Genomic DNA, 72089 nt, shown 5'->3' with positions numbered 1-72089 from the left:
CTTCCATGCTCATCTTATTTTCCCAATAGTATTTCTAATCAATGGTAACTCTGCAGTAACAGACATTTTCCAATTCCCTGATGAGAAGCCTCTATTTAAATCCAAAAGATATTCCCTGATATAGGATTACTGGTATTTTTAATTAAGCATTGTCATTCTGTTTTGATCCACAGTATATCTTGATGTGTTATGATCTAGCTCAATTGTTAAGATTCTAGATTACAGAAGAAGAATCCTTAAAAGGGAATCCATTCTGACCTATGCTATAGCACAAGTTGGAAATTATTACTGAACAATGTTCATAGGAATTCTTTTTAAAGTTTCCAGGAAGGTTATATTATAAGTGATTTGCTATTAATATAAGGATGCCATTGTTGTTTAAAGGGCAAATCCTGACTGGCCAGGGGCATAGAGGAGCCAGGGACTAGGTTAGCCTCCACAGGCCCTTGTGTTGCCCCTTTTTTCTAATACACAGATGAATAGGAGGATCCCTGTAGCAACAGATCCACCAGCCCTCGCTCTATCCTTCCACTAGAGAGCCTATGCGCCACTCCCTCCTGCCTTTGAACCCTACCACACAAGGAATCCCTATGGAGCTGGGCTTCATGCCATACAAGGTATACCCATTGCATACAGATGCTACCTTGCCAGTGAAATGCATGTGTTCCCTATAGCTGCTTGGGGTCAGAGTGCCTGGAAGGGTGGGGACCTGTGTCCTCCCACCCAGCAAAGCTCAGCAGCAGCCACAGACCTATTGGAGATTGGTTCCAACATCTCCTTCCAGGCATTAGGGTTGAGAGCGCCTTGAAGGGCTGGGCCCCAGGGTGCTCTCCACTTTCTCACTCCCTTAACAACTGTTGCTGAGTCCTGCCAACAGCCAGTGGCACTATTCCTTCTATTTTTTAACCTCCACAATGTATAGGGATTGAACCAGCCCTGAGCCCAAACCTACCAACCCTAATTCTCTAGGGGGTTAGGACTAAATCACCCGCAGAGGACTAAAATGGTCTGGTTCCAGAACAAGACTCAACTCAACCCCTCTCACGCAATATACCCTTTGCTCAGTCTCTTGGAGAACCAGCAAGCTCTGGGAACCTGATGCACCACAAACTTGCCTCCTCAGACAGCCAGTTCAGCCACCATCCTACACTCTCATGTAGTTCAAGTCACGATAGGAAGAAAATAAGACAATATCCAGCTCCTGCAAATAAATAAAAGAATATAAAACAAGGAATGGAATGCACACACCCACCCACCCCTTGCAGCCAAAATAGACCAGTCTTAGGACATCAACTTCATGCTGTTCAATGTATGATCAACAGTCAACAAACTGCACCCAGAAGCAATACAGAGCACCAACCCAATTTATTTTTCCTTTGCAGGTCATCTTTAACTATAGTGGGCACTATCAGGTGCCTGCTATCAGACCCACTTTACAGATGAGACTCAGAGTGGTTAAATGACCTGTATAATCAGGTACAACAAACAGGATCAATATTAGAATGACTTCTAGACTTCAGCTCTAACAACTAGACCATAGTGTGGTAATGATATTTTGCCAGAGAGCTGGCTGCTCTTAAAAACATTTGAATGCATGATAATGTTGAGATTTGCTTTATTGTTCTAGTTCACAGCTGACATCCAATATGGCATCTTTTATACAAAATAAAGTACAGGGGTGGATGAAGATTAGAGGAGTGATGGAACTGGAAGAAAATGTTGTTAGTTGTCTAACAACAAGTTCAGCATTGGCTTGAAGAGACAATCCCTGCTGGACATATTAGACAGTTTAGTTGGATACTAGAGAATAGTCATGTTCTTTTCCAGTACCGCTCATAGAAAGGATGTTTAGGAATAGTTGAAAGAGATCCAAAATGTGTTTTATATTAGAGCATAAAACACAAAATGACTACATTAAAATAAAGTTAAGGGACTGATGAAAGCCATAAAGTTCATATTTAAAGCAATTAGTTCTCCTTTAATGCAGCCTCACTAAACCTAGGCATTGCAGGGGTCTCAAACTACAACATGTGCTGTGTTAGCTAAACATGTCATAGTAAATGATTAAGGTGAACGCCTCACTCAGTAAAATCAGAATTTACTGGTATTTATTTATCCTTAAGACTCATTTCAGATGCAATTCTTACAAAATAATGCCAGTTGATAATGTAGATTGGGTGTCTGTGCACAACTAGTCAATGCAAAACATGATAATTTTACTGATATCTTGCATCTGCCCTTTCCCTCTCTCATTGTATTTGATTTCCTTTAACAGTAACTAAATCTGTTTTTAAATGGTAAGGAAAAGTTCTTCCATTAACATCATACCAGACTTACCACTTACTGAGACCAATCAGACTTAAAACAAGGGGTTTTTTTTTTTTTGTTTTCTTTAAGACACACCAAAGTGGGGCAATGTAAGAATTTTGATGGAGATCATTAGCTTTTGTAAGCTACATCCAGAGTATCCCCTTTATACTTCAATGACTGGGAATCAAACCTGGAAAATTAGCAGTTAAAGAACAATGATTTTAAGAAAAACAGCAAAAGCAATGCAAGAAAATCAGAGGGAAAGACTTGCTGGTGTATCTCTTTTCCAATAGAACTAGGCTTTCTTTTACTCTAAAGGGAAAATGTATAAATGGATCCCACTTTAAAACAGAGAAATTTTTTAAAAATTCCTTAAACAAAAACACTGAGTGATAAATATCCTATTTACTGTGCAAGAAGAAATACTAGTAAATGAGAGAGAATGAAGTTAAGTTTAAAAAGAAAAACCACACACACACACACACACACCCCAACAACAACCAGAGACTAGGAACAAAATAGAGCCTTTGGGGGTCATGCTCATACTCTATTTTAATTGCTGTCCAACTTTTATGTATCCTGGTGGTAGGCACTGTAGGTAATTTCAGATTTGACAAAACAAATAAGTGCTGCTGAACACAGAATAAGGACAGTGAAAAAGATGTAATTTTCCCTAATATAGCTTGCAAAAATATAGCTTTCATATGCAAGTCACCACAAGTAGCAGTGACTCTTGAAGCTTTTGATCTGACGAGGATAACAGCATATGTGATGAGCAACTAAAATGCATCATAGGATTTGTCCGAAACAACACTATTCCCCATTTCAGGTCTCTTACCTTTCCTCTGTCAAATTGGATCCATGCTTCAATTTCTTTTCTGATACAGTAGTACCCCCTTCAGACAAACTATAAAGCCCTCCCTTTCAGAGCAAACAAAACTAGTCCAAAGAATACACAACAACATAGTTCTATTACCCTTTCACAGGGCTAAGCAGTCCTCTCACCTGTTAATGCGGAAGGAGAAGGGGGACATTCCTTCTGTCTCACTGGAATCCTAAGGCTCAGATCTACAAAGCACAGGTGCCAGCTCTGAGCCTCATCCCACACCACTGCTGTTTCAACACATTCCTCTTGCTTCTCCTAATTAACCCCACCCAGCACAAGTTCCTGCCTCTTCATTAATGAGCCTTTCCCACAGCCCCTCCTGTTCTGAGGTTTCCCTAGTTCTCTTTAATGAGACCCCACAAAAGCTCTGGGTTTCTCCCAGATCTTCCTGTTCCCTACAGGCTCATCCTTTATAAGCCACAGGCTGTTTTCATATAGTCCAGTCACTCCAGTTATATGGACGTCTTCATTATTTGCTCTTATTTGCCTGGCCTTAGAGGGCTGAGCCCCAGTAATAGGCAGGCTAGCAGCATTTGTTTTTAAAGGGGCCTGTACTCTGAGTTACAACCATACAAGACAATTCTGACAAACCGTTAAGCTGCATACAATTGTCAGTAGAACTATTCATAATGCAAACCTAGCTATACAAGATCCTGCTGAAATCAATGGGATTTTGTGGACTCTGCATGTTACACCTAATAAGAAAAGGCTAAATTCTGCCCCTGGAAAGGTATAATAATTCAGACTATCATAAGTCATAATTGTAAGTGACTAGAATTACACCACCAAACTTTTGAATTTACTGACTTCACTATGAAGCATTAACATTGTGTTTTGGATTTTTATAGTATTTAACAACCCAGTGGCAACACATCCTTAATAAGCTGCAGCATAATCACACACAGTTGAGCAGGTCTGGTATTCCATCCATTGTGAAATGACAAACACAAAAAGTATAGCATATTATGCAGATTATTATTATTATGCCCCCAAATTGACAAAACCCTCTGATTTTTCTGCCCAACTAAGACCTGAAGGTGAAGTCTCTCGCACAAAAACTTATGGCTACTGAATGACAGATAAATAAAAAGCAGACTGGAAGAATTTGTGGTTGCTTGTGAAAATTTTCCCTACTTCGAAGGAATTAGGTCCACAGATCCTCAGTATGGAGCTATAGCTATAGAGCACAAAATCAAAGCTGATTGAATGGCTGGTGAGGGATTAGCCCCCACCTTCTGAGACCCCCTTAATTTTGAGATGCTTGTAAAATCTAGCTCCTCTGGACTGTGAAACAAAAACCGAATCTCTTGACTTGTATCAGAACCTTGCAAAAATTAATACTCAAAAAGAAACAAACAAGAAACATTTTAACTACTACCAAGAACTTTAACCATGAGTTAAGCATCTCCCTTAATGGACTGTCAGAGAGGGACAGATCTGTGGACCTATTCCTTCAAAGGAGGGAAAATTTTCAGGTAAGCAGCCACAAATTCACCCATTCTTTCTCAGGGAGAGGTCCACAGATCCTCAGTGTATTTTCTCAGCGCTGACAAAATTCCTAGGGAGAGAACAAATTAACATCAGCAAGAGAAAGAATTCCCTTACTCTACATAAGGGCCTGGGGCATAGGCGGTCTGGCCTAGCTGTCACAGCTGGGCTGAGGTCTGCCCACCAGGGACAGGTAGTCCCCAAGCAGGAGTTGGAGATAGGGTGACCAGATAGCAAGTGTAAAAAATTGAGATGGGGGTGGGAAGTTATAGGCACCTATATATAAGACAAAAAGCCCCAAATATCATGACTGACCCTATAAAATTGGGATATCTGGTCACCCTAGGTGGAGGAATCACAAGAGCCAGGTCCTGTAAGCAAGAGTCAGGGTCAGAGTCAGACCGGAGTCAGAGACCAGAGATCAAGCAAAGTCTGGCATTGCAACAGGGGCAAAGTCTGTGTATTTGCCCAGACAACTTCCCGGGGCAACCCCTGGAGTTAAACAGGGTGCTGGGCCAATCAGAGGGCTGCTTGGTACCATCACTCTGGGTCTCTTGGCTGGTACTTCCTGCAATGCCTACTCTCCATAGAGTCTCTGACTGTGCCTCTGCATGAACTCCTGGTGGCACTGTAGGAACATTAGCTGTCCCAGACTCTGCAGAATTGAGACCTTTTGCTCTAAATGCCCCAGCAATGCACAGCGTATCCACATTGAGACTGATGATTTGAATGCCTTAGCACCACTTTTCCATGGATGAAATAAGACCATCAGCAGAGCTGTTGTTTTCATTAAACTCTCAGCTCTGTTCAAATAAATCTTTAAGGCTCAACTTACCTCCAACAAATGCAACAGTTTCTTCTTTGGATGAAAAGAATGTGAACAAAAAGAAGGCACTGAGATCTTCTGCGCTCAATGAAAAAAATCAAAGTTTATTTTTGGACTAAAAGTAGGATCCATTCACAAAACCAACTTAGTTTGGTAGAAGGTGCAACAGGATGGATCAGTTGACCAAGCTCCTGACTTGGACACCCTTTTTTCCAAGTTGATAACAATTAAAAAGGTTATTCTGATAGTCAGGTAGTACAATGAAACCGATTCTATAGGTTTGAAGGGCTCCTATGCTAGGGCATTGAATACAATGTTCAAATCCCAAGACAGAGCTCTATGCACCTTAGGAGGATTCAACAGCTGAAATACTCTAATGAAATGATGTATGTCCTTGTGGTGACAAATGAAAGACTTTCTTGAATCACCCAAAATTGAAGACTGTGCAGAAACATGCACTTTCAAGGTGTTAGACTGAAAAACGAGATTAAACTCTCTTGTAAAAATTTCAGAACATGAGACACTTTGGTTACATGATGCTGAATATGTCTCCCTCTGCACCAAGCTTTGAATTTAGACCAAATCCTTGCATAAGACCTAGCTGTCTATTTTCTCCTAGATGCCAAGAGACCAGTAGATTAACTCCTTTGTTTTAGACATTTCCTTTGGCAGATTTAACTTGCTTTTATCTTGGTGAAGAACTGTTCCCTGGGATGATAAAGCTGGCCTCTGATTCAGGAAAAATGGTGGCTCCACTGACATGTTCACCAGGTTGGGAAACCAAGGCCTATTTGGCCAATGGGGAGCCACTAAGATCACTTCCGCTTCTTCCTTCCTTCCTTCTTCCTCATCTTCTGTGTTACTCTGATGATGATGGGCACTGGACATAAGCCCTTTTGCCACTTAAACAACAAAGCATCTATGCCTAGAGCTTTTGGCTCCCTCCTCCTGGAAAAAGTATTGGTGAGCTTTTCGGTTTGCCTTGGATGACAAAGATCCAGAATCAGAGTTCTGAAACAGAAAGGTGCCTTGTGAAGATTTGCCTTTTGGCTCAGCCAGTTGGCCTTCGTATTGCTGGTGCCTTTGATTTGCAAGGTTCTGATAGACAGTAAATGGGCCTCCATCCACTGCATCAATTATATTGCTTCCTTCTGTACATCCTTTGATCTCATACCCACTTAATTGTTTTAATGGTTTAGGTATGCCATTATTGACATATTGTCTGTCATTATGAGGATCTGCCCATTCAGCAATGCAATTCAGATGTGGAAGCTCATACTTCATGCCCTCAGTTCTATAAATGTTATGCTTTTCTTTTGCTCTGGGAAGAACCAAGTCCCTTGAGTCACTAACTTCTCATAGAATGTTTCCTATCCTTTAAGACTCATGTCTGTTTCCACCATGTCCATCTCTCCTTGAAACGTCTCCAGACTCATCCACCAACCCAGGAAATTCAACAAAAGTGATTAAAAGTTCACTTTCCAAGATGAAAGAATCATAAAATGGAGGAGAAGGGACAGCAGGAAGCCCTGGAGAGTTACTATCCCTATTCAGGACACAATCATTCCTAGAACACTCATCAGTATTGTTGTGGAAAAGATCATGCGGTTTCTCTTCTAGGGTTGGATCGAGCAGAACTTTAATTGTGACAAACACACAGGCAGCTATAGCTATAGGGAAGCCCAGACAGCACGTCCCTGTGCTGATCTCTGGAACTTCGCCTTGGTACAAAATACAGGTGGCTTATATAGGTTTTTAAGATTCCTTTTTATATATAGGTCATATAGTGAAGTTTCTGATACTTAACTGGTCATTTACTGCACATAGGGTGCTTATAACAGACTGTGGGGGTCTCCCGGTGCCAGCATGTCCCGGTGATTCTTTTGTTATCAGTGAGTCCCGAGTCACATACAGTCACTTGTTATCTATCTGACAGGGTATGGCTGGGTGCTGTTACAAAGGTAGTTAACGTCCTACAACATAGACCAATGATTTTGCATTTCTATTGTAGTTCTAAGACATCCTGCCTGAATTTAGCATTTCTATCCCAGTTTCAGTCTAAGGCATCCTGTCTGAATTTTTGTGATTCCACAGTATGCCTAGTGATGTCCTTTGGCAGCTTCTCAGGAGGATAATCACTGATCTGATCTTGACCTGATAATCTCTAGTCTGACCTTGTCCTATCTTTTGTCTGTCAGAAAAATGATGTGGGCCTCTGTGTCTATCAACATTCCAAGATGAATTAGGCGCTGAGATAGTTAAAGCTGACTCCTTTCAAAAGAGCTGCAATTGTTTAGATCATAATCTGAGTCGTCCAAGTGAATCCCTTCTTGGACAGACTTGGACTAGATTGGGATCCAGGAAAAGGTACACCTGTACCCATTTCTGCCTGGGAACAGCCACCAAGGACTTTCATGAATACTCAAGGCATGGATGACAGTCTGACAAGCAGCACTTTGTATTGAAAATGTACGATCCCATGAATGAACTGCAGAAATCTTCTGCATGCCTGATGAATTGGCACATGGCTTCCTTCAAACAGACTGATGTAAGGTAATCCCCATGGCTGATTGCCACCACTATTGACTTCAAGGTTTCCATCTTGAATCTGGTCCTCCTTACAACCTAGGTTGGGTGTTTTAAGACCAACATCACTTTGTCCTCCCTGGATGTCTTGGATAACAGAAACAAGACTGAGCAATGGCCAAAAAACATCTCCACCTCAAGAACTCTCTCTTTGCTAAGCTGATTTGCAAAAGATGATCTATGAGGTTTTGCATATTCTGCCTCTTTTGGGGAGTTGAGGATAGTAGAGACGGAAGAAAATGAAAATTTGGAATCTCTGAAAATTCTATGACCTTACGTTTGTCAAACCACATCCAGGACCCATCTGCCTGACACTGAGAAGCCACTAATCCTTGAATTTGAATAGCTCCCCATCCAGGTGTTGCTCATTGGATCTCTCCTAACTGCAGTCAAAAGATGTTTCTAATATTGAATTTGCATTATGGGAAGATTGGTCTCTCCCCTTTCCAAGTTCAGACTCTGCTTTTGCTGTAGTCATGCCTTCTTACTTGGAGGAGTAGTCATGAAAAGGATATTTAGGCCTGTAATAATGCTGACTATTTCTTTCCCCAGATTTGGAATCAGGAAGATTTTGTATGTATTTATCTGATGATTCCGCCACCACTTTGTCTAATGGCTCCTCAAATAACCAACCTCCAGAATATTTCAAAGCCATTAACCTGGCTTAGCGAACCAGGCAGTGTTTGGATCCCTTAGTGAGTCAGGCAGCCACATGACACAGCCCTTTGTCAAAATGGATTCCTTAGTGAGTCATGCAGAGCTATGTAACAACCCTATGGCACAAGCCTTTGTCTCAGTAGATCCCGTAACGAGCCAGCCATTGCTACAGAAGAGCTGCCATGTTGCCACACTGAACCCTAGGGTGAGCAAGGCAGGCTTCCATAAGAAAAGATTCACACCTTATAAAAGCGGGAAAAGTACAATAGTTAAAAATAAGTGATGGGCCGAGAGGGTCCTTCCTGCCTACTTGTTTCTCTAGATCTGTGCTACTCTCCCCTCCAGGGACATGGCTGACCTGAGCAGAGTCCCATTAGCCCAGCAGATGTGACATGGCCAACCTGCAGCTCATGCAGGTTCTGTTAGCCTGGCAGTGGTGGCATGACTGACCACAGTGTAAGTAGGATCTGAGTTAGCCCAGGCATTTTTGTGCCATTTTTTGCCAACTTCTCTATTCCTCCGATTGCCTGTGAGATGTTCTGCCAGTGAGAGGCCTGCCCAGACGTGTTACACTGGAAGCCGCTGCAGCCAGCAACCTAGGATCAGAAGGGGTTTTCAGCAATGCTGCTGCAGAGCTCCCATCTCAACCCCCGCAAATAATAGCCCAGTAATGTTTAGCATTATAAACAGTGGCGCTGGTCTGGAAGGAGGCGCTGGCTGGGCCCACATGCGAGAGAAGTGGGGCCGGGGGCCTGCGGCAGCTCCTGGCCAGGACGCTGGGCTCATCTGGGAGAGGGGTGGGGGAAGAGGCAGAGCCAGGCGGGGGGAGCAGCCACCGCACTGCTTGGGAGTGGGGCCAGTGCCAGAGCGGCTCCTGGCCAGCTGCTGTGAGTGTGTCCGGGGGGGATAGAGGAGGAGCAGAATCGCCAGGCTGCTGCGTTCCGCCATTGCACGGCCGAGCACCACTGGAGGCTCCATGGCTGGCCCCCTAGCAGCACAGGGTTCCCCCCTGGCAAGGAGGGGGGCACAAATGCCGGGTGCCGGACACCAACAGTATGTCACTGATCCTAAAAGGTTGTTTGGTTGGTATTCTCATTCTGAGCTGGAGGTCTGTTACAGACCTTGAATTTCATCTGCTAACAGACTTTTTTTCCCTTGCCCTTTTAAGAATATATAGAAGGCTTTTAAGTAAGATGGTCAATCACATGTTTCTAGAATACCTGACATTCCAGTACTTCTGGGAACAACGTGGGCCTCCACTTGCGTGATGGTGCATGTGAGATTATGCCATATAAGGGGTTCCAACTTAAAAAGCATGCCACCCTGCCCCTGCCAGCATGACCTTGTACACACCATACATACAAGGTCCCACCGCATGGGGGGCATGCTCTTCTTAAAAGACAAAGGAGGCAGAGCGGCATTCTCCATCTGATACTGTATAAAACCACATATTGTTTAGTCCCAGTACTGGATGGGGGATAAATCTTTCAGAAAGAGGACTGTCCAATTTAATATTGGACAAGTGGCCTCCTTATGTGTAAGGGGACACTGCAGCTGTTGCCTGAGCTTCAAGATGCCTCTGAGAAGAAAGCACCAAATTCAGGAGCTCCCTAGCCCAAGAGGGAATTTTTTCCTTAGGAGGAGAAGGGAATCTCCTCTCTGTGCACAATCCCTGACTTCCCCTGGAGTTAAGGGTTCTAGCTCAAATTGCCCAACAAGGAAAGGAGGGTTGGATGATGAGAACTGCAGTGCAGAAGTGAGGGGGTTAACAGTCACTCTTTGCTCCATCTGTGGGGAACTCCTGAGGAGCTGGGTTGCAAAAAAAGAAGTGGGAAGAGGCCAAAGAGCATCCTTACCGGTCCCAGAGAATGCAGAAGCTGGATTGCACAAGACACAAAGCTCTTCTTCTACACTCGCTCTGGTACGGGATACAGAGCAGTAGGAGCAAAGCCTTGGACTCCTCTATTTTGGGTCCTTCTCTGCTATCCTCCTAGCAGTTGGGTTGGGGGAAAAAACTGTGATAACTCCAGGCAGGAAACAAACTGCCTCTTCAAGATTTTTTTTCCCCCTTCTCTCTCTTGCAGTAGTTCCTGGATTCCACTGACCTGCCAGAAGCTACTGGAGACAGGACAAAACTGAGGGGGTCTTCGCAAGATGAGGGCTACTCCCTCATCAAGCTACCCAATCATCTTTTATTTTGCCCCATTCAGTTACAGACAGGCAATGATGTTTACTGAAGATCTGAGGATCTAGCCCAGAGAGAGAATTATAAATTTAAGACCAGTCTAGACCCAGAAACACTAAGATCATCTGAGTATAAGTAGAGTATACCCCAACCTATACTTTGAGGTTTTAGATACCCAAACATTTCTGTATCTCCATTACCAGGGCCTTAAAATATTCTGCTCTGCCTTACTGTTCCTGCACATCTGCCTTAAGAATGCATCTTTGAAGTCCACACAGGCTAACCACTCTATCCTTGCATGCCAAAATGTGTGCTCCAGTCTCCAGTGTAGCTTGAGAGAATCATAATTCATTCTTTCTAGCTGTTCAATTTGGAAACTCATTTACTTTTAGAAGACTGGTGCCAGAGAAATACTGGACAGTTTTTGTCGGTAAAATAAGACACTCAGCATGTACAGGACACATGGAGCACTGTCTGCCTTTACACTTTATGAGTTCTCTGCTAGACTATTACTAACACAATTGCTCTGAGACAGTTGTTGAGAAATGCAGCAAAGAAATCCCTGGTTAAAAAGTGGTCACTTGCACAAAAATTATCCCTGAATGCTGCTGTAGGGTTTTCATCTTTAATTTCTGAATTGTGGCCTGTTGGCGACAGAAGAGTGACATGATTCTTGAGGTGCCACAGCCTTGGATTTCTTGTTTGTGGGGCTGTGTGCATGTATCGTGCATATAATAGCCGCATACCTCTCCCTATTGTGTAGACATGGCTGCTGCCTCCGTTTTCCACCATGAGTACAGTCTTCCTGGGCTGAAAGGATGATCACATCTGGAGTTTAGTCATCTGCCAAAACCCAATCAGAGTCCTCTATTTTGCTCCCCCATCCATTTGCCACGATGCCACAGCCCTTTGAGAATTCCAGAGGATTGTGGAAAATGAACATCTTCCCATCCACCAGTATGGTAACAACGTTCCTTACCACCGCTTGAAGTCACGTAAGCTCTTTTGGATCCACACGTTTAACCTTCAACAATGCAACTTCAACCCTGATGAAGTGTGGAAAGCCAAATGGAGTTCACAAGAAGTAACAAATAAATGCCTCATAAAAGACCCAATGGAGAAGATCCCTGGCTTCGATCTCCCACAAAGCTCATGGACAACCCTAAACCGCATCTGCACAAACCATGGCAGATGCAGATACTTGCTGCACAAATGGAAAATTAAAACCTCTCTGGTGTGCGACTGTGGCCACCCAGAACTATGGAACATATAACAAATCAATGCCCAATTCACAAATATGAAGGAGGCATCGCAGCAATACACTCTGCTACTCTAGATGCAATTATCTGGCTGAACTATCTGAATTAAAATGATAGTTCTTGCTCTACATTTACATCAGCCATATGAAGACGAAGATGGTAAATGTAGGGTACAAACAAACAAACTCCAGCCCTTCCTGCTCTTAGGTCAATAGCTCTTTCTCCACTACAGTCTCTCCAGGCTTTCACAGGGTTTGAAGAAGGGGCAGGGAGGTCATCTCCCTCTCTGGAAGCCCCAGCAGGGAATCTGTGGAAAAGGCCCAGTACCAACACTGTGCCTTTTCTTCAGCCATGACCAGTCTTGCATTGCCTCCAAGATCTTTTCCTACTCTTGTTTGTCCTTTCCTCAGGGTCCTATGACCGGCCTCACAGGTCTTCCCCTAAAACCTCTCTTGGGTTGAGTATTCAGTAGCTCTCTCTTGGTGGAGACTCTCCCATCAGATTTGTTCTTCCCTCATCTCTCCAGGGAGCTTTTCTAGAAAGCAACTGCTGTCTGCTGTCTCCAAAATCAGGGAAGGATTAAAGTAATCCAGGGACCAAGGTATACAATGAAACAATGTCCCCTTGGTTCTGCTCCTGTAATTTAGAGTCGCTTTTTGGCCATTCTAAATTGCATGGGGGACCCTCACAATGGCGGTCTACTTGGAGTGGCAGAAGGGGATCTGGCCCTTTATCTCCATTTCATCCCTCAAAATTAGACATTTTTAAAGTATAAAATTCAGGTCATAGCCCCCTAGGCTCAGAGGGAATATTATCTGTTGTAAAAACAGGATAGAGGACAAGACACAGAGGGGAAATCTCTCTTACCAGGCCATCCACAGAACAAACAAAAAAAAAGAGAATGGAGAGAACCACTGATCTGTCCAGAGATGCAGCACTTGATTCATGAAAGGTTCACAACAGGTCCCCCATGCATATCTTTGTTACCAAATTAAAAAGTGAACGATATCCCAGCTGGAAAGCAACAGTCCCTTTCAAATATTTACAGACATCATTACATAATGAATGATTCCAAACTCTGCAGCACCACCTAGTGATCATCAAATAGTAGTGCTTTAGTGCATCAAAAGTACAATGCTTAGGATTGTTTAGCTTAACATTTACAATTAAAACAAGATAAAAACAAATGTCAAGCTATACAGTTTAAAAATACTCCCTAAATTCACATACAGTAAGTGATGGCCAAATCAGAAACAGCATATCTTGGGGCCCACTTCCCCTTCATGGTTTTGCCCCACCATCAAAGTGGCTCTGCCTAATAATATAGCCAGAGTGACTACCTCAAGTAGAAGTCACAGCAGATGAATGAGTGCAGTTAGTCGACAACATAAAAACTATTTTATGTACATTCAGGTGCTCAAGTCTGCATTTTATTCAGCTTTCATTTGTTGGATCCTTTCTCCTGTAATGCCCATGTACTGGACCTCTTAACTGGCAGGCAATGAGAATGAATCTTTAGATTCTTGTATGCCATGGTGTTGGTAGCCATGTCAGTCCCAGGATATTAGAGAGACAAGATGGGTGAGGTAATGTCTTTTACTGAACCAACTTCTGTTGGTAAGAGAAAAAAGCTTTCAAGCTACACAGAGCTCTTCTTCAGGTCTGGGAAAGGTATTCAGAATGTCACAGCTAAATACAAGGTTGAACAGATAGAATATGTGCTAATTACTTACACTAAACTAAGGGACCATTCAAGGTGAAGTGGCCCATTAGCACCCTTGTAGTCATAGGACAAAAAAAGGGAGGCTAATGGGTTACAGATTTTTGTAATAAGACATAAGTCCAGTATCTTTATTAAGATCATGATTTTTAGTGTCTAGGAAATTTATGAATTTAAGCTTCCAGGCTCATATTTTGAAAGTGTTATGCAGGTTTCCTTCGAGGGTGAGGACTGATAGGTCGGATATAGAGTGATCGCTTTGTGAAAATTGTTCACCCACAGCTGATAGGGTTTTGGTTTTTGTCAAATGCATCAGAAACCTAATGATATACCCAAGATACATTGATGACATTTTCAACTTCTGGACAGATGACAAACTGCCTCATAGATTTTCACCACAACTTCAACAATCGCCATCCATCCATTAAACTCTCTCTGAAACACTCCCATACTCGCATCAACTTTCAGGACACCACAGTCACCTTCAACAACAAAACCCAACAAACAACTGCATACAAGAAACCCACAGATCACCACACCTACCTTCATAGATCCAGTAACCACCCAAACACACCAACTAATCTGTTATATATAGCCAGGCACTCAGATACCACAGAATATGCTCAGAGGAGAGATTCCAGGATACACACCTTAACACGCTCAAAATTGCCTTCAGCCAACAAGGACATTCCACCAGAGACGTACATTGCATCATGCAACAGGCCACCCAAATGCTCCAAGAGAACCTGTTCAAGACAGAAATAAAAGCCCCTCTGACTGCACACCCCTACTTGTCACCTATCACCCCACACTGGAACCCATAAAGGGTATCAAATAATACAGCCTATACTTGATGGGGACTGCATCCTGAGAGAAATCTTTCCTAATCCCCCTCTTCTGACCTTCAAACAGGCCCACAACCTCTACAAGCTCATCATCAGAAGCAAGCTTCCCACAGACCCACTAACTCAAAGTGGCAGCAGACCCTGACAGAACAACAGATGCAAAACCTGCAGATATATCTTCTCTACTATAATGATCAGCACTCTTCCAACACACCTTTCAGAAACCTACACGTTTATCACAATATGTGGTGTACCTCATCCAGTGCACTAAATGTCCTAACAACTACTATGTGGGGGTGCAACCAGATAGATAATCACTACACTCTCGAATTAACTCACACAAGAAAATAAGAGACAAAAACACCCTATCAGCTGTGGGTGAATGCTTTTCACGAAGCGATAACTCTATAGCTGATCTATCAGTCCTCATCCTCAAAGGAAACCTGCTCAGCACTTTCAAAGATGAGCCAGGGAGATTAAATTCGTAATGTTACTGGACACTAAAAATCATGGTCTTAATAAAGGCACTGGATTTATGACTTATTACAACAATCTGTAGCCTATTAATCCTTTTTTTTCCTATGACCACAGGGATGTTAATAGGCCACTTCACCCTGAAGGGTCCCTTAGTTTAGTGTAAGCAATTAGCAGATATTCTATCTATGACACACAGAGTACCTTCCCCAGACCTGAGAAAGAGCTGTGGGTAGCTCGAAAGCTTGTCTCTCTCACCAAGAGAAAATGGTCCAATAAAAGATATTACCTCACCCACATTGTCTCCTTAGGCCTTGTCTACACTAGAAAAGTTTGTCGATGGTAGTTACATTGGTGTTGAAAAAGCGCTGTAATTACAGCTTGCGCCCATCCACACAGCACTCGTTGTGCAACTTGCCACCTTCTGCCACAAGGAACTGTGGGAAGGTGGAAGAGGATTGCGGTGCAGTCTGGGTGCTGGCTCAACATCCATGATGAAATTGATTTCCGTCTTGTCATTCATTAGGTTCCTAGCTGCGTTCCGTGCCATTTTTCAACAGCTCCCCATTTCCTGCATGCCTGCCATCTGTTTCTGAAAGGATGGATCTTGCACTGCTCTCCACTGTTGCTGTCAGCGTTCTGAACACGTCAAGACTGGTCGTGCAGTATACCATGAGCTCCCAATCAGAACAAGACGCCGAGGCACCTGACCTGCTGTGTAACATGCAAACAGCACCACATTACTGTTTGCATTTACGGAGCATCTGCACATGGTGAACGGCCACTGCTGGGATGACAAGCAGTGGCTCCAGAACTTTCAAATGCACAAAACCACCTTTATGGATCTCTGGGCAGAGCTCGCCCGTCCTGTGGTGCAAGGACACGCAATGAGAGCTGCCCTCTCGGTGGACAAGTGGGTGGCGATTGCCATGTGGAAGTTGGCAACTCCAGACTGCTACTGGTCGGTCACTAATCAGTTTGGAGTTGGGAAGTCCACCATTAGAGCTGTGTTAACGCAGGTGTGCAGGGCCATTAATCGCAGGTGTGCAGGGCGAAGGACTGAGAGTCGGGGGGAAGTGTGTGAAATAGTGGATGGCTTCGCACAATGGGATTCCCTAACTGTGGTGGGGCAATAGATGGTACCCATATCCCAATTTTGGCCCTGGACCATATTGCGATGGAGTACATCAAAGAAAGGAGTACTTCTCTACTGTGCTGCAGGCACATGTGGATCACCGTGGGCGTTTCGCCGACATTAAGGTGGACTGGTCAGGGAAGATACATGATGCTCGTATCTTCAGGAACACTGGGCTGTACAGGAAGCTACAAGCAGGGACTTTTTTTTCCAGATCCAAAGATTCCAATGGGGGATGTCGAGATGCCCATAGTGATCCTGGGGGACCCAGCCTACCCATCATGAGCCTTGGCATTAAAGCCTTACACAGGAAACCTGGATAACAGCAAAGAGCATTTCAATAACAGGCTGAGCAGGTGCCAAATGACCATTGAATGCATTTGGGCAGATTAAAGGCTCACTGGAGGTGCCTTTATGATAGGCTAGATCTAAGTAAGGACAATTCCCATGTTTATAGCCACCTGCTGTGCGCTCCATAATTTAGGTGAAGCTAAGGGCGAAAACTTTGCTTCTGGGTGGACCACTGAGGTGGATCGCCTTGCATCTGCATATGAACAGTCAGATGCTAGGAGTATTAGAGGCGCACAATGGGGAGGGCCAATCAGATCAGGGAGGCATTGACGGCTCATTTTGAGAATGAGAACCAATAATGTGTTTCTGTTAATAGTGCTGTGCCATTCTATGACTGCTAGCCAGCTTGAGCTGTGTGTCAGTGGCAGGTGAAAGTACCCTGTGCAATATAGAAATAAACAGTGCTTACTGTTCTCAGACCTTTTCTTTATTACACACAAAACAGTTCACAAACACACAAAAACCACGCTGGAGGGAAGGAAGCACTAAGGGGCAGTGTGAGCTATGACAACTGGCTGTAAGTCCAGCTGATGCTTTCAGCTGGTTGGAGTGTAAGGGGTAATGAGACTGGCCGGGAGTTTGGTAGGAATGTGTGTGAGGAGTTTAGGGAGTGCATGGAAAGCAGTTCTGTAGTAGCTACGGGGGGGGGGGGGGGGACGAGCAGACATGAACTGTCTGCAGTGTCACTATTGTCTTTAGCAGCTCTGTCTGCTCCTACATGGCCTTGATCATGCGCTCATGACCTGCCATCACCCCTTTATGGCTGTCCTTTCTTTCCTGTCTCTCCATCTTCTGACTTTTGGTCACAGATTATCTCTGCGCCTTTTGTTTCCTCTTTTGGTCACCTGAGAGGACTACAGAAGTTCCTTGCTTCTCTGAGGTCACTTCCTTAAAAGGTGAAGGCGCTCCACTCCTGTATGGGATTTAGCTGTGAAGGTCACATCTTTGGAAGCACAAGAAACAACAAACAGAAGCATTATTGTGGGTGCCCTAACACTATAGATGCAGTACTGTTAAACACACCTCTTTCTCACTGTTCCCTGGTAAGAGCAGACCTCTGTGATCAGCCTGGGCATGGTGAGTTTTGCAGGGAGAGGATGACGTGCAATCATCCTGGGTTGCAGGTTCTGGGTGGGTGGTTGCTTGGGGCATAAAGGCAGGTACATAGGGACTAAATTTCACATTGTGCCACAATTCTCCACAGGTGGGGGCCATAGAAGCCAATACCTCGCTCCTGAGAATAAACAGGGATGCATCTCATCCATGCAAGCAGCTTCAAACCGGGTCTCGATGCTGCTCACTTGTGTGCTGCTTTGGTCCCTGCCCAAGTGATTTCCGATCAGCGTGGGAAAATGATTTACAACGGGGGAAGGAACAGAGCCATTCTGCCAAGGAATCTGAGGCAGAGAATTGGAGAGTACCTACAGGAAAGTTTTCCTAGAGATCTCACTGGAGGATACCCGTGAAATCGCAACATGGATTAAATGTGCTTCTCAGTTGCGCTGCCTAGCTGTGCAAGGGAATGGGAAAGCACATGGAAACACAGCTACTCTGGTGCATGTCTATCCCTTCAACTACCTCTATAATTTAGCAAAGCAAAGGCCCCCCCATGATTCCTCTACACAAGCAGCATCAGCTTCAAAAAACACTAACCAGAGCTCCCCTCTCCTGCACGCCAGAGCTATAGGGCTGGGGCTGGCTGCAAACTTCCAGGGTCAAGAACAGCTCCTGACTCCCAACCTCACCAAATGAGCCAGTCCCTGGCTCTGGGTAATCCTCCAACTCCACCTCCTCGTCGACGACTTCTTCATCAGGGTTGATTCTGGTGTCCACTGGTCCCAGGGCCACAGGTGTCCACGGGTGTCGCGGGGTCTCCGCTGAGGATGGCTTCCAGTTATTTGTAGAAGCAGCAGCTCTTTGGCTCTGCACCAGAGTGATGGTTTGCCTCCCTGTTGCAACTTTTATTTTTGCTCTGCACTGCAGCATGTCCTGTGCATAGCCCTTCTCTGCCATGGCACGAGAAATCTGGCCAAAGGTATCAAAGTTCCTCTGGCTGAAGCAGAGCTGGGACTTCATGGTTGACTCTACCCAAACGTCAGTCAGGTCCAGCAACTTTGGTGTGCTCCAAGTGGGAGAGCATTTGGTGCATGGAGCCACCATCAGCTGGGAAGATGAGATGTGAGCTCTCCATGTCACCCAAGCAGGAAGTGGCATTTCAAAAAGTCCTGAGACTTTAAAAGGGGGTGTGGCGGGTGGCTGCAGAGCAGCAGAGTTCAAACTGATGGCCAGAGTGGTCAGGATAGGCATTGTGGGACACTTCCGAAGGCCATTTACCAAGATATAACCAAATCCCGGTGTCTACACTGATCCTTTTTCGATTTAAGTTAGATGTAGAGCTTTTTTTTTTGCCTCTCATCGAGGTGGTTTTGTCAAAAAACAGGGCAGGTTTGTCGGTCGGTGGGTGATTGCAGTATATATACCTGTATATATACCAGCACTGTTGTGTCGAAAAAAAGCTGAATTTTTTTTCCAACAAAACAGTCTAGTGTAGACCAAGGATTCCTGACATTCAGGCTCACTGATCAGAGGATACCATAACAGCCAACCAAATGCATTAGCTGAAACAGGCAGAGCAGTAGGTAGCATCACAGACAAGTGACAGAAGGTTAAGTATTAAAAAAAAAAGAGGGAAGAGAGGAGGTGGAAAAGGCTTAGCTTCCCAAACACAGAGCTGCTGGCCTCCTGTAGGAGAACATATGCTCCAGCTAAAAATTGAAGATATTGCAATTCAAGGCAACCACAGTATTGGGGACAAAACAAGGTCCCAGAAGATGCTTCATTTGAATTACTGCCAGACATTTTTTTCCTAAAAACATTCATCAGTTCTAAACAGTCTAAAAAACATCATGTAATGGTTGAAAGAAAGTGAAAACTCTGTGGTTTCTCCAGTCTTACTATAGTATTGACTATCTCTCAGGTCAGGAGTGCAAAAGTAACACCACATCTCTGAAGTGGGGGTTGGAATTTAAACCAGGCTGATAGATTCAGTCACACCATCTTGGTAACACAGATAGCAGGAAATCTCAGAGGGAGGCATGCCTCAGAATGAATTATAGTACACTTTAACATGCAGAAAATTAAAAACCCATTTGTTACTAGATATTCAGGTTAACTAATGACATTTTGGCATAGTATTTAAAACCAAATCTCCTTTTTTTTTTAAAAAAAGGAGTTTAAAACGGAGGGATTGCTATAAAGAAGTAACAAACTAAGAATATACAAATTCACATGAATATGTTTTTATATTCATTTTATCCCAGAGGAAAAGTAGAGCTTTCCATTTTTTGGCAACCACTTGAAATAACTAAAATAGGCTCCAGGTTACTCTTGTTTCTGATTTATTAGATAATTTTATAACTTGACAAAAGGATCAGCAATAGATTATGTACTGCCACCACAGGATTGCATAAGTTTAATATTAAAGTGTCACCAGCATAAAATATGGCTTTATATTCTTATTGACCTATTCATAATTCAGACATGAGAACGTTCTAAGATAGCACTGGTCAGGGCTTCAGAAGAGACATCAAATAACCAAGGAAACAGAGGTCCACCTAGGTTCTTAACTCAGAATGAGGAAATAAGTTTGTTAGTTATGAGAGGTTTTTGCATCTGAACAAAGCAATTTAAGAATCTAGGACCAATGTAATCTAACCTAAGTTAGGACCAAAGCCAGATTTATTTAGGATCCAGAAAAGGCAGCCTTTGTGATCGTGGGAGAAGTAATAGCCAACAGATTCCTGAACCCCCATATGCCTACAAACTGATGCAGATTATGTGATCTTTGAACAAAGACCAGCTGGTTCAGGTATATAAACAGAGGGTAAAAACAGTTTCTAATCTTCAAACCAAAATCTTAGGCTAAGTTTTACTATTCCAGTTTGCTACAGATGTAAGTCTATAATTCCCATACCCACTTGCAGGTTGTTTTTTTTTTTAAAACCAACTGAAATTCAAGCCATGTGTAAATATAAGTGTGGCCATTACATAGTCTCTTCATACATACATGTCTTTCTGAAAATTATGCCACAAATTTTCCAGTTTAATACTTCTTATCTATGTAGTTGGGAAAAAATTCCCCCTCCCGCAGCAATTATTGGGGGACTATGTTATTTAGGAGGCCCAACTAGATAATCATAATTTATCCCTTTTGGCCTTAAAGTTCTTCTGGACACAAACCGCTAACATTTTTTAGCATGTTTTTCTGCACTTTTCCAATATCCTTGATTACTACCTCACCCCCAAGACACCAAAAACGTCATTAGTTATTACAGTATAAACTTCTAATATTTCTGAAAAAGCTTTGCTTTAACTCTGTGTTATTGCTCATTCACAGCACCAGAGGGATGATTAACGTGCTACATAGAACATTCAGTGTCAAAGGTTGTTCAATCCTTTACTGTGCCAGCAAAGTTGGTTTTTAATCCATCACAAAGCTGAATTTTCTATAAGGTCATGGTGAAGTTTTCTAGCAGCTACATTATGCACATTAGAGGCTTTCAAGATGTGAAATGGGCTATGAAAAGATCTTTGTTTGCATTCCATATTAAAGAATTTTTCCCATAAATTCTCATGGCAATCTTATAGTTCTGGCAGAAACACACCCTCCTCTTCAATAGTCATGTAGGGCAAGTACCAATGCTTCACACTGAGTAATTAACAAGGTAGCTGGGTGCAGTTGCCATCCATTTATCACAAGGAGTTAATTTGACAGAAGTAGTATTTATGGAAACTGCAAATGTTCAACCCTGACAGACCCTGACTATATAAGTCTCATACAGTAGCTGCTGTGATGGTGGCTTTGTGCCCTTCAATCTCTGGTATAAACTTGCCATAACTGGATGTTACCTTATGTTATTACAACTCTTAGGGAATATGATCTTAAGCATTAGATAGCATATTCCAACAGAGAAATGGTTTTCATGCACAAAGAACACTGCAAAGTATGCACTTTGCACATCGCCATGCAAAAATGTCAGTATATGGAGTATTCATTCATATTTTGCTGAAATACAGTTACTGCACTGACATGCAAGTATGATTTTTTTTAAGAACACAATTTATTGGCAACTTATATTATTAGAGCTAAGGATACCTGTTGGTCATTAAGTAATTAAGTCTGCATTAGTGGAAAAAACACATGCTATCTGACTGTGTAGGTGGATATGGACAAATTTAAACTATTTGTGAACAAATGGAAAAATCCACTAATGTACAGACAGACCCGGGTCTTTCCGAGATATTACTGTAGGGCAACCATTAACCCCCACCACTGTTGCTTAGCTTCATGATACTGAATTCAAAGCAGCCACAAAGACTTTTAAATGCACCTTTGCTTCTGTAGTTACGAACACAGGGCAGGGCACGAAATGTTTTTGTAGCAGATTCTAGCTAGAATTTGCCATGTCTTTTCTTATTTGTTTTATCTCATTCTTAATCATGTGGGTAAAATCCATAGTTAGGAGATTATGCACTATAAATAAAGTTGGAAACAAAACCAACTGAGACATGATTAACAATTTATACTTTTACTGGAAAATTAAAGGATAAACAAACAGAAATTGTATGTGTTTAGGAAGGACAAAAATCAGTACCATTTGCTTGAAGGAAAAAAAGTTAAGAGTCGAATGCTAAATCTTCTAAAAAGGTGAAACTCATCTGATGTGTGTGTGTGTAAAGTTTATAGGGATAACCAGCTGCAGAGAGAATAAATCACTGAATTTTTTAATAAGGTCCAGAGAAAGCGAATTTACTAAATAAAAACTACAAATAAGAAGGAACCTAAATAGTGTCCGTCATTCACACTGAAGTCAGAATGCCTAGTGAGTCGCTTGTTCATTGCAGCTTTTTCTAAGTCATTTTGACACTTAGAGAAAAAGAAACTCAAACCCAATTCTGACACTTTCCCATTTGTTCCAATCAACTGTAGCACTATGATTCTCTAAGCTCAACTCTACATTCGAGACTCTGACCTTAATTAGTAAGTCATGCTGGAATGAGACCAGGACACTGTCCACAGGCAGCTTTGAACAGTAAAATGAATAGTAAAAATGTCCACATTGGCGCTGAACTTTAATTCCTTTTCTTCCCTGGTATTTATCCCTGATGTATTTATAGAGAGCAATCATATCTCCCCTCAACCGTCTTTTGGTTAGGCTAAACAAGCCAAGCTCTTAGAGTCTCCTCTCATAAGGCAGGTTTTCCATTCCTCGGAACATCCTAGTAGCCTTTGTCTGCACCTGTTCATCTTTCTTAAACATGGGAGACCAGACCTACACACAGTATTCCAGATGAGTTCTCATCAGCACCTTGTATAACGGTACTAACACCTCCCTCTATCTACTGGAAATACCTATAGATATCCTTTAAAGCTCCAAAACAGAAAGGAAGATAAGCATGCAGCTCTGTTGCAATAGTGGTCATACTCCCTCAGTGAGCACATCTTCAGCTGTTCAGGTTGGTGCTCCCAACCTAGCAACATTCTCAGTCCCATCTGGACTAAAGGCACGTCCAACTAGCCCTTGCAACACAAGTCTGTCTAGATACTAGCTTATTCTTTCCACTGCACCAGCCAGGTAAGACACAGGAGACACACAGCACTATCTAGATACTTACACAGCCCTCATTACCGTAGTTGGGCAGGTTATCAATAGCAGAGACTACATCAACCTGTGCTTCCTCACTAACACTCCCAGAGCCTTTATTTTTCATGATCAATGTTTGTATAACAAACAACAAGCCAGCTCCCTGTGACACACTGCACTGAGAAAGCTCAAGAGGCAGAGAAGCAAGTGCACACAATTACCTACATAGCTTCAGAAAGTTGACCAGTATCCACCCTTGCTAGGATGTGCAGGTGAGAGTCAGAGCCTCATGCAGCAATATCAAATGCTGCTGACAGATCTGAAAGAATTAAGGGTGAATTCCTTGCCCTACTGAAGTCAAGAGCAAAATTCCAATGACTTCAATGGGGCTAGAATGTCACCCAACATACTGTTCTTTGCTAGGATGAGATCAACTAAACCAGAGCAGTTTTTACCCTACAGCCATGCCTATAACCCAAGTGACCAGGATTAAAGATACCTGAAAATTTCAAAAATGGCCAGAGTAGCCTAGCCACTACCTTCTCAATCTTTTAAAATAAATAAATAAAATAAAAACAGGAAGCTAGAAACAGGTCTAATTAACAAAACTATCAGCATCAAAAGTTGGTTTTCTGAGCAGAGGCCTCCACAGCTTCTATGATAATAAGCCATCTAGGTTGAGATGTTAAAAACACACAGAAATGGAGATATACTTCCCAAGTCCAACCTATCACAATGGTCTCTTCTGGACCTGAAATCTAGGAGTCAGTGTGGAAAAGATGTTTTAATTGCACGGAAGCAGATGGACTCACACAAGGATACAATGTAGAGGGAGAAGAAAACTAAAAACATAGCTTTGAGAGGCTCTTGAGAAAGGGAAGCAAGAGATGAAGGACAGCCAGCAGAAAGGCTTGAAAGAGCAGGCAGAGAGGCAGGAATTAAAATGAAACTCATCTTAATTGTCTAATGCAGAGCTGTATCACAAAAGTATCCTGCAATAGACATCTTTAAAAAAAAAAAAAAAAAAAAAAAAGGCTTTACTCAAATGTGAAGAATAACTTGATTTGTTTTCACTACTGCAATACATAATATCTTTTAAAAATGAATTATTTTCCTAGCCCAAACTGTGCATTTTTCTCCTACAGCACTGTTTTAAAAACCAACTACAAAAGAAAAATCCTCCTTTACATTTTTAGAACACAAATGAAAGATAAACTTTATAGGATGACAGAAGTGTCTATCCCCAATACAGTTCTGGCCAATGAAGTCAACAGAACACTGTTTTTAAACTCTATTCATGGATTCAGATATTTGAAGTTATTTATGTACAGTATGTAATGTATTGTGATTCATCTACCAACTTTCATGCAGCATTATGATACTTGTTGCAATTGTGTGCTAGTTCAAGTGACTTCTTGAGATTATCCAACAAAGGAATTCATGTCTATTGAAATTCAAAGTCCAGCTGATCACAAGTGAAACTGATCACTACCATAGAAAAACCTAGTACAAGTTTGTAATTTCAAGTTTTATTTTTATATTGTTCAACACAGAACCTCTTCGGAAAGAGACAGCATCTGCAGAGCTGCTACAAATACGCTTCATATTCTATTAAACCTCACATGTTTTGAAGAGGTACGGATAAAGCAGTTTCACATTGCCTGAACATTTTACACTACATCTGGGCATAAAAATTCAGTCATATTGAAGATAATTTATAGATCATCTGGACTTCACACACAGTGGATTATATTTCAGGATCGTCATGCAAACTTATTTTTGTTTTTAAATAGTTGGCATCATTTTTATATATTTTTTCTTGCTGCAAAACAGTACATTCTCACTTTAACTTATTATTTAAATAATAAATTACACAAAAGTACTAATTGTTTTGGAAAATAGAAACAAAACACTAAATATGTTATGTTATATATAGACATTGTTTACAACCACACATTTAATAAAGGCAGTAACATTCCTATTACACTTTCATTACATAAAATAGGGTAGGAATAGATTATATAAAATAGATTATCTAGTTTTCAACCATAGCCATCTCTTCAGATTTCAGTCTTGAAAGTAACATTGCAATCAAATATTAAAGTTTTATTTCTTTGATGCATACAAGTCCCTTTCATTTTAATGGGAGCTTTGCTTGCATAGTACAAAGAATTTTTGCCCCAACTTTCCATAATCGGAACATGAGTTTTAGTTGGACATCCTCTATCTACATGGCAGGAATTGTCTAGCTAAAAAGCTCCCTATGAAAAATTTGGGGTTGGTATCTAAAATTGTTTTGGACAACACAAAAAAAGAAATGCTTTGTTTCAAAAGTGAATGCACAGACTTGTAACCGTACCTTACAGAGCATAGTGTTTGATCACTGGGCAGTTTAAACAAAAACTGCAGTACTTTTTGTCTTACTAACATATACAAGCACGCAAGAGTCCCTAGTTTTCTTCACTTATGCATGTCATACTCTGCTTCCTCACATATCCCAGATTACATGTAACAGAGAGTCTTAAATTCCCAGTGTAGTCAATAAGTTCTCATCACATAAAATACTGGGAACTTCAATGAAATGCTACAAGAGCCCTTTCTCTAGAGAATACTGTATGCCCATGAGCAATCAAGAAATCAGACATTATTGAGTTCACATGACTAAACTACTCCAAGAGTTTAATTTGTTAGTGCTTTTCGAAGGAGAAATCACAGATCTTCAAAGCCCTCTCATCAGTCTTTTGACAGAAAAGCAACATTCTCAGTTGCCAAATTTTATTTTTCCTTTTATAGAAGTCAAGGTGTACAAGAAAACTTCCAATACCCATGTCACTAGTATAATATGACAACATCAACAAAAAACCATGGGAAAAGCACAGCACTAAAAGTGTATTTTTTAACAACTTCACGTATCAGATCCACACTTCAGTCCATTACTACACAATTTGGGCACACAGAACCATTTTAAAAAAACATCCATCCATAACATAGAATAAAAGACTCATCAATGGGAGCTTCTAGCAACAGTGTGTCATACTAGCCCTGCCTGACCAGTGTGGTACATATTCAAAGTTCACACATCTTTTCACAAAGTTCTTAATCAGATACAATCCACCCAAAAGAGCCTTTTCACACTTGTACATTTATCAGAATCGTTTCAAGAATTCTCTACATTTCTGAAATAGTTTGATGGCTTAACATGGTAGAAACCACATCATTAGCATTTATATCTTGCTTCTGGTCTAATGTTCACTGCAATTTAGGAATTATGGTGCATCACGTATATATCATGAATCCCCAATCAGATTTTTAGTGACGTCATCTTATAGTAGACCCTGATGGGTTCTTCTACAGGAAATTCTGCAGTTAAGAAGTCTGTGGTCACCTGTTGGGCACAGAGTGGTCAAACTGGAGTAGTCAACGTTAGTTTGATCCTAAAGAATAAGCACTAGATTTTTGTGCTGATTTACACTTTAGTTCTTCAAATAACTAATGGGTTACTAATGGGAACTTTGCCAAAGCTACAAAACGCAAAAAACAAACCACTCACTGGCTACCTTATGCATTAAATAATTGTAGAAGAGTACTACTTATTCCAAATTCAAACAGACAAGTTTTTTAAGAATGTGTTTTGAGCTATTTCCAAAATGTTACCTCTCTCTCAGATTTTGCTGATTTTTTTCTGCAGAGGCTTCATATTCAGCAAACAGTACATCTATCTTCAGTGTTTTGTTTTGTTTTTTTAATTGATTACTGTTGGCTCCTTTCTCCTTTGCAATATGTACATTACAAACAGCATCTCATGGACTGCATACATGTATGTGTCACCAAAGATCTCTTGACAATATTATTTCTTTAGATGAAAGATGTCTATGGGAAAATAATAGGGCCATCTGAAGAAACTTGCAAGATGGTTTCATACTGGTTGTCTTAATGTTTTTCACACCCATTCACACTCCTTGGATAATGCTTATAAAAATAAGGTATTTAAAACCAATCACTCTATGGGGTAAAAATGCTTTCAGAATAAATGAATGGTCCCCACCCCAGAGGCTTAAACTTGTATAAATATCTGGCAAAGAGTTCATCTTCTTTATGCAGATATTCGATGTGCTAAAAACTACACCAAGTTGAATGACATTTAAAACGGCCAAAGTGGAAAGAAATCACAAATATGTTATAGGGAACCAGAAGAGCCAGTCAAAATATTCTAGAATCCCATGATTTGAAACTCTAGTTGTTTCAGTTCTTCTCTCCAAACCGATTTAGTTTGTTTTAACCCATGTGCTTTTAAAGCAAACACAATATTATTCAAATATTTCAGTCAGCAGAAGGCAGTGCACTAGGGAAGTTCTTACCACGTACAGAATGGAATCCAGAAATGCTTCAACAAGTGGTGGGTAGTCATGCTTTTTTGTAATAGTACCCAAAAGCATCAAGTAACGATAGAATTCCAATATCATGATTGCAATGCAGCGCTTGTAATTCTGGTACCTTTGGATGTGCTTAACATCCACAAAACAGCAAGTCTGATATTTAACAGTAAATACATTTACAACTAGCATAGTCCACCAGAATATTCATCATCTTCCTCATCAGCATGGGAGCCAACTGCGGTTGGTCCTCCTGCTTTGTCCTGTGTAGTAACTGGTGATTTCTTCTTGGTTCCCCCTCCTGGGACCATCAAACTAAGACCAAGCTTGGCGTACTGACAATGACAACAACATTATGACAGGGTTAGTGTCCATACTGCCATAGGGCCAAATCCTACTTGCCTTTCTCTAGAAAGAATCACACTGAAGTCAATAGAGCTACCCTCCTAAGTAAGGTGAGCAGGATTTGTGTCAGTCTATTTAAAATGGCAACAATCCATTATTTTGGAACATTCTATTCCAATTACATAAAAGAACCTAGTACATGTGTCCTATTCTCTCTATGCTAAAGTGACTGAGAAGCAAAGTGATGAAACATGTACTATGAATTTTGCTCCTTTATAAAATAATCGTGGCCACATTGCACAGTACAATCTACTAGAAGTTTTAGAGACACAAGTCTCGTCAATGCTGTTGGGTTGGTTTTTTTTAAATGTGTAGCACTGCATATTTTATCAATTAACTACCACATAAGTGGTCTTTTACAGAACTTTTTACAATCAAGATGGCATCATTTCAGATTTTAAAATATTAGGTGAAAATTAATATGGTTAGAAAACCTATACTAGGGTGATCAGAAATTTCCATTACTGCCTTTCCGCTCTTACATCTTCTTTCTACAATTTGCAAATATGCAGGGTTTTTGTTTGTTTTTTTTTTTTAAAACTAGCAAAATATTTTCTTGAAATGAAAAAAATTCACATCTTCCTATAAAATTAGCAAATGGCCATGGTAACTAACTGCAAAATTACAGGACCGCTCTTGAGAACTGAGCAGCACTTGCAACTCCTCTTGCTATCAATATAAGCTGAAGGTTTTCAGCATCTCTCAGTTCCAGCCCATGGGTTTCTAGCTAAAATGAACTTTCACAAATAGTACAATATTACTGAGCTGAAGCGCTGACAGCAAAATTTTCAGCCCCTGTTCAGGACAGAAGGGAAATTAACTCAGGTGCTGTTCAACAATATTCCAGCCAATTTTACAGACAGACTTATGAACATTGTAGGAAGCTGCTCATTAATCTAAGCTTTCCAGATGAGAGAGAAGATCAGAGGAATGTGGAAATTTACAGTGGTGAGCAGCAAAGTGGAAAATATGAGACGCTGGAGGGTGGGGGCAGCAAATCCAGGACAAACATACAATAACCCGTTTTTTCCTGCCAAAACAGTTCTCATTTTTACCAGGAAAAAGGTTTATGAAAAGCCATATGAAATGCTAACTTACATCATTGTCCATGTACTTGAAGAGCGGTGAATTACAGACATCAGAAACTTGGTCCTGGTCCTGGTTGTCATATCCCTCTAGAAGCTGTTCTAGTGCTGCACAGTCTTCACTCCCATTGAATCCTGGTATACTAAAGGAAACACAAGCTCATTGAAAACATTTAAACTTCTCCATTCACAGCACTCAACTCTGTCTATATTTACTTGTCACTGATTAAGAGTAGAGGGACAGGCAGCTGTAAGGCTTGTGTTTGTAAAATTTATGGTATTGCTTAAATCAATCTCAAAATCCATGCTGAACAAAAATGTCTAATGGAGTGAAAATTCTTTTAATTAATTATATGATCGTCTGACCATGCACATTATAAAGCGATCTCAGCAATTTTTTAAAATGTTTAGTTACCTGCTTGGGACTAGACAGAAATCATGGTCCCAAATGGCAGGGGTGCCTTAAATCTCATAGGTTTCTATTAACTAGTCAATATATTTTTCTTTTACATATTTTGTATGTATGGAATCACACAAGTGTTTGAGATTAGGAAGGTTAAAGACTTATAAATCATTTTAACCTTTCTAATTATCTTCAGATATTGTGTATTTTTTAAATTCTAGTCTCGGGATACAACGTGGCAAGGAAATGGTAAAAAACAAAATAAGTCAATTCAGTTGGTCAGAAACAAAGTCCCTTATCTATACTGAATATACAGTTACAGGAGCTAATCCTTCTCGGTTCAGTGTATGAAAGAAACAGATACTAAAAAGAGGCAATACTTAAAATGATTAAAAGATTTTTAGTGAAAGAACTCCAACAGTAACAACCTTGTATTGTTTATTCAGCTTTTATTAAAAGTTAAAAAACCAGATAATCTGGGAAGGAGGAACGGAAAAGGAGAGAGAGTAGTGAACTGAACAAAGTTCTTCTAAGCTGTTTAATTTTTAAGCAAGTAGTAGTAGATCAATATAAATATTTTCATTGTTTATTTTAAGGTTATGCATGTCTTGCTATTTAACAAATAGTATCTTAAGAACTGACTATTTGAAAACAACAACGTTTTTAAATGGTGGCCTTTCAAAGAACACTGCATTGTACCATACCAAACCAACAGGAGTACAGGCTTAAAATCTGTGGAGATACAGAATTGCCATATAGCTCTTTATTAAAAGATTGATCTCCATTCATATTAACATAACCAAAATTTAAGCTTGAAAACAAGGAGGCAAATATACACTTTACCTGTAACTTTCCCTGACACATCTTTCTGCAGCAACATAGTCATTTCTATGAAGATGAACTAAGACTTGAGCAATAGTTTTCTAAAATAAAAAGAAATGACTCATCACTCTTTAGTAACCAAATGCAAGATATTTTACTTTTATTAGGAATCCAATACCAAAAGTTCTGTACCTTGCTCAAGATAGGTATAGAAAGGACACTAGAACCAAGGGCACAACTGGTCTACACTGTTCCCTCCCCAAAATTCCCAGCTGAAAAAAAAAGTGATGGGCTCTGGAAATGTTAATTTATATCAAATGTGGCTCTGCCCCATCTTTTTTAAAAGTAGTGTAGAGGAAGAGATCAGAGTGGACCAATTCTGTTGTAACCTTGGATTATCTGAATCTAAGTTTACAAATTCAGAATTGAAAGAAATTATTCTAACAAGAACTTTGAAACTAAACCAAGTTTTTGCTTAAGTTAACAAGTAGTCAGAAAAGCACATAATTTGTCTACAAAGTTAACACATTCAAAATATCTAGCTCCACCAACCCCCCCTCCACACACACACACACACACACACACACACACACACACACACACGATAAATTAACATTTCTCCCACCCGACAAAGCTCAAAGAATGATTTAATTTAATTTATTTGCAGGTTCATCTACAAAGATAGTTTATCTTTTTGCATTTTCAGTAAGTTTGTTTTTAGAGCTTTCAGATATTCTGATTATCTGTGACAGCTATCTTCAGCATTTTCAAGACTACAAATCTGACACAAGAGACTACACAGTTAAGGGTGAAAGGAGGGGCTAGCCATCCAGAAGGTGCTCACCCAGCAAGAAGTTTATCTTGGATTACAAAGCATACAGTGCCATTCAGTTAGAGGTGCTGCAGATGCACAGGCCAAATTAATTTCCCTTTGTGCATTTCTATTTTATAAACAAGAAAGAAAAATTCACTCAGGTCTTTACCTTATAACACGTTGGATAATTTTCAACTTCTTTAAAAATACTTTTTTCCTTCTGAATAGACAATGCAGCCTCATCTAATCTAAACACAAGAACAAGAACAGAAGGAAGTGTGAGAAACCACTGTAAAGAACGTCAGTGATTACAGCCTTATGTTGTTCACATTTTAATTTTTGTAGGTGGTAAAGAAGGCAGAACAGCTGTAAAGATATTTCTGTAGTCCATATGCAGCCTTCTGAGGCCATGTCTGAGGCAGCGTAGACCCACTCAATCAATCAGGAAGTCGACGCTGGTAAACCACCCCCCCCAAGTAGCGTAGCGCTGCGTCGCACAGCACTGTGTAGACAGCACGCAGAAGGGAAGCTGAGCAGTCGACGTGAGTTACGCAAGCTACTCTGCGTAGTTTGCATAACTCCTGTTGACTGCCGCCAAATCTCCAGGTAAGTGTAGACAAACCCTAAGAATTCTTATTTGCCTCTGCTAATCAATTTTTTTTCTCCACACGGAAAGAAGCCACTTTTTTTTTTTTTTTTTTAAATTTAATCCACTGGTATTAAGAATCGAAGTAATCTGAACACTAGAAGTCTTCGAAGCTTTCATTTGGTCTTCAATCTTGAGGGCATCAGTGTAACATTGCAAAGGTTAAAAAACACATCTCTTTCAGAAATCTTCTTAGTTATTGTTGAGTTACCAAGTAAAATACTAGAGTGAACTCCAGAAATCATTGCTTCAGTGTGACAACAACCAGTGCCACACACTAGTAAAATTTAGTTTTATATTAATCAGAGCACCAATCAATTTATGTACTACACTTTTCTAGCATTTTGTTGCTGTCATTTCCAGGTCCCAGAGTTATGTGTAAACAAAAGCTGTAATCTTTGAAGTCAGCCCAACTCATTCAAGAAAACCACAATCCAGTGAACATTACATTTATTTATTTATTTTTTAAATAAAAACTCTCATGGTAATGAATTGTGAATACCCAGCACAGAAGCAAATGGGGCTCATTCCTGTAAAGTGCTGAACTCTGATCTTATCCAGTATTGAAATTCTTGTTAGATCCCACCAGGATGTTCAGCACCCTACAGGTGTAAGTCCAAATAACGCAAAATAGAAAAGAAATGGAATGTTTATTTGCAAATACGTTGGTGGTCAGTTATGTTGAGCAAGGTTCGTATCAAGTAGTGGAAATGCACCAAGAGCTCATATTTCCAACCAAGAAGTTGTACGTGCACATATCGCTGAAACATAGCAACTATTTCTCAAGTTACAACACCACTACACTACAGCTTTTGGACAGGAAGTAAAAAACACTATATCTAACTGAAAGTGCAAAGTAAATTTAGGTAGGAAGTACATCAAGACTAACAACCCAAGAGTTCACACTGGATCTTTAAGGACAGACATGGTCAGGATCTTCATGATCCATCTCATCCAAAAGGTGGCACCTTTAGCAGCACAGTTATCAAACCAGTGCTCCAGCTCGATGGTGAAACTGACTGGAAGGGACAAATGTCAGCTACTGAAACACCAATTTATCTAAGAATATTTAGCACTACCCTGATTTTTTTTTTTTTTTGAGGGGAAGGGGTAAGACTCTTGCCTCCTCTATACACATATCATATATTTTAAACCATATATGCAAATGAAAGTCTATTGTTTGTTACAACCATGCTCTACACAAAATTAGTGAAACTCAATCTGTAGCAGGACTGTCCAGTTTTTCATCCTTTTTATGCCTGAGGAATAAATATACTTGCAAAAGTGAATCACAAGCGTTTTTCGTTTCATTTATTAAAATCTTTGGGGATCTTTTCAGGTTCTATCAGTAGTTTTTTCAGACAAAGCAGTAAGTTATTTCAGGTTGTAAAAAACGACAATAACTCTGCCTAATGCCCTGGAGAGGCATTTTTTAAAAGTTTTGCATAAATTTAAAACAAATGTTTATCAAAATATTTGTTAGTGTTTTGTAACTCTGATGTAAAAACCATGCCATTTAAAGAGAACTTGTGAACTTCATCTACAAGGTCTACTATTTTATATTTTTAAGCATTAAAAAAAGTTGCACACAGTTAAAAGGCATGTAATCAAGAAGCATACAATTTAAAATTTAATTAGCCACTCTAACAGGAGGTACAGATTACATTTATCAGATATAAATCACTAACTTCATACTCCAATTAATCATTTTGGATTAAAGTTATCAGTTTCTAAAGCTAAGGATATAATTTGGTCACAGATTCCATGACTAATGAACCTCTGTGACTTTCAGCTTCAGTTCCTTCCGCACATAATTCTTGGCAATCGTAATTCATTTTCCTACTAAAGTTTTTCTTTCACTGAAAGTCATAAAACAATCATCCAAAGAACATTATGTTATTTTAGGCTACTATTCCTCTGAAGCAGAATAATCGATGACATCCACAGTATTACAGGAGGACCTCCCTGATCTGCACACTTCATAATTTGCTCCACAAAAACATCCATCTCCTATTAAAGGGATTTAATAGCACTGTAGTCTCATTACTTCATTGGTCCTACAAGATGTGCTAGTAAGTATTATGCAGTATATTATGAAGTACTATATTATAAAGTGAACTACAATTACCAAACTAGAAGTACAGAAGCCACCAAGCTAGTCTCAAAAACATTAATGTACACATTTCTCAGCTGACAGCCCTTGCACACGTATATTTGCTTGTTTCCTTTTAGATGATCATTGTTCCCTGCAATTACAACAGACACTCAAGGCTTGATAAAATTTAATTAGGAACACAGACTTGAAGTACAACCTACAGCTTACTATATTTTATGCTAAATCATGGTAAAGTTTGGCACTAGTAATCAACAGTATTAGAAAAAAGGTCACCCTGAGGATTCAAAGTCAAACTCTTCACCCTTGATTCAGAATCAGACACCCGCACATTTGGTGTTTTGGCTGGATAAGTAACTTAATTCCCCTATTTTAGATCCCCCCCGTGTAAAATGGGTAGAATATTAAGTGCTTACTACACAGCAATGTTGTGAGGAATAATTCATATTGATGAAGAACTTTAAAGACAAAGTAAACCAGATTCTCAGTGATTCATAAATACTCTTCTTCACTGAATTATTAAGAGGAATACTAGAAATGTTATAGCACCAAAACACAGAACAAGAAAAATTACTGATGAGTTTTTCAGCAGTCAAATATAGCTCGCAAAAACAAATTGGATCATAATCTTGACAGGGATCAGCATAACCTTCTGTTTCCCAAAAGTGACTTTTGGAAAAGACAATATGTAGATTCAGTGAAACTTAGCAGTCAAGATTTCAATTATACTTAAAGGAAAATGTAGGTGATACAGAATATAAAGAGTTATACCTGCGTCCTCTGACTAAAAGTCTTGAGGCCTTCCCTAGCAATTCTACAGCCTGCTGTAAGCGTTCTTCATTCTAAAGGAGCAGAACAAAACACAAAAGTTTTACACATTTGTGGCTTTAATCCTATGCAACTTTTTAAAATAAAATACAAACATAAAAAGGCATTAGCTTAGGTCGACGTGGGGTTCTCCCATGTCCTTAGATCTTTTTGTCATCATTCTGCTGTGTAATATCTTCCCAATGTCACAGAACAGCTGCATAGCACACTCACTCTGGACTGTCCAAGAAGTGGAGGAACCTGACTAGGAGATGAAATTCAGATCTTGTTCAGTGGGGGATGAAGTATAGTAGGGAAGGAGCAAAGATGAACTCTGAACCTTTACATTAAGTATCTCAATAGGAGCTGAGCGACTTCCTGCGCAACATTACTCACCCACTGATGTGATAGAGAACAAGATAGAGCTCAGAACTTAACTTCAGGTTACAGCAGGGGTACTCAAACTCTTTTTCTAGGGCCCCCTTTGAAAATATTTTAGGCTGAGTTGCATTCCCCCACCCCCAAAGAGTGATATCACCCCCACCCCATGGCCATGCCATGCCACCCTTCTCAGCATACATGGGGGCTGACAGCTCGCAACCCTCCCCATAACAACCCCATGACCCCCTGGGGGGAGTGGGGGGGTCACAACCCCCAGTTTGAGATTTTGAGGTTACAGCTATCTGTATGCAAAGTTATTATTAGGCTGACTGACCTTGAACACTTCTTCCTTCTACTCAATCTTTATTTCCTTTGTTGCTCAAATTAAAATGGTAGTACTTACTTCAAACACCGATGCTGTCTGCTGATAGAGCTGTACAGCCTTTTCTGGGTTCACACTTTCTATTAGCCTGAAATATATGCAAGCCAGCATTATTATTATTCAGCTCAAATAGTAAAGTTTTCACCTACTACAGGATTCAAATGCAAGTCTATAAAAAGAAGGCCTAGCTGTCAATACTGCAAGCTTACTTTCCAGCCCGTTCCAGTGCAATAGCTGCTGTGTCAGGTGTTCCATTCTCCAGGTACATTATACTGGCCTTCTCAATCAGCTGAACTGCTTCAGGAAGTTTCTGCATCTCCTGTAAGAAAATTTGGAACAACATTGTCAGGAACTATGATAACACATAACAGACCAAATTAAAGTATTCAGTATTGCATAGCATTACATTTGTAGAGTTCAACTTCTAGCAAAGCAAACTACTACCTACAACATCCACAGTCCAAAAGAAAGAAGCATACAAGAGAGACCCCTCCTATTTTACCCTACATCTGTCTATGACAAATCAGAAAAGTTGTCTGATTTCATTCTTTGGATTAGCCACATGATGAAATAATTAAATGAGTACTCATACAGTGGAACTATAAAACCATAACAGCCAGCCTTGTTTTCCTTTGTTATGTTTCAATTTTGAAATAAATCAATTTCCTGGTAGGCCAACTTCACAATTTGTTTAGAGGGCATCATCAGAAGTGGACATATATACTCACTTTTTATAGTACTTCATTTGAAATTACAATTCTCTGAAAGCCTGTTTAACTGATCAACATTTGGGTTACAAGAAGTTCACTTTGAGCTCTCTAAAAACCGGTTTATGGTAGTTAATTTATTTTACTCTTCATTGATTTTCTATCCCCTAAATGATGTTTTATATTATTAGTTAAACACATTCAATAAACTGAACAGCTATCAAGTCATTACTGCATGCAAAAATCACTATTAGGATTCTGACAAATGAGATTAGAAAACCAATTCCTGTTGATTTACGTTGGGCTAAAGCAGAAGGGCTAAGAGGTGTGGGAGCTGTCACCAAGAACTGTAATATGCAAGTTTACTGAAGGACCACAAGGTAGATAATGGTGGTCTAGTAACAGTGCCATAGTACATTTACTGCAAGGTAATTCTACCTTATGGCAATTCCCGAATGGCATGAAGTAAATATTATGTACCATGTAGGCTGTCCCATACCAAAGCCAGCAAAAGCTAATGAGTTTGGCCTATATAAAGAAGATACATCAAGAAAAGGATATTTTTTACTGCATCTGCCTTGAAATGAGTACTGCAGACACTTCAACAAACAAGTGTGAAGTTCTCGTTACATCATGCTACCAAGCACGTCTGGATCCTGTGCTGAAATATTATTTTCAGTCTCTTATGGAAATAATGAATTAATCCAAACATATGCCTATGCAACCTACAGAAACGGTGTTTTCTCTTTCATAAACATTTAGAAGAGATTGTTTGATTTCTGATACTTTCTACAGACCATAAATCTGTGAAGTTGGTGCAGAGCTATGATTCCTCTCTCCTCCTCAACCTAGCAGAACTACCTCTGCAGAAGTCAGAGGCCACAAAGAGAGAGAACATGTGACTGGTTGCTCTTGGCAACACCATCAACCCTGCAAACTCCCAGGAATTAAGAAGTTAAAAATGAACTTATCATTAACCATTTACACCACTCAACAGGGAAGGTTAGTTCTATTGGGAGAATTCCATGGAAGAACAACTCCAGAGGGGCAGAGTCAATATGGAGATACAGGATCTACACTTGAATAGCCCTCTGATTTTGTGGAGCTTTGGAAGGAGACAGAAGAATAGTGTCGCTCTGATTATCCTACAGAAGTGAACACCCCTTCCCCTCTCATAAGAGGGAAGAAATCTCAAGTTCAAAATCTAATTTCCTGCCCCTTTGGGGGTATAGCCTTTGGAGCAGACAACAGGACCCAATATTATTTATCCAAAGTCAAAAAATATGCTGCTACAATGAAGTACATTAATTACATTTTTCTTTTCTTAATACATACATACAAAACTCAAAACCCCCTGATTTTGATTTATCAAGTTTCAGCCAGGAAAGAATGTTGCATCATTTATTCCACCCCCTCCCAAGAATCTTAAATATCAACAGTGAAAGTGCTAGCACCACATTAACGCTAACACTGCAAGCTGAAAATTACATGTCTTTCAAAATACAATTGTCCATGGTAGACTTCTCATTATTATTTATGTATCTGTTTTAAAACAAAGTGACCAGTAAATACCTTTAACATCATGCCCGCTTGTTCATAAGCTCTACAAAGAAAAAGAAAGTTAGGTTTACTCACAGTATTATTTCAGTGAGTTGAAGTAACACCTTGTTATGTAGCAAGAGCTACTATACATCAGCTAATGGTGACTCAAGCACTTCAGTGCTAATATTTAATGACACATGCAGTTCAAAAACTTTCCAGGACAAAGCCTGGAATAAGGATAAGTCTGATCATGAACCAGTGAAAATAACTGAAACTTTGCCATTTATTTCAGTGGAAGCAGACTTAGCCCCAGTGTATGCATCTTTTAAATGGTCCCATCTTTAGCTATACGTAGCATACTGGGAAAAAGTGTCAAATTAACTGAGGAATTTACACTTACTTGGCAGCATGGAAGAGACTGGATGTAAAAGAGCCAAAGTTAAGGATACAGACCATAAAAATCCGACAGGTAATTATATATCGAAAATAATTTACTGAAGGATTAAGCAAACTGAATTCTTACTTATACAGGTGCAAAACTAATCTTATAAGTGTGCATGCTAGTTTTTTGTTTGTTTATTTTAAATAAATGTAAGGGCAAAGTAAAATTCAACATATCTATAAAAGTGCTGATGAAACTAGATTACATACATTTTGGTTATTACATTGTGTTAGATAGCATTATGCTAACTAATCTTTTAGAAGTATATTTAATGTAGATCATCCATTTCTAGGCACTGCATGGCAAAAACCACACAAATGATTAATTAAAGAAACTAATACACATATTCCTTGAGGTAGATTTCTTCAATTTATAAGCCATGTTACAACCTAAAAAGAGAAGATCCTAAGTCACCTACATGCAGTGCAAAAAAAAAAAAAAAAAACCCTCACGAAAATCTAAGAAAGCAAGCAGTAGAATCTGCTAATATGACTATTAATAATAGTAATTTGTGCTGAGTGGTACCTGGGCACCCCAAATCACAGACCAAAACCCTGCTGTACTAGGGATTGGACAAACAGAACAAGAGGATGGTTCCTGCTCCATAGGGCTTCTTATTTTTCATTCACCAGATAGCGAGCAAGCCCCTGAGGAAAGGTTCTTTAAAATGAAATTTGGAGGTTAGCTAAGAAACCTTTTAATATTTGATCTGTTTGTCTCTTATATCTTTACGCATGACCCCATCCCTCAGCCCAGTTCTGATTGTTAAACACTTATACAATTCACTGAACATTAAACTAACCATCAGTAAAAGATACGCCCTATTATTTGCGTGTGCTTCAGCTTCCCTCAAATAGGCATCCTTTGCCTGGTCAAACTGTTTGGCATTTTTAAAAGCAACACCTGCACAGAAAAAGAAGAATTGAAGGAAAAAATGGTGTTTATGTTTTGTCATTTTCCTTCTTTCATCTATTGTTCAAGACACAAAGAGCTAGATTTTTAAAAGTTATTTAGCTACCTAAAAATGCAGATGAGCATGTAGTGGGATTGTCAAATGGGAACTGGCTGCCCACTTAAGAAAAACCCCACTATGTTCCTTTAGGTACCTATATCTTTAAAAACCTGCCCCATAATGAAAGTATTTAATTACGTTCTTTATCAGTTTATTATACCTTTGAGGTCGAGGCTCATAAGAATTATTCTCAAATTAGTACATTTTCCCCTCTATATACCGTACTACAATTGGATTTTCACTACAGTCAGATACCCTTCTCAGCCGCATCTTGGCACTTCAGCATCCTTTTCATTCACTAACCAGAAATGATGTCAAATAAGAAACATATTTTAAGGTTGTAAAACTTCAGAAGTGATGGCCTCATTGCAATTTGCCTTCTAAATCAAAATCTCTGTCAACAACAAGGTGCACCTGCAATAAACACTAGCCTTCATAATTAGTTCTGGGCACATTACAATATAAAAACTCCTAGCTAAAAACCATCTAATATATACTTAATCAGTATTTTAAAAGTCAAAAGAGACTCAGCACAATTACAAAAAAAAATAAAAAAAAAAATCTTTTTTTCCAGTTGCTATTGATGACTTACCAAAACCAAACCAAGGATTTCAGATTTAAGTGAATGACTGGAAATATAAAGTGTAATAGGCCAGAAAGATATGTTGGAGATTCTATTAGTGAAAGAAATAGATTTTAGTAGAAGGGTAACGTGATTAGACTAAAAGGAACCAAACAGAATTGTGCTGCTACATTTTATATTAGTGCGACATTTCCATGATAGTTGCAAACAAAGAACAGAAAGATTTAAGATGTCAAAAACATGCAGCAGTACCTTACTGAAAAAGGGTCTCAATATGGAGAGATTTAAAATTCAACAAAATAAAATTTGAGAGAGAACACTGAAAAAATAAATTAAAACAATAAATCTGAAGCGTGCGTGGGCACCAAAATGTTGTTTATCTGAAGATGGTGTTATGAGACCACTGATAAGAATCCCCAGCCAGCTCAAGGAGAGGGAGGTGGGGAGGTAGGAGAGGGACTGGGAAGAAGGGTGCAAAAAGAGGTTTAATTTTAAATTCAATGGTATCCAAGATAATCAGTCACATCCAGGATGGCACTGCAACAGGAAGGCCAAGATAGATTTGGGTATTACCTGCATATCAATGGAAAGCTACACCATATAAACAAAAACTGGATCCTAAGGGCACCATCCGTGCCTGAGGAGTTCCAAAAGATTTTTAAGAAGTGGAGCAGGGTATGCAAGAGAGTCAACAACAAAGAATTAACCTTTGAATTGATAGCTTCTCCCCCCATCCTCAAATGAGTGGGGGGGGATATTTGCCCTTGAAATAGTAAGCACTTTCAAAGTATTCAACAGACAAACTTTGCATATACTCTCTCTCACACACACACACACACACACGTTGAACAAATTATAAAGACAAAGAATGACTAAAACTCAGGATCACTTCTGCAGAGGTTTCCACTATTTGCCTCTTTTGGGTGTTTCCCTTCCTCACTCAAAGTTCAATTCTTTTGTCACTGCTTGCACGAAGCTCCCACATGAAGACAATAGGGATTCCCATGCAGAAGGGACACACGGAAGCTCACAAATCAAACCACTATTTACAAACAGAATTAAAAAAAAAGAAAAAAAGAGTAACTATTCCCCACAATAAGAGTTTTTCAATTTTATTCAAAAGTCCACTTAACTTTGTGTTCAACCATATTTTGCAAGTAAGATATTTAAAACTGTAATCTGCACTGAGATTCAGTTTACATGTTATTAGTTCTAATAATTTCAAATAACTATTTGAAACACGTGAGAACAATTTGAAATGTATTTCACAGTAAAATTAGAAAGAGTTGGTTCTTTATTTTACTCACCCACTCACAACCATCAAACCAATGTCTTAACATGACAACATCTAAAATATTAATTAGGATTAAATTACTGGAATATTTAAACCTATAAAATGCATTCCCATATACATACCTGCCTTCCCATATTCATCAGCTGCACTATCATAATCTGGTTTCCACTTTAAGAGTCCAGTTTTCAGGCTGAAATGTAAAATCAAAAATAATAAATGATTGAAACAAGAAACTCTTCTTCCTGCTGTCAACATACATAGTTTTGTTGCTGTTTTAAGAAATAGCAATGATGGAGGAATAAGGGGGCTGGCCCACATGAGACTTCGAGATGTCACTGAAAACCACCTTCACCCATCCATGTGAGATACAGAGAAATAGCAGGTAACAGCTTGACACTATGGCAAGCAAGGATCGACTATTTGGGCCTCACTCTCCATCCGGATCAGACTGGGAACAGATGTTTAGAAACTTTCACGCATTCTGTAACTTCCCCCTCTCTTCCCAGGATAAGCCTCAAATTATTTCTGTTGAGGGGGCAGTTTGGAATAAAAGTACTTTTGTTTAGCAATAGTGGAACAACTTGTTTCAGGGTGGAGGTTTTGGAATTAAAAGTTAACGGTCATATGTTGTACTTCTGACAATTTCTGTCGTCTGTCTACAGCAGGTTTTCAACCTTTTTACATTTGTGGACCTTTAAAAAAGTTCAAATGGAAGTGCAGACCCCTTTGGAAATCTTAGGCATAGTTTGCAGATCAACAGGAGTCTGCAGATCACAGTCCGAAAAATCACTAGTCTACAGTGTTTTTGTCTCTTGGCTAGTTAAATCATAACCTCTTTGGAGCAATGATTACATCTAATGCATTTATACTGTTCTCAGCAGAATAGCACCAATCCCAGTTGGTAGCCTTCTGGTGCCACCATATATATATATATATATATATATATCAAAAAAAAGTAGCTATATCTAAATGCTTGGCTTTCAAAATAAGTTAGCTGTGAGCTCAGATTCACTAAAGCTGCTTGAATAAAAGCCAGTCACAAGTTTTCCATCTCATCTCTTTTCAGTTTTTATTTCTCATGGGCTTCTCCTTCATCTCTTAGTTCTCCTATTCACCTTCACCTTGCCTCCAAAGCACCACTCCACTTCCCTTTTCTCTCCATCATTCGCCTAGTGTCTGTCTCAAGCTTTAGGGAAGTGGAAGAGGCTTGCCCTAGGTTCGAGCAGTCATTCTAGTTGAGAGGCCCATCTAGGGTGACCAACTGTCTTGCAAATTGCGGGACAGTCCCACAATTGGATCCTTTATCCTGCGTCCTGCAACAACTATACAATGTACTGCAAAATACAGAGTCAGGGGGGCTGCCCAGCCAGGCTGCTCTGGGCTCAGAGTTGGGCGGTGGGGGGGTTGCCTGGGTGGGCTGCTCCGCTCAGGCTCGTGGGGTTTGGGCAGCCTTGGGGCTGGCTGGCAGGCAAGCACGGGAGATGTGTGGGGAGGGGGTGTCTCAGAAGGAAGGGGCAGGGCCAGGTGGGAAAGGGCCTCAGGCAGAAGGGTGGGGGCCAGCTGTGGGGCAGGGTTGTTTACCTTGCTAGCAAGCTAGCTACATGGATAGCTAGCAGCTAGCTAATGAATGCAGAATGTAGTTAAATGTGTTGTTTTAAACTATCTACAGCTTCCCGAAACAGGCTATTTTGCTATGGGATGAAATTAGTGCTCTTGGTTACATTACAGGGATTTATTTATTTTAATTTTGCCATATCCCATATTGTCCCGCAAATGAGACCATACTGTCCTGAAATCAGACTTATGTCAGTTGGTCACTCTAGGCCCATTGCTGCCACCATTTGGGCAGTGATTTTCAACTTTTGCAGACTACTGCACCCCCTCAAGAGGCTGATTTGTCTTGTGTATCCCAAGTTCCACCTCACTGAAAAACTACTTGCTTACAAAATCAGACATAAAAATACAAATGTGTCATAGCACGCTATTACTGAAAAATGGCTTACTTTCTCATTTTTATCATGTAATTATAAAATAAATAGATTGGAATACAAATACTGTACTTACATTTCAGTGTGATACTTGCCGTATAACAGTGTATATACAGCAGTAGAAATAAGTCACTGTCAGTATGTAATTTTAGTTTGTATGGACTTTGCTAGTTCTTTTTATGTAGCCTGTTGTAAAACTAGGAAAATAACTAGAAGAGCTGATGTACCCTGTGGAAGACCTCTGCGTACCCAGGGGGTATTTGTACCCCTGGTTGACAACCACTGCTAGAGGAACTCTCCTCAGCTCAGACCCAAGGTATTTCTGTGCCCACACTCCCAGCCCTTCGTGGATTTGTTCTCACCACACCCTGTGTTACCGGCGGTCGCCAAGGCACAGAGAAGCCAAGCGACTAGCCCAAGGTGACACAGGGAGTCTGTGGCAGAGGAGCAGGGTCCCCAGAGCCCCAGGCTAGTGCCCCAAATACTGGCCTCCCATCCCACCTTCCCCACCCTTCCTGGTGGCCACCCTCACCCATACCCTGCCTGCTGCCAGGCTCCCGGGGGCAGGACCGGGGAGCAGCCCTGGCCTCCAGCCCTCCTCACGTTGGAAGGAAGCCCCGCCCAGTCCCTCACTCCGCCCGCCCCCCGCACGGCATTCTGGGAGCGGCAGTTCTCTTCCCCTCCCCCTCCCCGCTCGCAGCCTTGGACCAGTCGGAGCCGCCAAACGCGGCTGCTCCGCGAACGCCCGGGGCCTGGGAGCGCTCCTCCTCCCCCTCCCCCATCCCCCAGTCCCGGGCGGCGCAGCCACTCTCCGGCCGGGACCCAGCCCGGCCCGCGGCCTCCCAGGACCCTGGGCAGGGGCAGCCCGGCCTCCCCCCGCCGCGCTCACTATTTCTCCGCCTTGGCGATGTGCTCCAGCGCCTCGTTGATCTTCTGCGCCGCCATCGGGCCGGGCCGGGCCGCGCCGTCTGTGCCTGACAGCAGGAACCTCTGCCGGCCCCGAGCCGAGCCGCCGCTCCCTGCGTCAGGGGGTCAGGCTCAGGCAGGAACAACACAGCAGGCTACGGAACGCCGCAGGGCTCAGTATCACACGTAGGGGGCGGGGCCTGAGTCTACACGCCAGTGGCGCCTGCGCGCGCGCGGGGGGGAGGGGCAAGGGAGGGAGTTGCTCGAGCTCCAGACTAAGGGGGCGGAGCTACCCCCGTTTGAGGTTGGGCGGGGCGGGGCTTACTCACTGCCCACGAGACGAGGGGCACAGAGAAGGGGCGGGGCGCTGCGTCAGGGCCAGGCGGTGAGGCAGTGCAGCGCTACCTCCCCTCCCCCTCCCCCCCAGCAGAGGCAGGGCAGCCCTTAACCCGGGCCGCTGCCGACCTGCTCGCCGCTGCGTGGGCTTGGGGCCGCTGCCAGCCGGATCTGCAAAGGGCCCATCGCTGCCAGGCCGTGCCAGTGCTGCCGATCTCCTGCCCGCCCAGCTCAAGTGGCCCTTCACCCACCCCCCCCCCCGCCTAACTTTCTTACCCCTCGGATGGGCATGTCGCAGACTGGTCCAGTCTCACTTTCCGAGCGGACACGGATCTGTCCTAATTGGATCCAACCACTGCATTCCATGTGCTCCTTAGCTCCGCGGGGGCTGGGTAGAGACTGGTGGCTGGGCCAACCTGTGGGTCTGTCAAGGTAGGGCTGCACTCCAATAAAACACCTGAGCCTGGCCCATGTGGGATGACTCCAGCTATGGCTACACTACAGTTTAAGGTAACAGAAGAATAGCCGTATTGGATCAGACCAATGGTCCATCTAGCCCAGTACCCTGTCTTCCGACAGTGGCCAATGCCAGGTGCTTCAGAGGGAATGAACAGAACAGGCAATCGTCAAGTGATCCATCCCCTGTCGCCCATTCCCAGCTTCTGGCAAACAGAGGCTAGGGACACTTCAGAGCATGGTTTTGTTTCCCTGCCCACCCTGGATAAATTATGTCATTCAGAGGTATGAATTAGCCACCCCCTTGAGCAACATAACTTCAGTCGACTTAAGCATCAATGTGGACATGGCTAGATTGGTGGAAGAGTTCCTGCTGACATACCTACCACCATTGGTTGGAATAATTTAGTCAAAGCTTTTGGCCATTGGCTCAGAGCAGCTACACTGAGAACTTACAGCAGCAAAACTGTAGTAGTGTAGTGTAGCCATAGCCTCAGCCTTGTGCTATGGGGTTATAAAATTGCAGTGTAGACATGCAGGCTCAGGCTCGAGCCCAGAGTCTGGGACCAGCTTGAGCCTGAATGTCTACACTGCAATTTTATAGCCCCACAGCCTGAACCTCACAAGCCCAAGTCAGCTGGGTGTTTTATTGCAGCATAGACACATGCTCAGATGCAGACCCCATGTCTGGCACACTTCGTGGGCAGTAGGACCCCACAGTCCAGCTGCATAGACCCTGGAAACAGTTCCTCTGCCCTCTTGAGCCTCCCAGTTGTTAGGAACGTTGCCTCCCACCCCTGACTCCTCTGTCCACCTGGCTGTGGGAGCTCTGGTTTTCTAGTTACACCCTTCAGGGAAAATATAACAATAAAGCAAGGCTTAGCAAAGGAATTTCTTAAACACAGAGAATTTACTCTGAAACAACATGAGTGAATTACAGACACATGGAAAAAACCAGACTTCTGAATGTCAGTCCCCTCAGTCTGATCTCACCTACCTTTGTGGATCCCTGGGTTTGGTCAGCATCCTTAGGGGATGCAAAGTCCACTCACTCCAGCTAAGTCTTCTGTTTTTGGGTTGTGAAACAGCTTCTTGGCTTAGAAAGCATACCTCTTTTTAAATGGCCTCTGACAGCTTTTCTGTCTCTGTGCTTCCACTGAGGGGTTTCTAGGTATCATCACTCCCTACTCCCATGGGCTTCTGAACAGAGAATTAGTCAAAGTCAATAGCCCTGCTGGTAGCAAACCCATTTTCCACTGAGGTAGAACCATTCGCTCTTGATGGCCATTGATGACTGTCACAACTTCCCAGACATAGTTTCTCCACGAGGTGTCAAGATCCTGCCACAACAATGCTTAAATCCACACTAAAAGTTACACTAAAAACAGAGTTTGAAATATAACATGGCATTCACAAAATCAAAACGGAATTCATAAGTTGGCACAGACATAAATCTCAGACTGTCACCGGGGTCTCAAAATGAATAACGCTTTAAATGGATCCTGGAACAGACTCAGGAAAAATAAAGTTTTTATCAAATTAGGAATCCTGATGATCTGTGCCCACAGGTTGGCAAACTGGACAATGAATGGCTCCTCCAGATGCCTATGCCTGCTCCATATCTATGAGGAAATAGAAGTCTAAGTTTCCTCTCCAAAAAACCCTGTACAAAATCCATTGACATCAATGAGAGTTTTATATGCTTTTGATCATGTGTCTCATCAACTGCAGTCTTGCACTGCCCATGCCAGATTGTCAGAAGAATGACCACCAATTGTTTTTAGCTTTAATTTTGTCAGCACTGATTCCGTTGGTGTTCTTCAGCACAATTTGTTCAACAAGGCTGTGTGTAGCTGTTTTGTCATCGTAGCTGTTGCTTCTGAGCCAAGAAGGTCCTGGACAGAAACCCTCTTCTGACTCCATGCTTTTGGAGGATGAAGAAAGAATTTAATATTTCTGCTTTATAATATCTGTGCCTTCGTCTGCAACTTCCTTGTGCTTATTTCACTTGTTAACTGTTCAAATGGCACAAGCGTACCATTTACAATCTCACTGCAATCCACTGAGATGGAACATTTAATTCCTGAGCCTAATTCACATTAAGAACTCATTTATTTTTAGTTATGCATCTTAATATAACAACATGAGTTCCACTTCGTGACATCTTGTATTAGATGAGTGACAAACAGGACTATTTTTCTCCACAAACTGCAATTTAGAAACTGCAGTGGATATAAAATGCTTAAAATGTCCAATGACTTCATGCAATCATTCTCTAAACTGTTGCATACATAAAGCATCATTACTGCCTAATTGCAGGATGTGTGTACAACAGCCCAAATTATGCACATTACAATCACTAAAAGCTTTTAAAAAGGAGTGGAATCTTATGAATGGTCACAAACAATGTGGCAGCTGTCTGAAATCTGCCATATTTCTACAACTTTCAGGAAAAAAATTATTTTGGAATGGTGGTCCCTATGGATAAGCTGTTGTGGGCTCTGCAGACAGCAATTCTTGGACTAAATGTAATATCAATGCAGTGGACGATTAGGTTGACTCAAGGCTGGGCTGTATTGCTCTGAGTCCCAATATTAGAGGCAAAGGAAAGAGATCTTGCAGTATTCATCAGCATTAAAGCTTGTTGATGCACATTCTCATATGTACTGTCAGATAATGAAATACAGAAGAGGATTTGATAACTTGTTTCCACTATTTTGAGTTGTTTAATTAATGATGCTTTAGTCCTTTACAATAAAATATGTCTATATATCAGTTATAAGCATATAACTGAAAGAAATGTAGGTTTTCAGAACTCCTATAAAATCCATTTTTCCAGTCACCTGTGCACAGGACATTTCTCCATAATCCACTGAAATGATTTCAGTGCTATATGTTTTCTTAAAACTCAGAAAACTGTGATTTCTTCATATTAGAGAATAGCAGTTATAAAAATGTTCATATTTTAACTACACTTGAGTCTGAGCCATGAAGTTGGAATTTTGGTGGGGACGTTTTGTGTTCCAGTTGGGCCTGGCTTTAACTTAATCCATTGTTAGATTAAAAGATTTTTATTAATGGTTTTTATCTGGAGGAAAATTTTAAAAAATACAGGCAGATAAAGATACATTAGGTTTTCGGTGCCACTTTCCTACCAATGCATATACTCTATCCACCCCCTGACCTCTCAGAAAAGACTCCACAGGGATGATTTTGTAGTTATAGCACTGACTGGGATGCCTATAATCTGGTTTCAGTTCCCAGTCTTGACAAAGTCTTTCCATGGGAATCAAATTATTGAATTGCTCTTGTGCCTCAGTTCCCTATCTGTAAAATTGGGATAATAAAACTTTCTTTGTCTGTCCTGTCTATTCAGATGGTAAACTCTTCAGGGCTGGGACTGTCTTTTATATTGTGTTTCTACAGGGCCCAGCACAATGGGCCCCCAATCTGAGTTGGGGTCTCTAAGCATTATCACAATAAAAATAATAATAACTAAAAATAGTTGCTCAAATGAGGTAGTTTGCCACTGTCTACTAACGGCGCTGAGGACAACAGAATAAGGGATACCCTCTTTGGGTCCAAACTAGAAGTAGATGGGGAGTAGTGCTTCTGCCCTATCACCAAGCATGACACAGAACAGTGCTACTGTTACAAAAGGTTTTTAACCAAAGGATGGAACAACTTGGCATGAGAGCAAACAAGGACAAAAAGAAAAACAGGCCAATTTCTTACTGAATCAACAGGCACAGAGCTAATTTCCATGGTCTTTTTGCCAGCTTTCGTATTGGGGGAATATTTTAAATGGAATATAAGTGACCTAGCTCAAGAATGCCTTTTTGGTCCATGAAATATACTGACCTTGCACCAGCTGCCCGTAGGAACATTTAAAGTGTGTGGATACTAAGTACTTACAGCTTGGGCTGTATGGTGAATATCTCTTAGTTTGTGTCTTATGGGCGTATTCTTGATCATGAATAACATTTTTGTCTACCAAGACGCAGGAATTTATTAACAACATTCAAGAATTTGAAGGCTGGGCTCTCAGGAATTTAGCCTCTCTGACACGATAGTGATAAACTACCAACATATCATAAGCAGCTCATTAGACCTGATGACTAGCAGTCAAAATCCTTTGAATCCTTCAGAATAATAAGTAATGGCATCTCTGTGAATACCTTTTGAACTACAGATAAAGCTTTAGCAAACATGCTACATTTCCTTTCCTAGAGTATTTATTTAACCAATTTTTATTCTTTTGGTTTAGTTGAAGTTTTTTATTTTACATTAGCCTCATAAAAATAATATTTATAGTGACAGATAGTCCAATTATCCTCCTTTCCTTTCTGTATGGTTTATATTGATGAAATAAGTAGCTTGGCTTTACTACAATACAGTTTAATATATGGAACACATGACCGATTACAAGTCTGCATTTGGAGGAGGGGCTGTGGATGTCTCGGTAATGGACAATGTTAAATAGCATGTGAGAGTAATCTGGCAGACCAAATCAGCTGTTTTGGGGACATTTCCACCCCAGATAAGTAGTGAGACTTGGTAATCGCAGCATTGCAGCACTTAATTTAAGCACGTCACAACTGATCGCAGGGATCATTAGAAAAGGCACTGGTTAAAAACATGAATGTCATCCCACTTAAATTCTTGTTCTTATCTGAAAGCTTTGATGGCAAAATATCAAACTGGATGAATTGAAGTTGCTTTTTAAAAATTAGATTCTCTTTGTTTGCTGGTGATATCGAAATGGATATTGTTGAGTTGTGATTAAGCCACACATTTCACCAACTTAAAATGTTGTGTATTACAGGAACAAATGGCCTCTTGATTCCCCCACATTATTTCTTTTAACCTTCAAAGCATTAACCACCCTCTCCCATCCCAAAATAACTGCAACAACAATCACTACACTTACAGGTCTAATTCTCCTCCACACATGGGCATCCTTCTCACTAATGTTAATAGGAGTTACAAATGTGCCCAGAGAGAAGGAAAGAACACAGAGCATTCTTTTTGGTGGAGTCCTCTTGTGATGGATTGAAGAATGCCCTCCTCACCATTCCCCCATGGCCATGCATGGCTAAGCACAGGGACTGCCATCATTCCTTTAGTCTGTGCATTTTTCTCTCTCCCTTCTGTCTTTCTTATATTGTTCTTTTCTGCTCCTTGTTTCCCCACCCTCCTCTTTCTATTTGTAATGATCTTTTTCTTGGTTTGTGTCTGCTTCTCCACATTCTCTCACTCTCTTACACTGCTGGGAATAAAGAGGTGAGATTCCCCTGCCTCCAGTGGGCTGATCTTTATATGTTCTTACAGATGAGCTGATTGCCATAGGGAAGAGAAAGAGAAGCATGGTCTGGTGAGCTGAACATATGGCCTTCTAAGCTGGTTAGAGGAGAGGCTACAGCAGGAGCTGGGAGCAAAGATAGGTTGCTTTCAAGAGATGCCCTCTGCTTTACGTGCAGCTGCAGGGGTAGGCTGACCATGGGGGCTGAGTGGTCGGGCAAATTTGTATTCAAGCCACTTACCTCCACTACTCCTCTACTGTGCTCCATGTGCTCCAGGATTAGCACGGCACCTCCCCAGTGGGCCCAGCCTTTCGCAGGCAAACTCTTTTGTATTGTACATCTTTGTGTTTAGGATCTCCCATTAGGATCTTTAGTGCATATCTTCATGTTTAGGCTCCATGGCATGTCATAAGAAATAGCCATATACATTTTGCATGAAAGCAGGCAGCCTTGCTTTGTGTTCTAACCACAAGTATTGTGTTTATTTCCACACTATAATTTATTTGTGGTTCTGTTTCGTGATTATTTGGGTTAGTGAAGAGCTTATGAGATCTGGATTTCTGAGTGACAAATCTAGTGGTTAATGTTCCCAGTGCATCACCTCAGTGTTACTAGCCACTGATGCTGGATAACCACTCCAGTACTCATTTATGTACATTCTTACACCACTCTGATTGTCATGTTGTCTGGATAATGCCATATCTGAATTGTCACAGATCCCCCATATTTTGAAAGCAGCATGCAGAGATGTAGCCAGGTGGTTCCCAACAAAGTCAGTGGGGACTTGTGTGGTTGAAATCTCCCCAATAAAGAAAGCATTTCCTTATGTGCTTATTAAGTCACTGTGCTGTACATATGGGGTATGATTTTCAAAAACACCTACATTACTTGGAAGCACAACTGGCATTCAATGGAACATGTGCTGCTAAGTCATGCAGGCACTTTTCAAAATCCCACCCTAGGGTTATAGGAGGGAAAAAATATTGCATGGAAATGTCAGTATAGAAAGCACATAGGGCCCAGTTTATAATTCTCCTAGAGCACCTTTATGCCTGCTAAGCACAAGAGTCTGTAAGTAATTTTGCAGGGAGAAGATTTCTGATACCAGAGACCCAAGGCATAATAAGAATCTGTGGCTGGAATTTGAAGCTTGAAAAATTCAGACTGGAAATAAGTCACACATTTTTTTACAGTCAGGGTAATTAACCACTTGGACAACTAACCTAGGGTTATAGTGGATTCTCCATCACTTGAGTCTTTAGATCAAGACTGGATATCTTTCTGAAAGATATGCTTTAGCTCAATCGGAAATTCTGGGCTTGATGCAGAAATTACTGGACGAAATTCTATGACCTGTGTTACATAAGAAGAGGAAGTCAGAGTAGATTATCATAATGGTCACTTCTGGACTTAAAAAAATATATGAATTTACAAAATGGGTCAATAAAATGGCTAATTTCATTAAAGGTGTTGTAATGAACTCTAGCAAACACAAGAGGGCTCAATTTGAACATGTATTTGGAAGAGTCCAGGGTAGTACCAAACAAAAACAATATGCTCTAGTAGTGTTACATAAACCCAAGTTAAATTGTACTGCAACTCAGAGTCATGAGATCTTTTTAGCTGCCTGTTTGCTATTAAAATTTCCATACAAAATCACTGCTTTGACTATTATTGTTTTGTGTTTTAAAAATGGCAGTGTTAAAACTGAGAAGCTTTGGAATTAAAACGTGCAAGATCTGGCTCAGCCACACCAGTAAATAATTGCACAAAAGAAATGTAAAGTTCCTATTTATACCATTCATATTTAATTCAGCATCTTTTATGAAATAGTTTTTCCCAGATTTTAGCTACCACAATTATGGCAGCTAACTTATGTCAAAAATATTATTCTCTTTCCTTGTCGCTGCATTGTGGATCCAAATTTTTCCGTTTTATTATTACAGAAACATGAACAGTAAGGGAAGTACCGAGGGGAAGGGGATATTTCAAAATGGTTTTGGTTGGACCTTTTCGGGCACAAGTAGGGTTTAATGGATATGCATTAGCCCAGCCTTGAAATCTCAGACTGTAAACTCTATAGGGCTGAGGACCGTGCCTTCCCTTATTTTTGTATCGTTCTAGTAAAATAGGGCCTGATCCTGATTGGCACCTTTGGAAACTACTGCAATATACATAATAAATAATAATTGTCACAAAAATGTACCAGCCCAGGCATAACATTTACTTGCTCAACCTTTACCACAACAATGATAATGAAAAACAAATCATGTTTTACTTACTCATCAAAGAAATTACCTAACTGGGAGAGTAGAATGTTACACGTCTTCTTGAGCTTCAGCGTATGCCTCTGTACCTTATTTTCCAGATGCAGCAGATGTCATTCTGTCCACCTTCTCATGACTTTCTGCCAAGTGGAGATCTCGCCCTACATTTTCAGTCAGGGGAAAGAAACAGTGTCCTCAAGCAGAAAAGAGACACAAGATGAATAAGGTAGGCAGTCTTTTTGCAACGATCTCTAGAACCCACCAACTTGGAAAAAGCTGGGTGCATCCATGTAGTGAAGGTATAAATTAAAAAATAAAACTGAAGTAAAAAACAAAGAGTTATTTTCAGCATGAATAATTATACAGGTTCTTGAACTTATAATTTAAAAGAAAATTATCCCAATACAATGGAAACTACATTAAAACCAAACTACAACCTGCCCTTGACCATCTCCAGTAGACAACTCCATCTGTTAATCATCAAGGTTCTATTATAATTTTGTTTGGCCTTAAATTTAAGACCACCTCTAGTAGGCAATTGTATTATGCTGGTGGTTTCAGACAGATTTCACTATAAATTATTTTCTTCAGGGGTATTCTTTTGTCAAGACACATAAAGCTTCATTAAAATAGCAAGTAATATATTCATTTACAGACCCTTTGGGAGGGAAATCTTATAACAAGGGACGTTCTGGATTGCAGTTAGTGCAGATTATTATTTCACAGTCTATTATTTCCTTTTGAAAAAATCAGTGGATTGGTTAGAAATTATTAATTATAATTCACGATTTTAGCTCTTTTCTTTTTTTTTCTTCTCCTTGAACAACTTCAGTTAGTGAAAAAAAAAAGGTCATAATATATTACTGAAGGAAGAGCTAACATTTTCATTCAGGTCAGTGTTGTAAGGTGCAGCTAAAAAGCAAGAAAAAGATTAATTTGTTATGCTTTTTACATGTTGTGCTTGGCAAGTGGGTTATCTTTTATTTATAGTCATTGGTGCTGTTGAAAAAATTCTAGCCACACACACAAAGGCAGAGAATAGTAGGGCTGCGGTCATTGGTAGAGATGGACCCAAGACCCAAAGTTTGGATCTGGGATAAGATCAGAATTTCTGCCAAGCTTAATGCTCTTTGGATGTGGGTTTTTGGTTCAGCTGATTACAGAGATAGGGCATGAACTGCAAAGTTCTGATCTACATTTGGATGCAAATTTTCCCAAAATTCAGAAGTGTTTGGATAAGAGTTTTGGTTCAAGATTATCTCTGATCTTTAGAGGGTGCTCTGAGTTCATGTCAGTCCTGGGGAAAATGATGATTTGAGACCAAATTTTGCCCCCAGATGTTTGTGTATAACTGCCTCTGACTCTGCTCACACTGGGTGTTGAACTCACAGCTCCAAGGGCCCCTCCCTAGGTTCCCAGTATTTTTTTCAGACGAGTGTCCCAGGAATATAAAAAGAAAATAAGTCTTGTTACTGTAACACAGCTGTAGATTTGCTAAATAAATCCATGTTGCAAACATAGGACGCATATAAAACAGCCAGACGTACAATCACAGACTCCATTTTGAGTAACCACAAACTTGGCACTCTCTTCCCCTCTTTTGATGTCAGCCTCAGCACATCAAAAAGAGACAAACTATGCTAGAACTGAAAAATGACCTGGGGAGGTTTGCTTTCTGCCATTTTACTATTTAATACTTGCTGTGCACCTTGAAAGGGAAAAGATTAAGGGAAGTAAAATCTCTGTAACATAACAGAGATGGGAAATATGTGTGGTTTAAGGATCTGATGAGTGTGGTAAGTACGTGTTTAAAGGATTTTCAACCCACATCTTGGGTCTGAAATTTCTTATCAGTACTGAGCTTTGCTTAGTTAGGCTAACAGGTGAAAATGGAGTTTGAGGCAGATAGATTGAGTCAATGTGATGAATATTGCAGGCTGAGCAGTGGTAGAAGTGGGAAATAAGGTCAAGCAGCATGAGTAGCTCCAGATGGAAGTAACATTCTTGAGCAGAAGGTAGTACAGTGATGGCCTTGGGCAGAATCCTGTGGTAGAAAGAGTATTCTAGGGAAGGAGGACAGAGTATATTACATATAGGTCAGGTTGCACAGGGTGTTGCACAGGGGCCTTTCTTCCCTGTGCTTTGACAGTTTCTGATGTTCCCTGCACAATGGCTAAGAGCTCCCATGTGGAGCAACGCACCCCTTCACGTACCCAAACGTCTAAGTTGTAAATCAAATTTCTGTCTGAAAATTTTGCACCTATTATTGTTACCGACAGTCTCTTGCAATACTGAACTGAAAGGAGTTAGCAAAACAATTATTTCTCTTTTTTTCTAGTTTACTTTATGTATCTGACAGGACAATCAAGATGTACTGTTACCCCATATAGTCAATTAGTTAGTGTCTCCCTTTCTAAAAATATCCTTATAAACTTCAACAGGCCAGCAGAACCCTGCCTTCACTGCTTTTTAAAGGAATTAAGAAAAAAACCCAACAATACAGAACAAACTATTTAAAGAGTGCTGCATTAGAACCTAGGCATTCTTTTTTTTATTTTTTATTTTTTTTAAAGAAAAAAAGGGTGCCTTTAAAGCACAATCTCATCCATATTTTCTTAAATTACAGAAAAAAATTTCCTTTTGGTTTGAAATCTTGTTTGCTAAATTCAGGCTAGAGATTTTTAAAATCCGAATAGGAAGGTCTCAGAACTGGCGATGTGTGAAAGATGATACATCCTTAGCTATTGAGTGGCATTGCTACAGTAGCTAGAAGTTTAACATTGTATTACCATAGTATGAATTAGATAATGTTCTCTGAGCCATATGCTGACTCAGCACTGTAAACAGGCATCATCCTCTCCAGCATATTTACAAGATGCAAAACCCTCCTTAATACGCAGCCGTATTCTATCTGGGCTATGTCTACACTTACCTCAGCGATTCGGCAGCAATCGACCAGAGTTACGCAAAGTACTCAAAAAACTTGTGTAACTCACGTCAACTTCTGTGCTTTTCACTGCACTGCACCAACGGGAACCGCGATCCCGTCAACGCAGCACTGCGTCACTTGAGAAGGTGGTCTTAGTACATAGACTTCTGGATCGACTGAGCGGGTCTCCACTGACCACTCAGTCGATCCAGATAAGTCCATCTGATGGCGGCGACTTTGCTATCATCAGTGTAGACATTGCCTGGCTGTGAACAGTTTGAAGAAAGCCCTGTATACGTTCTGTTCTCTGGATGTGAAATTGACCCTTATGCCAACACATGACCTATGTGCTACTTAAAACTCACTTAAGCCTTCAAGGCCTCTGCACCACTTAAGTCCCATTTAAACCCTCAAGGGCTTAAGTGGATTTAAATGATGGCTTGTGCTGGCCTTCTGCACAGGGTTGAATTACAAACTCTCTGTATAGCATTAAATTGTATGGAGGCTTCATGGAGTTGTGACTTGGTCAGGCTTTGTACATATGCAGCCGCACATGCACATAGGCATAACATATAAACTATGGCCTTTGACACTTTGGAGATGCCCAGTCACAGCTGGCTCCCAAGTGATTTTCAGGAAAGCCGGAACTGGGCAGCTTGGGGCATCTTCTATAGTGCACTGTTGCAACAGCACAGATTTGTGTGCTTTGGTTTTTCTGGAGGAGGCAGAGCATGCCAGAACTGTGGCCCTATATGTTGTATATAATGGGGAAAATCCTGTATCGGCTTCCATTCTGTGCAAACCTATTCAAGTCAGTATAGTTGTGCAAGGTGTAAGTGAATGTGGCATTTGGCCCTAGGTTCTTAGCATGCTTTTTGTACAATACACTTTTTATTTTAAAAAAAAGGATAATAAAATAAAAAGGCTCTTGAACAGGGCTTAGCATTACATATAAAAAGAAATACAAGGAGAACAAAACTAATCCTAAACGTAGGGAAATCCCGGGTAATCTTTAATCTCAGATGTTTAAAATCACTTAATCTGTACTTGTAAAGCACCTAGGATTATTTAGTTGATATGTGCTATGTAAATATTAGTACGGTGGAATCTGGATTACTCAATTCCTCTTCTATCTCAGGGTATATCTACACTGACGGCAGCAAAGTTGCCACCGCCAAATTGATCTTTCTGGATCGAATGAGCAGTCAGTGTAGACCTGCTCAATCGATTAGGAAGTTGACTGAGTAAAACCAACCCCTCGAGTAGCGTAGCGCTGCGTTGACGGGAACTGCGTTCCCATTGGAGCAGGGCAGTGAAGACGGCGCGCAGAAAGGAAGCGCAGCAGTCGACAGGAGTTACACAAGCTACTCTGCATAGTTTGTGTAATTCCCGTCAACTGCTGCTGAATCTCCAGGTTAGTGTAGACCAGGGCTCAGTCTCTTTTTCTTTGGAACTTTCCTTGTGTTTTCCCATTCTTCTGAATATCTGTCTATTAACTCCTGATTATCCAAACACAGTTGTTGTGGCCCAAGTGATTAAAATAATCAGGTTTCTAATCTATTATTAATTGATATTTTGAATAAAAAGGCTACCATATTATCACCTAACATCTCTATTATGCTCTCTGGTACTCTGCTGGGAATTCTCAAAGTAGCTGACATTTTACACAGCAACAGCAATACTTCTGGTACGTTCTGTTATAAGGGAAGTCTCCAAGCAATGGAAATTGTGTGCATATCACCCAGCTGGGTAGCATGAAGGCTACTTTGCTCATCTTCTGCCTTACTGTGTGTGTGGAGAGGAAAGTGAATGGGTCTAGGGTGAATGGGGCATGATGGAGCGGAGGATGCTGTGTTGCTGCTGCAGATGTATGCCTGAGTAACTGACTTTTCCCCCTTGGAGTAAATAACTTGTCAGCTGACCAACCTTCTTTACTTTCAGGCACTTCTTACAGTCTCAGTTTCCCAGGTGTGGCACCTCCATTACCTTTTGGATGCCAATCTTCATACACAACCCTTCCTGCGCAACCTTTCTTTTACCTCATCAGCTGCAAACCATCCACCCAGCTGCAGATTGCAGCTCCCTCAGCAGCATCAGTAACAAATCCTGTTCTTCCCAGCTAGCCTTACAGTCCTCCTATTTCCCTACTCAAATGTCCTATCATGTTACCCCATCTTCAGTTCCCACATGACTACTTTAATTTCCCTTACATCAGAGTTGGACTCCTAGGCCCAGATCCTCCAAGGTATTTAGTCACCTAACTCTAATTTCAATAGGTCAGATTTGTCCCCACCTTTAGCATCAACCTCTGTCCTCCTCTTCCTCAACCCTCAGATACGGACGGACATAGGGCTCTCCTTCAGCTCTGCTCACATCTTCTGAGCAGGAAGGGGAGCACAAGAAGTCTCCACATCTCTGCTCCTTTGGCCTTGGCCAGTTCTAGTCTATCAGCAGACGAAGAGTTTACCATACTAAATTTGATAGTCTAATGCAGAATAAAATGGAACATGTAGAACATTTTTTACAGAACAACACTAAGAGAATCTTAAAGTCTTACTGGAAAAAAAAATGCCATAGAAGGCTGCAGGAAAAGAAAACTTGCCCTGTGTCCATTAAAAACTTTAATGGCACAAAATGAAAAGCATGTCCACCTGGTAAATGTAATGGAAAAAAAAGAGATAATATCAAAGCATGATAGTGTACTATATATGTGCTTCCCTGACCAGAAACATGTGTCTGGAGGGACAAGGACAAAATTGATTGCTATAAATCATGGCTTTGAGTTGAGTGCAAGGAAATGAATTCAGCCTTTATTTCATCTCCAACTCCTTAATAAAGTGTTAAGGAGAAGTCAATTAAGTTGACCAGTGCAGAAAAGGTAAATCTTGAGAGGTCATTAAGCTAATAAAAAACTCCGTTAAAAGCCAGGTTCTGCTACGCTTACTCCTACTGAGTAGTGCCTCCATGAACATTTTCTTTAACTTCCGTTGAATTGTTTGTAGACTAATCATTGTGAAAAAAAAGGTGACAGGCTTGGGCCCTCATTGCTTGTCCCAAATTCTGTCCCTCTTTTAGGGTAGGCCTACAATAAACTGGAATGTGTAAATACCCCTGCTACTTCTGATTGAGCTAACATGCAAAAAAATAGAGTGTAGCCACTGGGGTGCAAGCAGTGGGAGGGGCTAGCCTCCCTGAGGATGTATCCATCCAAGACACTAGTGTCAATACACTACCCTGGTGGGCTATTCAGTTCTACGGTACTTTTATGCCTCGTCAAGTCCAGCCACACTGAAGAGAATTCTTGTGTGCCTGCTCCTATACACACACAGACATTCACATTATGCAAGATATGGTTGGTATGGGGAAGATGCTCTCTCATTTATGCACTGCAGAGTCCATGGAGTCTCATATCTCAGATCATCAAGACTGAGCCCAGGGTTTCATCCCGGGCTATTCCATGACAAGAGTCTTTTTATATCTCGGTGAATCCAGCACGGGCTGGTAATGACCAAAAGTCATTGCCACCTGACAGCTATTCAGTGAACTGTATTGGTGGCTTCAATACTGTTCACATTGCACAAGTTTCTCCAGCACAGAAATGATCACCCACAACTGGCACCATTGTTGACAGTCACAGTACAGAGGCCAAGAAATTCATGGGCATGGAGAGGATCTATCCTCTTGTCTCTGGCAATGATGTCTCCTGGTCTGTGTTAATGAGTGGGATGGGAGGGAAGAAGCGTTTGTTGCTTATCTTGTACCTCCTCTCTCTAGTCTCTAGAGTTTTATCTGTCTATGAATTTATGTGGCTTTGTCACTGTGGTATCTAAGATCCTCACAGCCATTAATTAATTTGCCCTCAGAAAACCACTGTTAGATAGGGAAGTAGAATTATCCAAATTTTACTGATGGGGAACAGAGAGATTCCCATGGCTTGCCCCAGATCAGACAGGAAGTCTGTGACAAAGTTGGGAATTGAATCCAAATTTCCTGAAACTCAATTTTGTGTCTTAATGACAAGCCATTGTTCCTCCATCTGCAACCTGTCACAAGCACTATATGCAAAGGGAAAAGAGGTGTAATATGTTACCAAAATAAAATGTAAGTATTGTACTAGAAACTGAGGCTCAGATTCTTAGCTGTGCCAAGTTTACACTTAGAACAACTAAGGAAAGCAGGAGTCTTTCTGCTCCTCTGATCCTGGGTCAACTGGGAGGCAAAACAGCCTGAGGCTGGCTGCAGGAACCCCAGAGGTACCACTGCACTGGCCAGGGATCATTTTAGACCCCTGACATATACCTTATACAGAGATAGAGAGCAGGTGATATAGACCCGGCAGTCAAGGGACTCCTCTCTTGTCCCGTTAGGGCAGCTTTCTGCCTACTTCTTGCTGTTAACACAGCACAAAGCATACTGAGATGGGTCCAAGAATCTGGCCCCGAATATCTAAGTACAGTACTAAGAGGTGCTGACGAAAAGAATAAAATTTACATAAAATATTATATAGTGAATCATAATTATTATCAGATTCAAGTTCTATCCCTTTATGTATTATAAGCGACAGAGCCATAAAAATGATGTCAGAATCTGTGAAATGACTGAGGAAATATATTCCTACACAGGCTACAGTATTGACCGCTGTAGAATGTGTATGATTTATCATGTTGCCCCCTTGGTGCCTGAAAAGCTTACAAAGGATATAATCCCGAGTAATGCTACACAAGAGCAAATGTTGCACAGGATAACACCAACATAAAGTAATATGAACTTGGACAGAGGAGTCCAACAAGAACCTGCCTTATAATGAAACACAAAAACTACAGCAGTGTGAACATATCCTTTTTTCATCAGTGATACATTATAGCATGTTTGTCCAGGAGTTATTTTATCTCAAGGCTGTTTTAAATGTTCCTTATTGTAAGTAACAAATATCATCACCTTTGACATATTTACCTTAAGGATGGAGGATAATCAGAGTTAGTTTTGTTCCTTTCACTCTCTGAGCTGTTATTCATTGTAGGGAGAGGAACTTGGCACATCTCCTACTGTCAATCTGCTTTCCTCATTTCACACCTCTTGCTCTCAAAGATCTGAGGGGAAATATCAATGGCTTCTATAACACAGTGGTTGATCTCCTTTGAGGTACATTGGTTGTATACAAAATAGTTCAAGAAAACAAAAAGACAATTATTTTTCTCCCTTTCTCTTCACCCTCCCCCCCCCCTCCCCCCCCCCCCCCCACATGTCTAAACCTGTTAAAAGCAAAACAACATTGTATTAAACAAAAGCCCCCTTTTGCAGAGCTAATCCTTAATGGGTAAATTTTAACAGGCCTTCTGTATTTTATTAACACTGCAGATGGATTTTGATGAACAGGATATGTATTTAATGAACCTGTCTATCTTTTGAAAGGGTCATTGTTCGGGAATATTTTTTTTGTTGAGTCACTAGAAGTTTCTTTCTAGACATTCCTTCCCCAGGTATTCATTTTAAAAAATGGCATTGTTTAATTTCTGAAAATCAAGACATTTTTCTAACACCATAGTGGAAAGATTGCCTTGAAATATCTCTTGCATCAAGTGACCAGAGTGAAAGAATGAAGAGAAATGGAATGAATGGAATTACTGTCTGTATCAGATTAACAACTGACTGAGGAGAAGTGGGCTAAATGGAATGAACTGATGCAAAATAAATCATTGATGTAGCTGAGTTTTTCATAGGGGCCCATGGGAGATGATTCCCATTGACTTTCCCTTTGACTGACACAGCTTTAACATTTATTATACCAATGTGCACACTCAGTTTAGTTCATAACATTTATTTCCTCAACTATGCTGTATTCCCTTATCTTGTATATTGATGTTACCATGTCTTCATGTACTTAAGTAAGAAAATACCTTGCACTGTCAAAAGTTCTGTGTTTCTTTATTAAAAAATTAATAGCTAAAAAGTTTCATTGCATTGTGCAATTACGTGGTTCAAAGACATTTTTTAAGAACCTTTATCCTTCACCAGTTTTTTTTTTTTTTTTACGTGACTGTCAACAGTTTGCAGTCAGATTACCTTAGTCTGTGCTCTCATCTGATCTCTCTAGAAAGGTAAGGTTGGACCAGGTCACTACTTGGATAGGAGATTATGCAAGGAAAAACAAGGAAGATGTTTTATGATTTAGTAGATGGCTCTTTTCCCTTCGAATCATTGTTCCCTCAGCGTACATCTACACAGGGATAAAAAACCCTGCAGCTGGCCTGGGTCAGATGATTTGGGTTTGCGGGGTTGGGCTCTGGGGCTGAAAAACTACTGTGAGGACGTTCAGACTTGGGCTGGAGCCCGACCTCTGGCACCTTGCGAGGGTGGAGGGTCCCAGAGCTCAGGCTCCAGCCCAAGACTGAACATCTACGTAGTAAATTTTAGCCCCACAACCCGAGCCCATGCACCCGAGTCAGCTGTCCTGGGCCAGTCGTGGCTGTGCCACAGATCTTTTTCCCCTGTTTAAACATACCCTCGGGGAGGTATTGGTGTAGTAGGCTGCAAGGGGGTTATCAGTCTTCAGATAAAACATAAGCCAAAGCCCTAACTAGAGCAGTCCAAACCTTTTGGTTAAGTATAACTCTCCCCATTTTACAGATGGGGAAACTGAGTCACAGAGCTTTTGCATAATTTAAGCTTTTTGGGGCAGGAACTGTCATTTGGTTATCTATACAATGCCTAGCACAATGGGGCTGTGGCCTCTAGGTGCTACTGCAATACAAATAGTTATATTTTACCCCAAGCCAATGGTAGAGCTAAGAATAGAACTCAGATTACTTCAATTCCAGTCCCATGAAGCCTCCACTGGATTATGCAGCATCTCTTTAGCCTAGCTGAAACTGGTTTGTGTTTTCCCTGGGGAAGGGAAAGGTTAGCAAAGCCTGGCAGAAGAGGCAGACCAGCAGCAGTAAGATGCTGATTCCTTGCTCCTTGGCCAGGGTGACTGCAGATTGGGTCACTTTAATAATGTTTTCTTCTTCCTATTATTGGCTTTTTCAATAAAGCATTATAAATCTTGACAGTTCTTCTTTGGACTGCTTCCTAATGCATGTTCCTTGTTTAGGGAAATCAAGTGCATTTGAAGACGAAGTTAGCATTTTCTTAATATTTCCATAGCTTTGTTGTTGTTAGTGCTCTGATGTGGGAAGACCTATTGGTCACAGGCATAAGGCCCCACTTTGCACACAGCTGGCAAATGAAAACAATATCAGAACATCTCCATGACACATAAGGCTTTTATATAGTGATGTTTTATACTTCACTGCAGTTTCCTTTGGAAATGTTTAAAACAACTACATCTGTTTCCTTTTAGTGGGATTTTGTGTACTTCAAGCCAAAAGGAAAGGATAAAACTCATTAATTGTGCACAGTAATTACAATGTCCTATACAAATATCTGTTGGACTGATTTTTTTATGAAAGATGTTTAATACACTGTCTGTGCAATGTAACAGTGTTATTGTGTCAGGGAGTATAGCTGTGACACAACAAAATAATTTCAGGATTGGATGGTGGTTAATAGTGTGTATTGCTGTTGTACACAACAGGTGCTAATATTATAAGTCAGTAAGATTCTCCAGGAGCAACCTACATTTTGTTGACCTCTATGAATTCCAGCCTTGATTTACCTTGGTCAAAAATTGTTTTTCATCTGCAAAGTGTTGATCTTAACAAAAAATAAAATAGCATACGTGGAGCCTCATCCACCAGTCCCTCTGATCCCTTCTGAGGATAGCATCTTCAGCTTCATATGAATCCTCTTTGGGGCCAGACAGGCATCGTGTCTGCAAGGTATGCATTTTCAACAAATGCACTTAGTAACACACCACAGTCTAGATGTGGTTTGCCTCTGGATGTGTACTTGATGCTCAACAGTCAAGCCCAAGTATAAAGGAAACACTTTGTTTTCCTTCATTTATGCCAGAATACAGTATAACCTCACTACCCTTCTGGGCAAGGCTGGGAACTTTAGGCCTGATTCTCATTTACACTAAGGCCCTGTCTACACTACTCCTCCAGATAAAGGGCCCTTAAAGAAGGTATAAAAAACATTTATTTGCATTTCAGGCCCCTTTTCCCCAAGAATCAGACTCTCTCTTTGTTGTTTGTGGGGGTTTTGTTGTTTTTATTGGCCATCTCTTGGAATTTTTTGAATTTTTGATATAATTTGTTTTCAGCCACGGTGCCTATAGATTAAAATGTATTATTATTAACAACAAACATAAGGGAAAGCCCTCATATTTAAAGGACACTCTTTTCTGTATTTTCCAACCTGTAAATAGCTTCTATCTGTTTGCATTAGTCAAATAGAGTTTGGCTAGTGTGTTATGCAAGAGTATTGCTCCAAAACAGTTTGTGCCTGCTCTCTGTGTTGCTAATTCCCTGCCCATGGTGAAGCCACAGCCTTAAGATATGTCTACACTGTGAAGTGAAGTCAATTTATTTTAAATTGACTTTCACTTGCTGAATTTTATAAATCGGAGGAGCGTGATCACATCACGCTCATTGCGTTGGGGAATTGCATCCCTACTAACCATGCTTGGGTCAACAAGCAAAGCAGTGCACCATGGGTAGCTATCCCACAGTGCAACTAGCCGCAGAGCCTTTTGGGAAGGTTGTCATCCTCCGATGATGCAACATACTCCCCCCGCCTTCTTGCCCCAGTACAAAACAAACAGACGGTCTCCTTTTCGCACCATTTTTTCAAACCCTTCAGTCTTTGCCATGCGCACGCCATTGCCTGAGAGGAATGGAGCCCACTTAGCTCTGCATTATAATTGGTGAGCATCACAAACACCTCACGACTTATTCTGCAGTATTATCAGGGGCGACACAGGAGCTGCAGCGCTGAAAATTGCGATGTTACAGAGGCCGCCTTGCTACAAGCCATAGAATGAAACACTGTTTGCTGCAGGCTGTCACGCACCATTTGCAGTCGGTGGCGTGCCGCTTCTGGTCCTGGGAAACAAGCAGTGACTGGTGGGATTGCATTGTTTTGAAGGTGTGGGATGATGAGCAGTGGCTGCAGAACTTTCAAATGCGAAAGGCCACTTTCTTTTAACTTTGTGGAGAGCTCTCCCCAGCCCTGAAACGTATGAACACTTGCTTGAGACCAGCTCTGACAGTGGAGAAGAGAATGGCCATCACTCTGGGGAAGCTAGCAACGGCAGACTTCTACTGGTCAGTTCAGAATCAATTCGGACTCGGTAAATGCACCATGGGAGCAGCTGTGATTCAGGTGTGCCGGGCCATTAATAGACTTCTGCTAAGAAGGGTAGTGACTTTGGGAAACATGGAGGACAAGTGGAAGGCTTTTCCACAATGAGCTTTCCAATGAGCTATGGTGGGGCAATAGATGGGACTCACATCCCTATCTTAGCACTGGACCACCTTGCCACAGAGTACATACATTGAAAGGGATACTTCTCAATGGTGTTGCAGGCCCTTGTGAATAACAGAGGACGCTTCACCAACATCAGTGTGGGATGGTCTGGAAAGGTGCATGACGCTTACATCTTTAGGAACTCAGGTCAGTTCAAAAAAATGCAGGCGGGCACTTTTTTCCCTGACCATAAAATAAATATTGGCGATGTTAAAATGCCAATAGTGATCCTGGGTGATCCTGCCTACCCATTGCTCCCCTGGCTAATGAAGCCCTACACCAGGCACCTGGACAACGAGATGGAGCCTTTTAATAATAGGCTCAGCAAGTGCAGAATTGTGGTGGAATGTGCATTTGGACATTTAAAAGCACGCTGGTGAAGTCTGCTCACTAGGTTAGACCTCAGTGAAAAAAAATCCCAATAGTTATATCTGCCTGCTGTGTGCTCCATAATGTCTGTGAGACAAAGGGGAAGAGGTTCCTATTGGGTTGGGTTTTGGAGGCAGATAGGTTGGCTGCAAATTTTGAGCAGCCAGATGCCACTGCAATGCTGAGAGCCAATTGCGGAGCGCTGCGTCTCAGGGAAGCATTGAAAAATCACTTTTGCAATGAGACACAACAGTAATGTGCATTCCTTATCTGTGCTGTGCTTTCACTTCGCATCCCCTACCCATCCCACACCGAGCCAGTTTCCTCCCCTTCCTCTCACCCACCGTACCAGTCCCCCCACTCCTTCCCCTTCCTTTATTCCCTTCTTATCCATAAACAAACAGTAATGAAATGTGAAGCAGTATGTTTTCCCCCACAACCTTCTCCCACTCCCTCCAATTCACCCCCCCCCCATTTCCCCTCCCTTTATTCCATTTTTATCAATCAATAAATAAAGAGAAATGAATTGGAAAGCAATACTTTCTTTATTGGTGATCCTTCACATAGGGGGGAAATGGAATAGAATGGAATTTTCCACATGCATTTTGTGGGGCCAGTTGTACAGAGCCCATTTTGGCTGTGCACACAGGAAAGAATCACACATCCCCACTCCTTAAAGGGGCTATCATTTCTTTCTGCTCACTTCAACCAGCGAGGAGTGGAGCACGAACTGCACCCTGCTCAACCTCCTAGACCACTTTGGGGTGGGTGCTAGGAAAGAGTGCATTAGCTCAGAGTTTTGAAGGGGCTGCAGAGGAAGTCTCTCTTGCTACTGAGCTTCCTGAAGCTCAACCAGAACCTCAACATGTCTGACTGATCCTGCATTATGTGCAGCATCTCTTCTTGTGTTGAACACTCATACACCTGTGCTGCCTTCCTGTTGTCCATGTCCATGCTCAGTTTGTCAGATAATGAAATTCTCCATGCTCTTAGCTCTGTGTCAGGAGCTGTGGAGGTGTTCATTAGCTCATTAAACATGTCATTCCATTTGGGTTTTTTCCCGCTTTCTTATCTGCAACAGGCGCTCTGCAGGAGTATGAAACAGTGGACTGCTGAAAGCCACGTTGTCCACTGTGAGGGAAGCAAAGCACAAGGTACCCATTGTTAACTCATCCTATGGATGAAAAACAATGTTACAGTGTAAAAATAAGTCCCCTGAACATTCCCAAGGGAAGGCTGGAACCGCATTCCATTGCCTGACTATTGCAGGGTTTGGAGCGCCATTCCAGCCATGGTAAGCAAGGGGCGAGTGCATCTGTGTTAGTTAAATCCCCGGGGCCCATGCTGCACAGGTCCATGCTCCCTAGAGCAGCATGGATGTGGGGCTCCCAACTGATCAGGTTTTTAACAGGCAGAAGAAATGATGAGGAGTGGGTACGAGTTAACCATCTCTGGAGTTAAAAAATGGGAACCCATCTGCAGATGCCCAAGGGCCATAGCAATAATGTCCTGCTTAAGGACTTATGGTGTGCCAAACCAAGAAACCATCCCTGGCTGTGCAATAACACACACTTTAAAAATCTTTATTGGTCGCCTCCTGTAAATGTGCACCATCTTCCCTAGGTAACCATGAGTGATATCAGCCTGCTGAGTGTCACAGAGGCAGAAAGGGAGGATTTGCTGCAAGCATCTGGCTACAGGCCTGGCCCTTATGCTGCTATGCTGTGTTCCGCGATGATGCCTGCACAATTAATAACAGAGTGACGGGGGAAAGTGTCCTATCGTAGTGGAAGAAATAAGTCTGTCCTCCCAAGAAATCTTCTCCAAAGGATTGCACAGTACCTGCATGAAAGCTCCCTGTAGATATGCATAGAGGATTCTCAGAGCATCCCTGTGCACATAAATAATCTTTTTCAGGGTGAACCCAGTGTTTAAGCACACCAAGTACGAGGAAGCACAGCCCCCACCACCACACACACTTCTTTTTCCAGTTGGTACAAGATTCTGGACAGGGGATATAACCAAAGACATGCAATTTGCAGTACATACTCACCAGATGTGCCTTCCCCAGCATCCCGGTCAGTCATGGTTTCCTGCATTTGGGTGGGCTGCTCCTGTGTTGCAAACAGCTCCTGGCTTTCAGGGAGAAGGGATACCACACTTGCCTGCCCCCTGTTCTCCTCATCATCCTCCTCCTCCTCATCCACGGACTCGTCTTCATTCATCCTGAACTCAGATTCCCCAGAGGTATCAGCGTTGTGTGGTGGCATTGTGGTGGGGTCTCCACCGAGAATCGCATGCAGCTACTAGTGAAAGTGGCATGTTTTGGGTGAAGCGCCAGAATGGCTGTTAGCTTCACTAGTTTTCTGAGAAGCTTGCCTCAGCTCTTTGCTCTTAATGCAGCACCGCTGCGCGTCTCTGTTGTGCCCCTTCTCCAACATGCCGTGAGATATCTTTTCGTAATATCCAAATTCCTTTTGCTGGCTCGAAGCTGAGCCAGAACAGACTCTTCGCCCCAAAGACCGATGAGATCCAAGACCTCAGGTCAGCTCCAGGCTGGAGCACGTTTGGGGTGTGCAGTCACCATGATCAGCTGTGCTGGCAAGCTCTCTCCCCACTGACCAAACAGGAAATGGGAATTCAAAATTTCCCAGGGTTTGCGGGGAGGAGCTATTTCCTGTTTACATGGCCACAGTGCAGCAGAGTGTGAATGTGCAGAGTGGTCAGAACAGAGCATTATGGGATACCTCCTGGAGGCCAATGATGTCAATTTATGTTGCACTCTGACTACACTGACGCTCATTTGACCCTCTGAATTCGACTTCAGCACTACACCAGTTGCAGAGATGGTTTTTATTAAGTCGAATTTTACTGCGATTTAGGTTGGTGGAACTGATGTGCCAGTGGAGACACATACTTTAGGGGATCAATGTAAGCGGCATTATGTCGACCTCCATTGTCAGTGTAGACCAGGCCTCAGTGTCCTCTGCTGCTGGAGTCATTGCACTTACATTTGGGGAACGAGTCCTTGATCCCACTTTCCAGAAGCCAGATTCTTCCTCGCAGTTACACAGGTGTGAACTCTGAACAGAATGTGACTCCGAAGTCCCCATGTGGAAAGAAGATGAAATTCAGCTTCATTACACAGAAGGAATTGCTAGCGAAGAAGGTAATTACACACAACCTATTGTTCTTCAGTCCTGAGTCATGATTGTGAAACCCTTCACATGGACGTGAAACAAAACCCTGCACCTTATCAGTGCCCTGGAATACTGGAATCAGTAGGAAGGATGGCTCAAATACAACTGAAGAATGGGACTGTCTGCAAAGAGTGGCATGAATGTCTTTCCCCTATGAAATTAGAATTGGGAATAGCACAGCACCATCACCTGTAAAAAGAAAGCACATTTGTGCTTGAAACATTGCAGCAAGGATGTAAAAAGACATTGAGCTCATGAAAGGATTTCCCAGGCAACAATGCCAAAGTTGTTTGCCAGGAAAATGTCACATTGGTCTCAGCAAATTGACTGTAGCTGAACTTTTGTGAAAAGATTCCATGGTTTTGTGTGTGTTTGTTCATGAACAAGTGTTTGTTTAATGGTCTTCTTATTGTAACCTTACCATATTCTCACTTTTTGGGCTGTACTACTCCCCAGTACCCCCATCATCCTGACATAGTAAGGGACAAGTGTCCTCTGTTCACTCCAAACAGTTTATACGTTGCTAAATCCCAGTTCAATATAAAAGTATCAAAAGAGGTGAGAGCTGCAATCTCTTTAGTGTAACTTACGTGAAAACTGAACATAAAAGGGATGTATATCACCAATGAAAATAGGCCTCTTGGCACTTTATTTCTTTCTGGTGCTAATACAAGTTTGTAAAAGTAAAGAGCTAGATATAGCTTATTATATATGGTGGGAAAAAGAGTGGTACGTTATATCTGATACCAGATGGCGGGGGGGGGGGGGGGAAGGGGGAGCTTAAAATGGCACATTTGTTTCTCATTTAGCAGCTAACAAAGATCTTTCATTTTATGTCTTCCATTAAGGGACATAGTAGTTCAGAGCCACACATATGAGGGCACTTCCTTTTTATTACCTTTTTAGGAATATTGAACCCTTATATATTTTTTCCCTCTTTCCTGTCCTTTTTTCCTCCTTCCCCCTTCATCCTACTCATGCTTTTCTGCTAAACACTGGGTAGGCTGTAATGTTGCAATAGGAAAATCAATCAGTGTTGGCTATTTGTTCCTACAAATAGTTACACACCCTGAAAGATTTCACCTCTGTATAACAGCTTCAAGAGATGATCCTTTCATTTATAAACTCAAACATGAATTCTTTATACAGTTTCACGGTTCAAGTGCAATGGTGAAAAGATTATTCAAGACCTGTGGATTTTTTTTTAATTTTATTTTATGTTTGTTTAAAGGCACACTGTCACATAGTTTATACCCTAAAGTTGACTTCTTTTGGATTGTTATAATCTGCTCTGGAATGTTTCCTGAATATGTTCAAATCCACCATTTTGGCACAAAGACATTTTTTAAAACCTCACACAAAACGTTTGCTCAGATCATGCTGCAGTATATAAACTGATCACCCATAGAGATTAGGAAGATCTTCCCCATCCCTTCACCCCCATAGCATTGCACAGATGGTAGATGCTTTATGGTGTGATTCCCATTCTTCTGGAGCACCTGTTATAGCCATTGCTAGAGGCAAGACATCAGACTAGGGGGACTGATCCATTGTGGAAGTAGCCATACTCTAGAGAGACAACCATGGAGCCAGCAGAGAGATCATTCTCTTCCTAGAGCTGTGCTGACATCATTAACGATAATTATATGTAAATAAGGAAGTATATGAAACAAAGCTAGGTTGGATCATGCTGCACTGTTCACGATGGCTATAAAGGACAAAAGTTATAAGCAAAGGCATGTTCAAGAATTACACACATTAAAGGTAAAAAATCAATCCCTAAATGTACCCAGTTCTGTAGTTCTGTACAACATTTTGTTGCTTGTAAAAGGTACTATATAAATCAACAAATCCCTCTGTTATGCTTATCTAGCTATTTGATACTATGTTAACATCCCCACATGCACAGTTACAGATCATTTTCATTTACGTTGCGCCAGATTTTGTTACCCTTGCTCAGGTTGGCCCCAATCCTGGCTTGTATCTAGCACAGCTCAGGCATGGAAACAACAGCAACACTTGCTTTAAGCCTCCATATCTTCCAGCCTTAGGGGTGGGTCCAAAGTTGATCCAGTCCCCAGCATAAAACTAGAGCAGGTAGCAGCCCAAAGTCCACAAAGGGCCGATGGGATGCAGGGATACTCTGCCCATGGATCTTTCTCAGGGCCCTATGATGGTGGGTGGTGTCAAGCCAATGTAGTATCTCTAGGAAAATCTGGATTTCTCTAGACAGGAGGAATACTCCATGGTATTGGGGCTGCTTTGTGCTGTTGGTGTGGCACAAGCAACTGTGGCAGGGTTAACGATTTGACTGTGGTGTGGTGCCATGCTCCTTGAGTAGCCCCGTTGGAAAGTAATACTCAACATGAGGATGGCAGAATCTGGTCCGAAACAAGCAAACCAGGGAGGGGGGAATCATCTCTTGAGCATTCCCCTCAAAACAAGAACAGAATCCAAATTCTCTTTTTAGAATATGATCCCAAAGGTAAATTTCCTCAGACAGGTGTTCTAACAGTTTGTAAGTCTAAATGTTGCCTTTCCAAATCATGTACAAACTTGTTTTAATTTTCATACCTATTATAAGTGTCCTCAGTAATCTTTCTTAATATGAAACAGATCCAGATTCTGATCTTACTTAGGGTTTAATCTTGCTCCCGTTCAAGTCAATGGAAAAACTCATTCACTTTAATGGAGCTGAGTAAAGCTCTTAAATCAGCCATTGAAGATAATGGAGTTACTTTTGATTTACACTGAAATAGGAATGTGGACCATAAATGCCAGCGTGTGTAGCCAACCAATCTGATAGTTTTATGCTGGCCTCAATTTTATGCCTGGTGTCAGAACCTAGAACAAATTGTGTACTGTTTCTGGGTAGTCTTGCGGCTTGGGAATGGACTACAGAGCCTCTCACCTCTAGGTTCTCCCTCATTGGATCTCCTTCTTCCATTATATCAAGCACAGATTTCTTGTCCTGACTTTGAAAGAAAGACCTCTGCTGTATAGCCCCACCCTCCCTTATCTGCCCTAATAGCTTATTATAAAGTCAATTTCTGCCTTCTCTCCACCAATTATGCCATCCTCCATTGTCTGCAAGGACTTTCACGCTTTTTCCCCTGTTGCCCTTTATGACAGGGAAGCGCTCCCACACAAAATCCATAAAGCCATTGCCTCATCCTCCTTCAAGACCCTGCTCAAACTCACTTCTTCCATAGTATATACGGTAGACTACACCTGATATTGGCTAAGTATGTGGAGAGCTGTGATCACTACTAGTGATTAGCGAAGAATTCTGCACATCCTATTATGTATAATTATTACTCTTTTGCCCAGCCCATCATGCTTGTTCAATTCAGTCACCTCTCACATCTTTTAGATTGTGAGCTCTTTGGAGGAGGCACTGTCATTTATTATATGTTTGTATGGCACTTCGTACAATAAGGCCTAACTTTGTTGAAGTGGTTAGGTCCTACTGCAATGTAAGTGCTACATTACATCCACCACACTGTGTTAAAAAAGTTAAAGTTGCAAAGTCAAAAGTCAGAAATGCCAGAAAAGTTGCCCATGCAACTTTAGCTGAATAGTTAATGTTTGGCAAAGGTATAAGCAACTGACAACAAAGTCTTATAATGAGAAGTGTTAGGCAACCTTAAGAATAAGTAATGGTGCCATCTCCGTTTATAATAATAACGTTCAGTTATAAATGTTTCAATCTAATGGCTGTTTGGTGTCCTTCTTGAAAGCAAATTG

At 41.3% G+C, this 72089-nt stretch overlaps 1 protein-coding gene across 2 annotated transcripts; it reads right to left on the bottom strand.

Moving 5' to 3' along the window:
- Positions 1 to 24879: 24879 nt before the first annotated feature.
- Positions 24880 to 44214, bottom strand: NAPG (NSF attachment protein gamma). 2 transcript variants are annotated; one of them, XR_010919643.1, is made up of 13 exons: positions 44055 to 44214; positions 41300 to 41367; positions 39107 to 39191; positions 38247 to 38264; positions 37877 to 37907; positions 35807 to 35916; positions 35619 to 35685; positions 34799 to 34869; positions 31438 to 31516; positions 30476 to 30555; positions 29243 to 29372; positions 27725 to 28074; positions 24880 to 26751 (listed from the first exon to the last, which is right to left on the bottom strand). XR_010919643.1 is itself a non-coding variant. In XM_067547849.1 (12 exons), exons 1-12 carry the CDS (start codon positions 44108 to 44110, stop codon positions 27925 to 27927), a joined length of 945 nt encoding a protein of 314 aa, XP_067403950.1. In that variant the 5' UTR covers positions 44111 to 44214; the 3' UTR covers positions 24880 to 27924. The 2 variants fall into 2 exon arrangements, 1 of the variants encoding a protein (XP_067403950.1); XM_067547849.1 differs by having other exon boundaries at positions 24880 to 28074.
- Between the last annotated feature and the right edge of the window lie 27875 nt (positions 44215 to 72089).

This window comes from Emydura macquarii, unplaced genomic scaffold, assembly GCF_026122565.2.
Source record: "Emydura macquarii macquarii isolate MOO-44397 ecotype Brisbane River unplaced genomic scaffold, CSIRO-AGI_Emac_v2 contig_212, whole genome shotgun sequence".
Taxonomy (NCBI): Eukaryota; Metazoa; Chordata; order Testudines; family Chelidae; genus Emydura; species Emydura macquarii.
This window is presented reverse-complemented; position numbering and strand designations above follow the sequence as displayed.

Excerpts from the sequence above, each read along its gene's own strand:
- NAPG (XM_067547849.1), bottom strand. The coding sequence starts at position 44,110 with ATGGCGGCGCAGAAGATCAACGAGGCGCTGGAGCACATCGCCAAGGCG. Across the intron at positions 41,368-44,054 it reads ATCGCCAAGGCGGAGAAATA|CCTGAAAACTGGACTCTTAA; the intron begins GTGAGCGCGGCG and ends TTTACATTTCAG. Across the intron at positions 35,917-37,876 it reads AAGCGGGCATGATGTTAAAG|GAGATGCAGAAACTTCCTGA; the intron begins GTATTTACTGGT and ends ATTTTCTTACAG.